The sequence below is a fragment of the Sceloporus occidentalis genome, unplaced genomic scaffold, assembly GCF_023333645.1.
Source record: "Sceloporus occidentalis isolate IW3139 unplaced genomic scaffold, rSceOcc1.0.p SCAF_3, whole genome shotgun sequence".
Lineage (NCBI taxonomy): Eukaryota > Metazoa > Chordata > Lepidosauria > Squamata > Phrynosomatidae > Sceloporus > Sceloporus occidentalis.
In genome coordinates, this window is record NW_028316983.1 from 21188704 (window position 1) to 21260792 (window position 72089).

The following is a 72089-nucleotide window of genomic DNA, read 5'->3' on the forward strand; positions in this document are numbered from 1 at the left end:
CTAGCAGTCTTTCCTTGTTGCTTGTGATATGGATTAAAAGAGGAATAAATCCTTCCATGGAGAAAGGATGAAAGTTAGGAGCAAAACTGGAAAAATGATGAGAATACAGGCAAAAATGAGGAGTGCTCATGAATCATCCAGCAGAAACTCTAGGTGTTAGAGTGGACAATCAATATTAACAAATAATGAACCGAATGAAGCTCTGTTTATCACAGTGCTGAATACCAGGCTTGAATCCCAGAACTTGAAAAAAGTTACTTTTTTCGACTACAGTTTCCAGAAACCTTTTAACCAGCATAGCGTATTGTCTTTTCCAATATGCTCAGCAGTTCATGGGCTTCAACTCTTTCTAAACTCAATAACTATTTCAAATGGTTAGTAGCAGAAACTTAACAAAATTACTTTAGAAATCATTTCATTTTGAACTCAGTCACTTTATGTCATTCCATAGGTAGCTGCATTCTTCTCAGTTTTACTTAAACTGTTGCTTAACTTATTGTTTGTTAGTGTTTGAGGGTTAGAAAGCTCTTCTTTTTATATAGACTAAATACAGAGCTAAACAGATTGGTGTTTAATGCCAGCTTCAGGGCAGAGTGGGACTGTGGTGTCTGCATGCTGCACACCCCGACGACACCCCGATGCTGGTGTCATGACACTCCTTTGGTGCAGCATTTTGACATGCTGCACCAAAGGAGTGGGAAAAGCTGCTGCCTTATTGCTGGTGCTAAAAAGGAGTGGCATTTTGCTGTTTCTTTTAGCACCAGGAAAGCAAAGCTTGTAGTTGCTGTGGCCCCAATCCAGTGAGGAAAGGGGCAGCAGGACACCACTCTATCGGGGTGGTCTGTTGAACCTCTACATTTCCAAATAAAACGAAATAAAAATAAAATGTTAATCCTGCATTTTTGGGTAAGGTTCCTTCATAAACAGAAATGTGTGCATTGTGAAATTTATGAATGTGAACAATATGTTGGCTTTACAGCAAAACAAAACATGGTTAAGTTAACAGAATTCAATCCTTTCATTTGGTGTTTATATAGGTCACAAACCTGCTAATAACTACTTCCAGATTGTCAGCTCCACACTTCATGAATTTCCATTCTCCCTTATTGCTATTTTGAATACCTGGCAACACTATTTGTTAGTCACATGTTGGTGTGATTGCTACAACCCACCAGGAATAATATAGAAGCTGCTAATAAAGGATTGTCTTTAGCATCTGCCTTGAAATTACATTTGCACAATTAACTACACACACACACACACACACACACACATACACACAAATAAAAAGATACACATCAGTGAAAGTGAAGCACAGACAATTATCTTACATGAAGTCAGAATCGTGGCCTCTCTAACTCAGTACTGTCCTCAGTGGGTTAATCACTTGTTACCCTCCAGTCATTTTGGACTACACGTTCCATTGGCTCCCAGCATAGTTGAAGTTTTGAGAAGTGTTGTCCAAACATTTGCAAGATGCCAAATGTCCAATACCTGGGGTGTAGGAGCCCTGGTGGTGCAGTGGTTAAATACCTGTACAGCAGCCACTCACTCACAAACCACAAGGTTGTGAGTTCAATCCCAGCCAGGGGCTTCTGGGTCCACTCAGTATGGCATCTTCCGTGGTCACTAAAATGAGTACCCAGCTTCTTGGGGGCAATGAGCTTACACATTGTAAACTGCTTAGGGAGTGCCTAAGTGCACTGATAAGCAGTACAGAAATGTACTTGCTATTGTTATTGCTGTTGTATCTACAATGCAGAATAACACTTTAATACCACTTTCATGGCAAGATCCTATGGAGTCCTAGGATTTGAGATACTAAAATACTCTTCTAAGCAACTCTAACATTACACTTCGGGGGTCCTATGCATCTTACCAAACTACAAATCCCAAGATTCCTGAGAATTGAGCCACATCACTTAAAGTGGTATCAAACTGCTTTAATTATGTAGTGTGATACTCCCCTGATCCAAACTGAATGCCAGTGAATCTCTAAAGTTTTCTTTCCCAGACTATTTGAAAATGTGCAGAGTAAAACATGGAAGTTTCTTGCTGCACTCTTGCCCATGTATTCAGAGTGGCAGTATGTGGACCATTGCTAGTCCTTAGGCAATTGGCTGCTAAGTGTTGTTTGCACTAGCCAGGATACTTTGGAATTAACCTAGAGTATCCTGGCCATGTAGTTATCTTGGCCTGTCCCCATTACCTGGCTCTTGGTTTCCATACTGCCTTGGCATCTGCTGCTGCCACATGTTGCTCACTTCTGAGGTCAGAATGAGGCACCCATTGATGAGCAGAAAACTTGTTAGAAGTGACCCATGGTGGCATGGCTGCACCAGGTGGCCCAGTGGAATGCCTGTGCAGACAGCTTCTGTGGCATGAATAAAAGAGCTATGGATCTTCCTGGAAAATCTGGAGCAATAAGTAACTTTTAAAAATATGATTTAAGGCTGTTTTACCCTGGTCCTGGTGCAGAATCTGCCAGGCATTGTATGAACTGCTTGCACCAGAACTGTGGTTTGGAATATGTGTTGTTTGTATGGGACAACACCAGATGAGAGAAGGGGGAAGGAACAGGCCAGAGCCTCTGGTGATGCTACATCACCAACAATGCTACAACACTTTCACTGGTAGAATAAATTTTGTCTCCATTGAATTTACAGCTACGTATTTCCTATTCTAGGTGGTTTGGTTGGCTTATCCCTCCCCTTCTTGTATACATATCCTTGGTGTTTCCTGTTTAAATGGCTGTGTTGTCTTCAACCCACTAAATCTTATGCAGAATCACATATAATTGTGTTTGGCCTTTCTAGTTAACTATAGCTTTTGATCTATTATGATGGTCTTTGAAAGTGGTAGAATGAAAGCAAAAGCTTCCTGTAACTTCCAATGTGCAAACAGCAAGTCTGGGACATTTCTTAATAAGTTATATCCCATGAACTTTTGCAGTTATCTCTTAAAACATCTTGTAATCAAGCCTCCATAGCATTGTCATCCAAGGCAGTTTATTAACATGTTTCTGAGAGACTGTTTGCTATTGCTGTGTTTCAAAGCCTGATTGCATGGAGAGATTTGCATTATCTTTGGGACAACAACAAAGAAAACCAATGTTGTGGCTCTTTTGTTAGCCACTTGTAAGAAGACAACAGCGGGGTGCTTGTCATTTCACAGTTGATTGTAATGTTCAACACTTTTTAAAAAACGATAAAGGAAATGCTTAATGATTCACAGATTTCCTGCTTTTGTGTGATGACAGAGTTAGATACAAATTCCTTGAACTTTTGTAGTTCTCTTTTGAAATATATTGCAATCAGGCCTAAAAGGAATATCATTTCCAAATTGTAAACTGCTTGATTACAAGATAAGTTGAAAAGAGAACTGCTGAAGTTCAAGGAATAAACAACTGTGCCTTTCTGTTTTACTTTCAGTTTCAGTAGTTTACCACCAGAGTAACTTCAAAGATAAATTATTTTGCAGACAAGGCAACAAATTATGTCTTGAACTAAGGGCCACACTTATGAAATGTTAGGTTCTAGAAGATATGCACAGAGAAAAATATGGCAGGACTAAAGTGACTAAAAAAACTAGAATTGACTAAAAAAAAAAAAAAAATTAGAAGCCTAACAAGTTAGAGCAAGACCTTCTGGTCCAGGGCTTGCCCTCCCAATCCTGGGCAACACCCATCAAGAGGAAGCACATCCTCTCATTTCCACTTTCTGTTCCAAAACCATACCAGTCCAGTGTATGGTACTACTTGGTGCAGGAAATCCACTATATCTTGCCCATGGGCCTAAAAGCCCCAAGCTGAAGTCTTTGGTAGAGTTAGTTGTTGTAAAAGGTGCCTTTTCCAACCCAGACTTCCTGCCAATGTGACCAGACCTATTTACACACAGAGAAGCTGTGCTAAATGTTACAAAAGGCTGCTCAAGCAATATGTGTGACAATAGTCACCCACCAGTGGTAGTTTCTGGTAGAAGAAAAGATTCCTACTTGACCACCTGCAAAAGTAACTGGCTAATCCAAAGCATAGCGAAGGAGAAAAGGAATGGAGCTGCCCACAAGGAACAGGATGCCTGGGCTTTTATATGCTAAGCCACTACTCCCAAAGTGATGAACCATAGGTGCCAAAATTGCCTTCCTCTTCCTGATCTGGCTGTACATCAACCTCCAGCCAGGGCTTACCTAGTGGGGAACATTGTCTTTTTATCATCAGTTTTTGTGTATTTGAGTAAAATGACATTGTGAAAAGAAAATATAGCATGGGTGTCTCAGACTTTCTTCACTCTGTCACTGGAAGTAGAAAGTTTGTATTTCTTCTATCTGAGAAATTGTATGTTTCTTCTCGTGGACAAATGTCTTACTGGCTGAACAGGAAGTGAGAGGCACCTGTTCTCTTTCCAACCACCTTCAGTGGCTTTTCAGGCACAAACATAGAACATACAATGAATAAATAAAATAATATTTAATATACAAGACTGGATGGAGTTGTATATACCACATGATCATCTGTGTACCCACAGCTGCCTTGAGGTGAAATGGAGGACAGTGTTCCATCAACATACAGTACCTGAAGTAAGATATACTGGCCAATTTAGTCATTTTCATCCAGGGAACTGGGCCTAGGGGAGGAACCATCTCTCCTCCCCCACCCCCACCTTTGCAGGCAGCAAAATGTCTTATGTGAACCCAGATACGAATTTAAAACTGTGTTTTTCAGAAGGATGTAGTAAATTAAGAAGTAGGGATGAAAAGAAATGCAATAAGGAAAGTTGTATAAATCTGGTAAGTTTTACAAATAAAGACACATTAGGAAAAATGCATTTAAAATGTGCCTAAACTTGGAAGGAAGCACTCTCACAACACAATACAAAATAGGGAAAAGAAGAAAATGCAGATGTGGAGAAACTCAGTAACATCAAAAGAAAAAATTGTAATCTAATAAGTTAGTCCGGTGATATCAGAAGGAGTTTTCCTTCGTCTTACCTGCAAGTACAAGCGGCTGAATCTAGGAGTGTCTTTATGCAAAGGCAATACTGTAGCCTTGAGCATTGGCCCTTCACTTTTAATGAAAAGTTGGATTGACCTAAAACCCATTTTCCCCCTGATACCAAAAACTTGGATAAAAGATAACATATAACTTCACAAAGGGCAGTACAAAAAATCAAACTTAGGGAAATCCAGTGGAGTGTAATGCCAGACATCTGTATTATTTCTACTTTTGCTCGATGGTCTCCAAACAGCAAGTGATCAATATTTGCTGCAATACTCATTCCCAAATGGGTGAATTTAAAATGGAGTTTCATTAATTGAATCCCCACTGTGCACATGGCTGGTTATTTGTTCAGCTCAGACTCTTCACATTATCCAAGCTGAGTCAAAGGCTGTGCCTTTGCTGATATGATTAAAAAGGTATAGGCAGTTGGATCAAAGAAGGGCAGTCATTATTATTTCAGTAAGTGATATTGCAATACTAGGAAGACCTTTGCCACATCCTTAGACCTTGTCTATGACATCTCCGGGTAAATACTACCAGGGTTCAACTGGAAATGCCTTAAGGTTTTTGCAGGAGGAGGGGAAAAAGAAAGCCTTGGACAGTGTACTTGATCAATGTCAACAGCTGTGTCAAGAGATGGTCATTATTGCCTAGTAGATTTATTGCTTAGGTCCAAGTAAATTACTTTCCCCTTTCCTGAAAGTCTACCACTTCTGTTTTTCCTCTTCCCCAACACTTTGTTTATGCTGCTATCCTTCTGATCAGAACACTCTGACTGAGAGTTAGCATGCACTGATGGATTCCCCAGTTTGAGCTACCCATCATCAGATACCATATCATTGTGTTAAGAACCTCAGAACAGTAACAACTTCCTCTCCATCTTATTCATTATAGTTTGTATAAAATAATCAAGAGCCTTGTGGCACCCTGAAAACTGTAAGTACTCTGTTCATCTTTAAAAGATCATAGGATTTTCACACCCTTTAACATTTCACAGATGAAAACCAGGACATGTGTGGCCAAACAACATCAGAGTGTGATTAAGATGGCAAGAGTTGCTTATGAAGGAGAACATTAATGAAAACTATATCAGTGAAAAAGAACAAGCTAGAAGAAGCTGCAGACATTTGCTTTTGACTTCTTCAACCAGATTGAGGCCGCGGTGTGTGGTTGTCGCAGCGCCAATCTGGCCTTTCAAGGACACAAAAAGGTACAGCCCCTTAGAAGGGTATAAATTTGACACATCATAAAGTATGTTCCTATATGGAAAAATGTTTAGACTGAAAGAGATGACATTTTGAGTTTTCACATTAAAAATAGAGATTTTCCCACTTTTGGAAAAGGTTCTGATTTTGTAAGTATTTGGGAATGAACGATAATCTGAATGGTATTATTGAAACAAATAAGAAACAACAGCGTTGGACAACCCCTGAAATGAAATCAAAACTGGATAAAGTTTTACCCAATAAAAATATCCACCAAAGAGTGATACTTTTTTTAGCCAACCAAAATGCACACTATACATGTTGCAAGCTTCCGAGGCTTCTTCATTCGGCAAGTTGTTACAAACCAAGCAGGAAGAAAAGAATTGTAGACATTAGTCCTAGGCCTGCATTTTGCTGTTATTGTTTTCAGTTCAGATGGTATGGAGCAGTGTCTCTTGCAGGTTGGGACCTTCTCTTTCTGGACATATGATGACTGGGAAATTCTCATAGAACAAGGAATTTTGACATCCATTTGCAGTACAAAAAAGACACTTCTTTTGCAATCCAACATATCTCCATCCTTGTGAAGCCACAGCTTCTTTGTTAGATTGTGGGCACTGAATTTCTCAACATCACCTAAATTTTCCTTATGCAAAGACATGAAAGGTACTACTGTTTGGTGGATTTTTTAAAATTGGATTTGCTAGATGGCCAACACGGCTACTCCTGAAGATTTTTTGGATAACGTTTTGTAAGTCATCCTCTTCTTACTGTATTTTCTTCTCTGTGCAAACTTTTCAGGTCAACCAGGAGAATGCTCTTTAAAAAATAAAATAAAAATAAGTGTTTATACTGATAGGTATACTGCAGTCAACCACTATGTTTACTTGCATCTCAAAGCTGACCTGCACAGCATTTCTTTTGTTAGATGAATCATATGTCATTTTTCATGATGAAGGCTGTGAAAATATCAAAACAGAGAGAAGGAAAGCAATCTACTTGATAGAGACATCCAAATTCCACATTAAGTGCAGAGAGCAAAAGATGGTTCAAGTTGTACACATCTTCAATACATAGGTGAGATGCATGACAAAAAAGAAGAACTATGACTACATGTTTTAATCTGACACCTAGTTCCATCCATATCTTTGCCACCCCCTCATCCACCTGATATAATTATTTTAACTCTTCTAGAGTGATGGAAAACTTCAAGTAACTGTGTCAGTTAATTTAGAAAGAGTGGTAGTTTTGTGTTAACAATTTGAATGTTAAGAGGCATGAGTGTGAAGAGCTCCCCAGTCCCATAAGGTGAAGGGGAAGGGTGGGCTGTGGTGATCTGCTCCTGTTGCCCAGAAGAGAACCAGGTGGGTAATGGAAGCAATGTGGCAAGAAGGGTAGGGCTCTGTGCACCACAGCTGCTGCCACTGCTGGCACCTCCCTTTCCCAGCTGTCTGGCAGCCATGCCAGACCCAGAATGGGCTGCTGGATGGCAGCTGCACCACACACACCCTAGCAGCCACAGTGGGCAGAGAGGCACATTTAATGATCACTAGGAACTTATGATGTATACTGGATGCTTGTGATGAGAACTGGAGATTTCTGATGTATGTTGGATACTTCTTATGGAGATTCAACAGTTGTCATGCACACTGGGTACTTTTTCACATTAAGCACTTGGGATGTGCATTAGAAACTTCTGATGTACACATATGATGTGCGTTGGACACTTATGAAGTGCATTGTACACTTCTTGTGCTCATTGGGCACTTGTGATGAGCAATGGACATTTGTGATGTGCCTTGGGCACTTTTGATGTATTTCAGACACTTCTGATGTTCATTGGGCACTTCTAATTTTCATTCAGCACTTGTGATGCATACGAAGGCACTTGTAATAATAATAATAATAATAATAATAATAATAATAATAATAATAATAAATTTTATTTATATACCGCTTTTCCAAAAGATCAAAGCGGTTTACATAGAATTAAAACCAATTACAAACATATCATAAAATAGATAAAAACCAATAACACAATGTACAATATACAGATATAAAAACAATCATTGAATAGGGTGAGGCAGAGAGTCGATGGGATCAAGAGGAGGGAGCCATCAGGCAGACCAGCAACATCTTGGACTGCCTGAAGGAAGAGGCCCCTCCCTCCTCAACTGTCATCTCGGCCTCAGAGGGAGCCATCAGGCAGACCCAGCAACATCAGGGACTGCCTGAAGGAAGAGGCCCCTCCCTCCTCAACTGTCATCTCGGCCTCAGAGGGAGCCATCAGGCAGACCCAGCAACATCGGGGACTGCCTGAAGGAAGAGGCCCCTCCCTCCTCAACTGTCATCTCGGCCTCAGAGGGAGCCATCAGGCAGACCAGCAACATCTTGGACTGCCTGAAGGAAGAGGCCCCTCCCTCCTCAACTGTCATCTCGGCCTCAGAGGGAGCCATCAGGCAGACCCAGCAACATCTTGGACTGCCTGAAGGAAGAGGCCCCTCCCTCCTCAACTGTCATCTCGGCCTCAGAGGGAGCCATCAGGCAGACCAGCAACATCTTGGACTGCCTGAAGGAAGAGGCCCCTCCCTCCTCAACTGTCATCTCGGCCTCAGAGGGAGCCAGCAGGCAGACCAGCAACATCTTGGACTGCCTGAAGGAAGAGGCCCCTCCCTCCTCAACTGTCATCTCGGCCTCAGAGGGAGCCATCAGGCATACCCAGCAACATCTTGGACTGCCTGAAGGAAGAGGCTCCTCCCTCCTCAACTGTCACCTCGGCCTCAGAGGGAGCCATCAGGCAGACCAGCAACATCTTGGACTGCCTGAAGGAAGAGGCCCCTCCCTCCTCAACTGTCATCTCGGCCTCAGAGGGAGCCATCAGGCAGACCCAGCAACATCAGGGACTGCCTGAAGGAAGAGGCCCCTCCCTCCTCAACTGTCATCTCGGCCTCAGAGGGAGAGATCAGGCAGACCCAGCAACATCAGGGACTGCCTGAAGGAAGAGGCCCCTCCCTCCTCAACTGTCATCTCGGCCTCAGAGGGAGCCATCAGGCATACCCAGCAACATCTTGGACTGCCTGAAGGAAGAGGCCCCTCCCTCCTCAACTGTCATCTCGGCCTCAGAGGGAGCCATCAGGCAGACCCAGCAACATCTTGGACTGCCTGAAGGAAGAGGCTCCTCCCTCCTCAACTGTCATCTCGGCCTCAGAGGGAGCCATCAGGCATACCCAGCAACATCTTGGACTGCCTGAAGGAAGAGGCCCCTCCCTCCTCAACTGTCATCTCGGCCTCAGAGGGAGCCAGCAGGCAGACCAGCAACATCTTGGACTGCCTGAAGGATGAGACTTCTCCCTCCTTTAACTGTATTTTTATTGTATTAACGATTTTACTGTACACCGCTATGATCATTGCGGAATAGCGGTCTATAAATAAAACATATTATTATTATTATTAAGTACATAACTTCATTTTCCAGGGGGGAAGGCTTTACAGAAGAGGACGGTTTTAAGCCTCTTTTTAAATGTTTCCAGGGGGGTGATCAGACGGAGCTCCTCGGGGAGACTATTCCAGATTTGTGGGGCCACTACTGAGAAGGCCATCTGGGATGTAATAACATATTTAGAAGGTGGAATTTCCAGCAAGTTCTTCCCGGTTGTTCTGAGTGTGTGGGGCAGATTATATGGGGAGATGCGGCCCCTCAAGTAACTCGGGAGTATGAGATTTGCATACTTCTGATGCACATTTGGGCACTTCTGGTGCACTATTGCAGACCAACACTTCCTTGCCAGTACCTGGATGCTCACTAGGAGTGTCCCAATACATATTGGTACCCGTTGCACATCAGTCACTCCACTGGCTACCATTGTGCAATGGATAACTATAAGCTGTAACATTAAAACAGCCCCTCAGTAAATACAGATGTTGGAAAACTAAATAATATTTCCAGTACATGTAAGTCCACTTACAAAGACATAAGTCCCATGCTGGATTCCAATTTATATTTCATATATTTCCATGAACAATGCTGAATGTCCGTTACTGATGTATTTGCACCCAGAAAATTTTACATCTCTCATGAGACTATTGCATGTCATAGGCTCAGGATGCACAAGTAAAGGGTCACTGTTTCACATCTACAAAATGCTTCATAAGAAAAGATTGCATGAAACTGTTTTAGAGCCTATGTTTTGCAACACAGACTGAACTCTAAATACAAGCCTTGAGGCTATACTTCTGCCACTCCCAGTTCTATGGATCTAACCCATTAGAAGGTGACCTGGTAAATGAGCCTTTAGAAAAGATAAAAATGCCAGCAATGGCCCCAAATGGATAACAACACTCACAGCCAAATTACAAAGACATTTAGAATGTCATCCTTTCAATACATTCATTCTATGACTTTTAGAAAGATGTGACAAGAAGATGAAAGTCTATTGAGACTTTTTTCTTCAAGCTGCAAGATATATTTATGAGTGTTTAGGAAAGTGAAAAGGGAAGAGAAAAATATTTTTTCAGCAGAGATGCTGCAGGGTGTGGTAGAGAAATGGATTCGTTCATTTTAAGTGAAATAATAAATGTGTGCCTTTGACTATATAACCTGTGCACGAAGCCCTCAAAAAATTCAGTTATCTTGAACAAAAATGATTTACCAAGCAACAGGAAAATGGAGGAGGAAACAGCTGATGGGATGAAAACAAATCCTTTAGAGGGTGGGGATAGAGTTACTGCAGGAATAAGGCCTGGGGATGCCTGAAATGGAACGAGTCAGAAATGGAAGAGAAGAAAAAGTCCTGGAGGACTCAGTGCTGTTGGGAGATTTATTTTGGCAGTAGAACTCCTGTGTTCCACATTTAATAATAAGATGTATTGTTACTGTTCGGAGTTTAGAAATGAATTCCAAACTGATTCTGAAGGATTGCTGAAGGCACATCTATGCATTTAAAGAGGAAACTGGTATTATTTTTCATTAAGATTCTCTAAAGTTATAGTCTTGCTGGTGCTGAACTTCCTAACCTGAGAAGGTGATTAATGGGATATGAAGGCACAGAAACAAACTGTTGCAAAGGTAAAGTGTTTAGTGTTTCTCCCTGTGTGTATGTGCTTTGCCTTTATTTATTGCCTCTGGGTCTGAAAACCTATTGCCTGTCATTGTCTTAATCAGATCAGTAATTCAAGTGCTATACCACCTGAAGTGTTGGGTGGGGGTTCATTTTTCTCACATCTCATTTGCAGGGGTACTGGGGAGACCTTGATGCAACTATATTAGCCTGGCCATGTCAACCAAAGAGATGCAGGTGGCCATAAAAGGCAGATCCTGCTTCCTCCTCAGATGACATCTCCAAGCGCAAGTTTGCTGGTCCCATCCTGACTCCCTGAATGTATGGCATTTGATTAGTCATTCACTGACTAGAAGGAATTTAGGGAGTTTCTGGCAATTGGGAGCACCTCCACACCATTTCTGTGTGTATGGGCCTTCAACCCATCTGTTGATTTATGGTGACCTCATGGTTTTCATAGGGATTTCATAGGCAAGGAATAAAAGGCTACATCTGATATTCATTGATCCTCTCCCATCCAAGTACTAATGAAAGCTGACTCTGTTTAGTTTCCAAGATCAGACAGAATCTGGTGCCTTGAGGATGTTTAGGACTTTTTTCCTCCCAAATATTAATGCTTAATATTTACAGAGTAAAAGCTCCCCTAATCCCTCTACCAACATGGCCAGTGCTCAATTCAGTTCAGAGAGTCAAGGAGTTGCAATCAAAAAGTATTTTTTTCCTAGCTTAGATTATCTGGGGCAGCAGGGACATGAAGGTAATTTGAATTAGTTGCCCAATGAATTACTTTGGCACTGCTAGCAAAGGGAGAAAGGGGTTAATTTCCATCTATGAATTTGAAGAATAATGCCCCAATGGTAAACGTGTGTGTGTATAAAACATGCAGCGGTAGCTGTGTTGGCCATTTAACAAATACAAACAAAAATACATTAGTGAAACCTTTATTGCCCAACTGAAATGCACAGTAATGCTTGCAACAAGTATATTGTGCATTTCAGTTGGCCAATAAAGGTATCACTGATGGATTTTTGTTTTGTCTATATCTATCTATCTATCTATAGAGAGAGAGTGTGTGTGTTCTTATTTTTACTTAAGTTTACTGACTCCAATAGTACATTTGGGTCATTATATCTACAGTAGTTACCATCCAGTTTATTGTTCTTTACCTTTGGTGAAATTTCAATGTTATATATATAGAGAGAGGGGGGGAGGGGGGAGGCTGACTGGGAACTCCAGCTGTGTTTTTCTGTGATTTTGTGATTGCCAACATATAAATGCCTGAATATTAACTCTCTTTGTATTTAGCTGCTGAGGCCTCCCTTGCCCAGAGAACATGCATAATATTATTATCTACTTCATGATTATTTTCTGACTCCAGAGGGGCATTGTTAAAGTTGACAGGCCCATTTCATGGCAGTTTACCTTTCGCTCACAATGAGAAATGAATCTAATTTTTGTGCTTTCACCTGGAACTTGGCTAACTGGAGAAAAACTGGAATCTTAAGTAACTCTTCCTCCACACACTGCTGGAGGGTTTAAGCAGGAAATGTAAACCCCAGACTATAAGAAATCAGGCCAAGTTTTCTAGCAAAGAAGGAGCACCAGAAAAATTGCCTCCATCTGTGTGGTTGAAAGGATGGGGTAGAGTGAGAGGGGTGCCTTAAGTGTCAGATGTTGTAAGGTGAGAGGCAGCTTCAATATGGCCATCTCCATAAGGACCAGAGCATGCAGTGATATTTGACATATTTGATTCATCCCTATACATCTACAACCTGACCCCAGTCTGCATTTACATTGCAGAAATAATCCTGTTTGACACCACTTTAACTCCATGCTATGGAATTCTGAGAATTGTAGTTTGTTGGGGGGTGCCAGAGATCTCTGACAGAAAAGGCTAAACTGCAGTTCCCAGAATTCCAAAGAAATGGGCCATGGCACTTAAAGTGGTGTCAACCTGGATTATTTCTGAAGTGTAGATGCCTCCCCAGAAAGTTACTTTTTCAGAGCATACCTCTCAGAATCCCTCAGCCAAGATGTCTTGGGATAACAGAGAAATCACCAGTGGGGAAATCTTCCCTCCTTCCACATTGAGGTCCTGATCTGATATATTAATTTTCACTTAAAACAACAGAACTTCACACTATGCATGGAATCCTGTACCATTCTATAAGGAAGTAAGACCCACTGCAGTCATCATAACTTATTTTTGAATAGATTTGACATGCAGCCACTTTGGAGCCCATTTCTGGAAAAACATGGAGTGTAAATCAAATACATGCATACATACAAATCTCGCTTGCTGCCCCTCACTCCTGGAATCTCCTTCCCCCATGAGCAAGGATCATCACTTCCATAACCAGTTTCAAAATGGAGTTGAAGACTATATTATTCAGGGAAGTGTTCCCAGGCAATGTGTGATTGTTATCTGATTGTTATTTGATATTTGCTTTGATAGGTGATATTCAATGTTTTTAATTTGTTGCTTGCTTATTTATCTAATGCTATCTTGTATTATTATCTACTGTTTTATATGTATTTTGTTATTATCCTGTAGAATGTACGCCATTGGCAGGTTTTATTTTTATTGATTTTTTAATTGTATGTACAGTGCTGTAATAAATCTACAGCACTAGTTTTTAAAAAATATCTATCATAAGGTAAAACTTGATAGTCCCATTGCTTCATACACAGCTAGCTGAACACATTTTGCACTCTGTGCTGAAGGACACAATGGTGACTCTCCTCACTCCATGACTAAACGTTAACTGATGATTGTGGTAACTGCCCCCTCTAACAGCCCCCTCTAAGGCCCCTGAGGGACGCCGTTGTTGCTGCTGTTGCCGGGCTGCTCCTTGGGCAGTGAAGGACCTGTGCAGCTGCGCATTTGCCCAAGGAATCTGGAGCCAACGGACTCTCTTTGCAGCATCACGACCAGACTCAGAGGGACCAGGAACACCTGAGGGGAAGGCGGGGAGGGGCATGCTCGTGGCAGGGGCACGCCATAAAGCCAACCTGTTGGTGACCTCCTTGTCCAGCCCCCTCTAAGGCCCCTGAGGGAGGCCGCTGTTGCTGCTGTTGCCAGGCTGCTCCTTGGGCAGCGAAGGACCTGCACAGCTGCGCATTTGCCCAAGGAATCTGGAGCCAACGGACTCTCTTTACAGCTGCGCACCTGCGTACCTGCGCACCATTGCAGGAGGGTTGGGGCAGGTCCCGAGTGGTTGTGTGCGCAGCAGAGGAATTACGTGTCGGGTTGTCTTCCTCTGCCGTTGCCTTGTTACACTGCTGTGTGGGGATTTTGGGGCTATGGATGGTGTACAGCTGGGTGAGGGGATGGGGGTTTGTTCTACTGTGTACGGAGCTCCTATTAGAGTAGTGTGGGGCAGGGGGAGATATAGCGGTAGGAGAGTGGAATTGTATCGGAAGGGAAGGCGGGATCGATGCGTAATATCTATCCCCCCTTCCATCCACTCTCCTAACCAAAGAGATCTGTGGGTCAGTCCAACTGTACCACAAACCCTTTCTGTGCTCCTGTGCAATGCCAGGTCTGTAAAGAACAAGTCCCACATTATGTACGATCTGTTGGAGGAGAAATGTTGTGACCTGGCATGCATTACCGAGACCTGGCTTGGGCCTGAAAGTGAAGCAGTGTGGGCTCAGGCCCTCCCTGTCAGGTACTCAGTTAAGGACCAGTGCAGGTTAGGTGGGCGGGGGGGCGTGTTGCCTTGATCTATAAAAACACTCTCTCCTTGACCAGGAACCATTTGCATCGGACTGATTTCATTGAGTGTATCTACCTGACCCTGAAGGCCAGGGACAGTTTAGGGATTCTGTTGGTCTACCGGCCACCCCGTGCGCTAACAGACTCCCTGGCTGAGCTGACACAACTGGTCTCGGAGCTGGTGTTGGAGTCCCTTAGGCTTCTTGTCCTGGGGGACCTCAACATCCCCTTCGAGGCCAGTCATGGTCCAACAGGTGCAGCTCGGGAGTTCATGGCTACCATGACAGCCATGGGCCTGTCCCAATTAGTCTCAGGGCCCACACATTCGGCTGGTAATACACTCGATGTTATCTTCTGTACGGATCTGGAGATTCCATGGGAAGAGGTTACTAAGGTCTCTCCCGTGTCATGGACGGACCATTTCTTGGTTGAGGCTAGTATCAAGGCTTCTACCCGTATCCCCCCCAGGGGTGGCGGACCTATTCGAATGGTCCACCCTCGAAGGCTGATGGAACCCGAAAGGTTCCAAGAAGCCCTAGAGGGGTTTATGGTTGGTACTAACAGCGGTTCTGTTGATGCCCTGACTAACATCTGGGATACCGATCTCTCCAGGGCTATATACAGTATCGCTCCCAAGCGTCCTCTCAGACCTGCTTCCAAATGACGGCCATGGTATACGGAAGATCTTCGGGCCAGGAAGCGGGTTCTGCGACGGCTAGAGTGCAAATGGCGGAGACATCAGAACTTAGCCGACAAGACAAGACAATCACAGCGAAGAATTTGTTCTTTTCTGCGCGTATCGCGTCCGCGGAGTCGTGTCCAGCAGAGCTGTTCAGGGCAGTGAGGGAGCTTACTCAACTCCCTCCTTCCCTGAACTCTATTTTGGAACCATCTAAAGCCTGCTGCGACGAGTAGAGGTATCCAGAGCTTCCGTGGACCCTGTTGTTCTGGATCACTTTGAGTCTGTTAATATCAAGGATGTGGACAAGATCCTTCGAAGTGTTAGCAAGACGGCTTGCTCTCTCGATCCCTGTCCTTCATGGCTGACAGCTCAAGGGGGAACGGTTGTAACAAATTTGTTGCACCGCATTATTAATTCATCCTTCAGGGATGGGCAGTTTCCATCTACTTTGAAGACGGCCATTGTAAAACCTTTGTTAAAAAAGCCCTCCCTTGACCCCCTAATTCGGAACAATTATCGGCCTGTCTCGTTCTTGCCATTTTTAGAGAAGGTGATCGAGAGGGCAGTTGCCTTTCAGCGACAAGGGATCTTGGATGAGACGGATTATCTGGACCCATTTCAAACCGGCTTTCGGGCGGGCTATGGAGTTGAGACTGCCATGGTCGCCTTAGTTGATGATCTCCGTCTGGGCATGGACAGGGGAGCGTGTCCCTGTTAGTGCTCTTGGACAACTCAGCGGCCTTCAATACCATCGACCGTGGTATCCTTCTGGGACGCCTGAGGGAGTTAGGTATCGGGGGCTCTGCTTTGCAGTGGTTCCATTCCTACCTCTCGGGCAGATCCCAGATGGTGGAGCTGGGGGACTGTCGCTACGATAGGAGGGCCCTGACATCTGGGGTCCCTCAGGGAGCGATTTTGTCCCCTATGCTATTTATCATTTACATGAAGCCGCTGGGAGAGATCATCCGGAGACACGGGGCGCGGTGTTATCAGTACGCTGATGACACCCAAATAGTCTTCTCTGTGTTTCCGACTGATGCAGTAACTAAGGATGGCATCTCTCCTCTAAATGCCTGCTTGGAGTCGGTACTGGGCTGGATGAGGGAAAACAGACTCAGCCTGAATCCAGAGAAAACGGAAGTACTGGTGATTGGCTCTCCTGGCCCGGGTAAGGAAATTTTTCCACCTGTCCTAAATGGGGTCATGCTCCCTGTGAAGGACTCTGTTCGCAGTTTGGGGGTGCTTCTGGACTCGTCGCATCACCTTAATGCTCAGGTGGATGCGACGGTCAGGAGCACCTGCTATAAGCTTCGGCTGATACGCCAACTGCGACCCTTCCTTGGCCAGGGGGACCTTGAAACCGTTGTACATGCTATGGTAACCTCTCAACTAGATTTCTGTAATGCGCTCTACATGGGGCAACCCTTGTACCAAATCCGGAAGCTTCAATTAGTGCAGAATATGGCTGCTAGGCTGGTTACTGGATGCTCCAGGGCCAGCCATATAATGCCAGTCCTGAAAGATCTTCATTGGCTGCCTATTTGCTTCCGGGCCAAATACAAGGTGTTGGTTATTACCTATAAAGTCCTAAATGGCTTGGGCCCAGGGTACTTGGAGGACCGTCTCTCCCCATATAATCTGCCCCGCACACTCAGATTGGGTGAGAGACATCTATTAAGAGTTCCAGATGCTCATTATGCATCAACTCGGAGGGCTTTTTCTATCTCAGCCCCACAGCTCTGGAACTCCCTCCCCAGTGAGTTCCATACTTCTTCCTCCCTTGATACTTTTAAGAAGGATCTAAAGACTTTCTTATTCCGCCAGGCTTTTCCCCCGTGAGCCTTATCTGTCATTCTTTTCCCCTTGGCAGTGTTATGTTGTACACTGGTACCTCAGGATACGAAATACCCAGGTTACGAAATTTTCGGGATACGAAAAACGTGGATTGGAAAAAACTGTTTCGGGTTACGAATTATTTTTCGGGTTACGAAATTCGTTTTGGCGCGAAATTCAAATGATGCAAAGTGCAACGTACAGATTTTCCAGGGATTTCCAGGGCTAACGGAAACCTAAGGGGGCTGGGTTAGGGGTTAGCTTTGGCGCGAATTTTGAATTTCGTTAGCAGCAGTGATTGGCTTGAGAAATCAAGCTGATCAACTGTATTGGCTAACGAAATTGGGGGGGTGGCCTGGCTTGAGGTACAAAAGCCGGCTTCCATTGATCTGCTCCTTTGTCTGGCCCTGTGGACTGTGTGAGGAAGAGTTGATATTTTGAGCTCTGACTCTTGGGTTCACTTGCGGTTCGGACTTTGCCTGGCTTTGGACTTTTGCTGCCTTTGCCAGGTGTATCTTCGGATCAAGACCGGCCATCAGGAATTTCTCTACAGGTAGGTTGATGGATTTTTACCTTCTTCTTGTGGGGTGGGCTGGGGTGAGACAGTGTGACCATGCTTTTGCTGTGGGGTGCTGGTTTTTTTTTTTTTTTTTTTTTTTTTTTTTGTTTTCAAAGTGTGGATTGTGGGTTTTGCTACTGGCATGTTCAGATTTGTGGATTATGGGCTTGAGGTGCTGGGTTGCTTTTTTTGGGTTTTTTTTGCTGTTTGGGTGGCATGCTCTGATTTGTGGATTATGGGCTTCACATGCTGGCTTGCCTTTTTTTTGGCTTTTTTCCTTTTAGGGTGGCATGTTCAGATGTGTGGATTATGGGCTTCACATGCTGGCTTGCCTTTTTTTTGGCTTTTTTCCTTTTAGGGTGGCATGCTCTGATTTGTGGATTATGGGCTTCACATGCTGGCTTGCCTTTTTTTTGGCTTTTTTCCTTTTAGGGTGGCATGCTCTGATTTGTGGATTATGGGCTTCACATGCTGGCTTGCCTTTTTTTTGGCTTTTTTCCTTTTAGGGTGGCATGCTCTGATTTGTGGATTATGGGCTTCACATGCTGGCTTGCCTTTTTTTTGGCTTTTTTCCTTTTAGGGTGGCATGTTCAGATGTGTGGATTATGGGCTTCACATGCTGGCTTGCCTTTTTTTTGGCTTTTTTCCTTTTAGGGTGGCATGCTCTGATGTGTGGATTATGGGCTTCACATGCTGGCTTGCCTTTTTTTTGGCTTTTTTCCTTTTAGGGTGGCATGTTCAGATGTGTGGATTATGGGCTTCACATGCTGGCTTGCCTTTTTTTTGGCTTTTTTCCTTTTAGGGTGGCATGTTCAGATGTGTGGATTATGGGCTTCACATGCTGGCTTGCCTTTTTTTTGGCTTTTTTCCTTTTAGGGTGGCATGTTCAGATGTGTGGATTATGGGCTTCACATGCTGGCTTGCCTTTTTTTTGGCTTTTTTCCTTTTAGGGTGGCATGCTCTGATTTGTGGATTATGGGCTTCACATGCTGGCTTGCCTTTTTTTTTGGCTTTTTTCCTTTTAGGGTGGCATGTTCAGATGTGTGGATTATGGGCTTCACATGCTGGCTTGCCTTTTTTTTGGCTTTTTTCCTTTTAGGGTGGCATGTTCAGATGTGTGGATTATGGGCTTCACATGCTGGCTTGCCTTTTTTTTGGCTTTTTTCCTTTTAGGGTGGCATGCTCTGATTTGTGGATTATGGGCTTCACATGCTGGCTTGCCTTTTTTTTGGCTTTTTTCCTTTTAGGGTGGCATGCTCTGATTTGTGGATTATGGGCTTCACATGCTGGCTTGCCTTTTTTTTGGCTTTTTTCCTTTTAGGGTGGCATGCTCTGATTTGTGGATTATGGGCTTCACATGCTGGCTTGCCTTTTTTTTGGCTTTTTTCCTTTTAGGGTGGCATGTTCAGATGTGTGGATTATGGGCTTCACATGCTGGCTTGCCTTTTTTTTGGCTTTTTTCCTTTTAGGGTGGCATGCTCTGATTTGTGGATTATGGGCTTCACATGCTGGCTTGCCTTTTTTTTGGCTTTTTTCCTTTTAGGGTGGCATGCTCTGATTTGTGGATTATGGGCTTCACATGCTGGCTTGCCTTTTTTTTGGCTTTTTTCCTTTTAGGGTGGCATGTTCAGATGTGTGGATTATGGGCTTCACATGCTGGCTTGCCTTTTTTTTGGCTTTTTTCCTTTTAGGGTGGCATGCTCTGATTTGTGGATTATGGGCTTCACATGCTGGCTTGCCTTTTTTTTGGCTTTTTTCCTTTTAGGGTGGCATGTTCAGATGTGTGGATTATGGGCTTCACATGCTGGCTTGCCTTTTTTTGGCTTTTTTCCTTTTAGGGTGGCATGTTCAGATGTGTGGATTATGGGCTTCACATGCTGGCTTGCCTTTTTTTTGGCTTTTTTCCTTTTAGGGTGGCATGTTCAGATGTGTGGATTATGGGCTTCACATGCTGGCTTGCCTTTTTTTTGGCTTTTTTCCTTTTAGGGTGGCATGTTCAGATGTGTGGATTATGGGCTTCACATGCTGGCTTGCCTTTTTTTTGGCTTTTTTCCTTTTAGGGTGGCATGTTCAGATGTGTGGATTATGGGCTTCACATGCTGGCTTGCCTTTTTTTGGCTTTTTTCCTTTTAGGGTGGCATGCTCTGATTTGTGGATTATGGGCTTCACATGCTGGCTTGCCTTTTTTTTGGCTTTTTTCCTTTTAGGGTGGCATGTTCAGATGTGTGGATTATGGGCTTCACATGCTGGCTTGCCTTTTTTTTGGCTTTTTTCCTTTTAGGGTGGCATGTTCAGATGTGTGGATTATGGGCTTCACATGCTGGCTTGCCTTTTTTTTGGCTTTTTTCCTTTTAGGGTGGCATGCTCTGATTTGTGGATTATGGGCTTCACATGCTGGCTTGCCTTTTTTTTGGCTTTTTTCCTTTTAGGGTGGCATGCTCTGATTTGTGGATTATGGGCTTCACATGCTGGGTTTTTTTTTTCTGTTTTCAAAGTGTGGAGTGTGGGTTTTGAAACTTTGGCCATGGTCCCATGTGGGCCAGAGAGTCCCACCATAGGGTGGCATTTTCAGATTTTGGGTTTCTGGCCTATGGGCTTGTGTTCTTGTGTGCTTTGGCCATGGCTGTGATGATTTGAGAGTGTGGGGTGGGACTTTTGCAAGTTTGGGCCAGAGAGTGTGACCATGGGGGTGGGGGTGGTTTCCAATTGTGGCTTTTGCTCAGTGCCTGTGCCTTTTGTCCTTTTTAGGCTTGAGCTATGGCTCCCAAGCCAAGCGGTGAGAAAAAGAAGAGGGCTCCCTTGTCCTTGGAGGACAAGAAGGACATCATCGCCAAGCACGAGAGGGGCGTGCGCTTGGTGGACATTGCCAAGGAGTATGGACGAAACCCTTCGACAATTGGCACTGTCCTCAAGCAGAAGGAGGCCATCAGAGCTGTTGTGGCTCCAGCGAAAGGCGTGACGACGATCGCCAAGCAGAGGACACCGAAGCACGAGGAGATGGAGCGCCTGCTTCTCCTCTGGATCAAGGAAAAGGAGCGAGTCGGGGACACTGTGACCACCTCGGTCATCTGCGAGAAGGCCATCACCATTTTCGAAGACCTGGCCAGCAGGGAGGCAGGCGAAGGAACTTCTTCGCAGGAGGAGCCAGCCACCCCGGACTTCAAAGCATCACGTGGCTGGTTCGAGAAGTTCAAGAAGAGGACCGGGATCCACTCTGTCGTCCGTCACGGCGAGGCGTCCAGCGCAGACCACCAGGCCGCCGAAGCATTCGTCGTCGCGTTCAAGGCCATGGTGGAGGAGGAAGGCTACGTCCCACAGCAAGTCTTCAACTGCGACGAGACGGGCCTCTTCTGGAAGAAGATGCCTCGCCGCACCTACATCACCCAGGAGGAGAGGAGACAGCCAGGCCACAAGCCTATGAAGGACCGCTTCACACTTGCGTTGTGTGCCAATGCCAGCGGGGACTGTAAGGTCAAGCCCCTGTTGGTGTACCACTCCGAAAATCCAAGGGCTTTCAAGGCACACAACATCCAGAAGGACAGGTTGCCAGTGATGTGGCGCTCCAATGGCCGCGCATGGGTCACACGCCTCCTTTTCGTCGAGTGGATCAACAGTGTCTTCGCCCCGACAGTGAAGCGGTACCTGGAGGAAGAAGATTTGCCCTTGAAGTGCCTCCTCCTCTTGGACAATGCTCCTGCGCACCCGCATGGCCTGGAGAAGGACATCCTCGCGGAGTTCTCCTTCATCAAGGTCCAGTTTCTGCCACCCAACACGACCTCCCTCTTGCAACCCATGGACCAGCAGGTGATCGCCAACTTCAAGAAGATCTACACCAAGCACATGTTCAAGCGTTGCTTCGATGTGACAGAGAGCACACAGCTGACCCTTCGAGAGTTCTGGAAGCAGCATTTTGATATCGTGGTGTGCTTGAAGATGGTGGACTTGGCCTGGCAGGAGATCACCAGGCGCAACCTGATTGCTGCGTGGAGGAAGCTGTGGCCTGATGCTTCTTCCTTGGAAGGGTCACAGTCCGAGGGTGCTGAGCCAGGTGAAGAGGAAGAGGTGCACGAGATCGTCTCCATCGCAAGGTCCCTGGGACTCGACGTGGACAACGAGGACGTGGAGGAACTCATCGAGGAGCACAACGAGGACCTGACAACAGAGGACCTGAAGGCCTTGGCGGCGATGCAACACTCGGCCGTGGATGAAGACGTGCTCCATTTCGACAGGGGCCAGGAGGAGGAGGCTGCGGGGGCATCTTTGCCAACGGCAGAAATTAAAGACATTTTGCGGCAATTCCACAATGTGTCTTCATATGTGGAGAAGCACCACCCTGAGAAGGTGCTCACCAGCCATGCCATTGCCCATTTTGATAATGTCTGCCTTAGCCATTTTAAGAACCTGCTTAAGGGCCGGCAAAAGCAGACATCCTTGGACCAGTTCTTCACTAGAGAGGGAGAACCGTCATCCAAGAAGGCAAAAGGTGACCCTTAAAAAAAAGGTGACCCTTAAAAAAAACACCAAATTCTTTTTAAAAAAATGGTTAACTTTGTTAAATTGGTGGCATTGGCTAAATTGGCTGAATTGGTTAAATTGCTTGAATTGGCTAAATTGGCTGAATTGGTTAAATTGCTTGAATTGGCTAAATTGGCTGAATTGGTTAAATTGCTTGAATTGGCTGAAGTGGTTAAATTGCTTGAATTGGTTTAAATTTGGCTTTTTGGGCTGCCCCTCTCCTCCTCCTCCTCCTCCTGCCTCACTCCGAGATGCCAGGACCAGATGCCAAGACCAGCAAAGATAAGAAAAACACTTTTGTACTGTATGGTCATGGGTGTGATGATTTGAGAGTGTGGGATGTGAGGTTTGCATGTTTGGCCTTGATTTGATGTGGGCCAGAGAGTGTGACTTTGGGGTGGCATGTTCAGATTTGGGGTTTCTGGCCTTTGGGTTTGGGTTCTGGGGTGGTATGGTCATGGGTGTGATGATTTGAGAGTGTGGGATGTGAGGTTTGCATGTTTGGCCTTGATTTGATGTGGGCCAGAGAGTGTGACTTTGGGGTGGCATGTTCAGATTTGGGGTTTCTGGCCTTTGGGTTTGGGTTCTGGGGTGGTTTGGTCATGGCTGTGATGTTTTCAAAGTGTGGGCATCGATTTTTGCAAGTTTGGCCTTGATTTGATGTGGGCCAGAGAGTGTGACCTTGGGGTGGCATGTTCAGATTTGGGGTTTCTGGCCTTTGGGTTTGGGTTCTGGGGTGGTATGGTCATGGGTGTGATGATTTGAGAGTGTGAGATGTGAGGTTTGCATGTTTGGCCTTGATTTGATGTGGGCCAGAGAGTGTGACCATGGGGTGGCATTTTTAGATTTGGGGTTGCTTTGGTCATGGCTATGATGATTTGAGAGCTCCTCCTTCTCCTGCCTCACTCTGATGCCAAGACCAGCAAAGATAAGAAAAACACTTTTTTTCTTTATCCTTTAGAATGGGCCTGACCATGGGGTGGCATGTTCAGATTTGGGGTTTCTGGCCTTTGAGTTTGGGTTCTGGGGTGGTTTGGTCATGGCTGTGATGTTTTCAAAGTGTGGGCATCGATTTTTGCAAGTTTGGCCTTGATTTGATGTGGGCCAGAGAGTGTGACCTTGGGGTGGCATGTTCAGATTTGGGGTTTCTGGCCTTTGGGTTTGGGTTCTGGGGTGGTTTGGTCATGGCTGTGATGTTTTCAAAGTGTGGGCATCGATTTTTGCAAGTTTGGCCTTGATTTGATGTGGGCCAGAGAGTGTGACCTTGGGGTGGCATGTTCAGATTTGGGGTTTCTGGCCTTTGGGTTTGGGTTCTGGGGTGGTTTGGTCATGGCTGTGATGTTTTCAAAGTGTGGGCATCGATTTTTGCAAGTTTGGCCTTGATTTGATGTGGGCCAGAGAGTGTGACCTTGGGGTGGCATGTTCAGATTTGGGGTTTCTGGCCTTTGGGTTTGGGTTCTGGGGTGGTTTGGTCATGGCTGTGATGTTTTCAAAGTGTGGGCATCGATTTTTGCAAGTTTGGCCTTGATTTGATGTGGGCCAGAGAGTGTGACCTTGGGGTGGCATGTTCAGATTTGGGGTTTCTGGCCTTTGGGTTTGGGTTCTGGGGTGGTATGGTCATGGGTGTGATGATTTGAGAGTGTGGGATGTGAGGTTTGCATGTTTGGCCTTGATTTGATGTGGGCCAGAGAGTGTGACTTTGGGGTGGCATTTTCAGATTTGGGGTTTCTGGCCTTTGGGTTTGGGTTCTGGGGTGGTTTGGTCATGGCTGTGATGTTTTCAAAGTGTGGGCATCGATTTTTGCAAGTTTGGCCTTGATTTGATGTGGGCCAGAGAGTGTGACCTTGGGGTGGCATGTTCAGATTTGGGGTTTCTGGCCTTTGGGTTTGGGTTCTGGGGTGGTATGGTCATGGGTGTGATGATTTGAGAGTGTGGGATGTGAGGTTTGCATGTTTGGCCTTGATTTGATGTGGGCCAGAGAGTGTGACCATGGGGTTGCTTTTTTAGATTTGGGGTTTCTGGCCTTTGAGTTTGGGTTCTGGGGTGGTTTGGTCATGGGTGTGATGATTTGAGAGTGTGGGATGTGAGGTTTGCATGTTTGGCCTTGATTTGATGTGGGCCATAGAGTGTGACCATGGGGTTGCTTTTTTAGATTTGGGGTTTCTGGCCTTTGAGTTTGGGTTCTGGGGTGGTTTGGTCATGGGTGTGATGATTTGAGAGTGTGGGATGTGAGGTTTGCATGTTTGGCCTTGATTTGATGTGGGCCAGAGAGTGTGACTTTGGGGTTGCATGTTCAGATTTGGGGTTTCTGGCCTTTGAGTTTGGGTTCTGGGGTGGTATGGTCATGGGTGTGATGATTTGAGAGTGTGGGATGTGAGGTTTGCATGTTTGGCCTTGATTTGATGTGGGCCAGAGAGTGTGACTTTGGGGTTGCATGTTCAGATTTGGGGTTTCTGGCCTTTGGGTTTGGGTTCTGGGGTGGTATGGTCATGGGTGTGATGATTTGAGAGTGTGGGATGTGAGGTTTGCATGTTTGGCCTTGATTTGATGTGGGCCAGAGAGTGTGACTTTGGGGTTGCATGTTCAGATTTGGGGTTTCTGGCCTTTGGGTTTGGGTTCTGGGGTGGTATGGTCATGGGTGTGATGATTTGAGAGTGTGGGATGTGAGGTTTGCATGTTTGGCCTTGATTTGATGTGGGCCAGAGAGTGTGACTTTGGGGTTGCATGTTCAGATTTGGGGTTTCTGGCCTTTGAGTTTGGGTTCTGGGGTGGTATGGTCATGGGTGTGATGATTTGAGAGTGTGGGATGTGAGGTTTGCATGTTTGGCCTTGATTTGATGTGGGCCAGAGAGTGTGACTTTGGGGTTGCATGTTCAGATTTGGGGTTTCTGGCCTTTGGGTTTGGGTTCTGGGGTGGTATGGTCATGGGTGTGATGATTTGAGAGTGTGGGATGTGAGGTTTGCATGTTTGGCCTTGATTTGATGTGGGCCAGAGAGTGTGACCATGGGGTTGCTTTTTTAGATTTGGGGTTGCTTTGGTCATGGCTATGATGATTTGAGAGCTCCTCCTCCTCCTTCTCCTGCCTCACTCTGATGCCAAGACCAGCAAAGATAAGAAAAACACTTTTTTTCTTTATCCTTTAGAATGGGCCTGACCATGGGGTGGCATGTTCAGATTTGGGGTTTCTGGCCTTTGGATTTGGGTTCTGGGGTGGTATGGTCATGGGTGTGATGATTTGAGAGTGTGGGATGTGAGGTTTGCATGTTTGGCCTTGATTTGATGTGGGCCAGAGAGTGTGACCATGGGGTTGCTTTTTTAGATTTGGGGTTTCTGGCCTTTGAGTTTGGGTTCTGGGGTGGTTTGGTCATGGGTGTGATGATTTGAGAGTGTGAGATGTGAGGTTTGCATGTTTGGCCTTGATTTGATGTGGGCCATAGAGTGTGACCATGGGGTTGCTTTTTTAGATTTGGGGTTTCTGGCCTTTGAGTTTGGGTTCTGGGGTGGTTTGGTCATGGGTGTGATGATTTGAGAGTGTGGGATGTGAGGTTTGCATGTTTGGCCTTGATTTGATGTGGGCCAGAGAGTGTGACCATGGGGTTGCTTTTTTAGATTTGGGGTTTCTGGCCTTTGAGTTTGGGTTCTGGGGTGGTTTGGTCATGGGTGTGATGATTTGAGAGTGTGGGATGTGAGGTTTGCATGTTTGGCCTTGATTTGATGTGGGCCAGAGAGTGTGACCATGGGGTTGCTTTTTTAGATTTGGGGTTTCTGGCCTTTGAGTTTGGGTTCTGGGGTGGTTTGGTCATGGGTGTGATGATTTGAGAGTGTGGGATGTGAGGTTTGCATGTTTGGCCTTGATTTGATGTGGGCCAGAGAGTGTGACCATGGGGTTGCTTTTTTAGATTTGGGGTTTCTGGCCTTTGAGTTTGGGTTCTGGGGTGGTTTGGTCATGGGTGTGATGATTTGAGAGTGTGGGATGTGAGGTTTGCATGTTTGGCCTTGATTTGATGTGGGCCAGAGAGTGTGACCATGGGGTTGCTTTGGTCATGGGTGTGATGATTTGAGAGCTCCTCCTCCTCCTCCTGCCTCACTCTGAGATGCCAGAACCATCAAAGATAAGAAAAAAACTTTTTTTCTTTATCCTTTAGAAAGTTTAGAATGGACCTGCCAGTCATTGTTAAGATCCTTAGAAAGTTTAGAATGGACCTGCCAGTCATTGTTAAGATCATTAGAAAGTTTAGAATGGACCTGCCAGTCATTGTTAAGCTCTTTAGTGCCTCAGGCAACTTGTATTGTAGGGTACTTAGCTGAATAGGCCTCTATTGTGCGTTTGTTTTGACTTGCAGGTTCAGCCTGAGGTCATAGAACGCATTAGTTATTTTCAATGGAAAATGTGTTTCGGGTTACGAAATTTTCGGCTTACGAAAGGAATAGCGGAACGAATTAATTTCGTAACCCGAGGTAGCAGTGTATTCCATTCTACACAGCCATTTGTATGGGGAGCTGTTTGGTTGTCTATTGCTGTTATTGTTAATTGTTGTTATTTGCTGGGGGTACTGGGGTTTGTGATGTTTTTAACTGTTTTTTATCTCTTGCTGTGCACTGCTGTGATCCTTGGAATAGCGGTATATAAATAAAAATAATAATAATAATTATTATTATTATTATTATTATTATTATTATTATTACATGACCATCACACTGATTTCCCATGCAAGCAAGCAAAGTCATAATCAAAATTCTGCAGCAAGGAATGCTACCAAATATGTAGCAAGAAATCCCAGTGGTGCAAGGTGGATACAGGAAAGGATCAGGAACTAGGGATCACATTGCAAACATATGATAGATGATGGAGCAAACTAGAGAATACTAAAAGAAAATCTACATGTGTTTTATTGACTACAGCAAAGCCTTTGACTGCATAGATCATGAAAAGCTATGGAATACTCTCACAGAAATGGGAGTGCCACCACATTTGATGGTTCTGATGTGTAACCTGTACTCAGACAAGAGGCTACTGTGAGAACTTAATGCAAAGAAACAGAATGGTTCCAAATTGGAAAAAGAGTCAGGCAAGGCTGCATACCATCACCATATTTATTCAAACTGTATGCAGAAAACATCAGTTGCAGAGCAAGTCTGAGAGGCATGTGGCATGAAGATTGGAGGAAAGAACATTAACAACCTAAGATACACAGATAACACAGTACTACTAGCAGAAACAAAGAAAGACCTGGAGCAATGGTTAAATAAGGTCAAGGAGAAAAGTACCAAGGATGGATTAATGCTGAACATTAATAAAACAAAAATAATGTCCCTGGAGGATATAGAAGAATTCACCCTAAGATAACAAGAACATTGAAATAGTCAGAATTCCCATACTTTGGATCAAATATTGATCAGAATTGAGACTGCAGTCAAAAAATAGAAGGAGACTAGGAATGCGGAGAGCTGCTGTGAAAGAACTGGACAACTTCATAAAGTATAAAGACATAGCTCTGAACAATAAAGTGAGGATTGTCCAAATCATTGTATTCTCCATCACCATGTACAGATGTGAGAGATGGACAGTGAATAAAGCAGACAAGAAGCAGATATGATATTGGAGAAAAGTACTGAGAATACTATGGATGGCCAAAAGGACAAACAAACGGGTCCTAGAACAGATTGAGCCTGAACTCTCTCTGGAAGCCAAAATGACTAATTTGAGGTTGTCATACATTCACCACATTATGTGAAGAAATGAATTGTCAAAAAAGACAATGATGCTAGGAGAGGTAGAGGAGAATAGAAAGAGAGGAAGACCATATGTCAGAGGGTGGAATTCAAAGATAAAACCACATTAGTTGGTAGAATCAATATGTAGAAAGATCTTGTAGCACCTTTGAGACTAATTGAAAAAAAGAAGTTGGCAGCATGAGCTTCCATAGACTTAAGGCCCTGTGCAGACTAGCCTTAAAGGCCAGCTTGAGGGTGGAGTCAGGGCATGATGTCTACATGATTCATGCCCCAACTCTGCCCCCAGGGTGACATGATGCTGCATGCTGCTCCAAATGGCATGCAGCGTCATGGCATTCCTCTGGTGCTGCATCCACATGATGCAGCGCCGAAGGAATGCTGTAAAGTTGTGGTGCTGTGGCTGTTGCAGCCTTTGCAGGGTACAAAAAGGAGCCGCTTTTTGCGGCTCCTTTTTGTGCCCTGCAAAGGCCAGATTGGGGCCACGGCGAGCGGTTACCACAGCCCTGATCTGCGCAGCCCCTTAAGTCTACTTCCTCAGATGCATTTGATGGAGACTGAGTCTGTAGGATCTCAGCAAAGCATTTGAGCACAGTGGGTCTTGGAGAGGTCTCATTCACAAAGTCACCATGAGTGAGTTAACTTGAGAGTAGTTAGCAAAAACAATTAGCCCTTATGTCTTGCTTCAGTACTGGTGATGGGACAGCAACCTCCATTGTCCCCAATGACACTGCCTAATAGTAGTTGGTCTGGTCCTGTTCTTAGATGCTTACCAGCTTTCTCTGTTTCCTGATGCATCTATGCAATTATATTGGAAGACAAAATACATACCTGCAGTAATTTGATGGAATGTCCCTGTGCATGGCCTCTGAATCATTCCGTAGGATAAATAGTTATAAGTGGAATTTTCCTCTGCTTCTCCTGTAGTCCTCTGTGGCACAACTACCTCCCAAGTTGTGGAGCATTTTTTAAAGCTTATGTGAGAAGTGGATGCAGGAAGAAGAGGATGCCAATCCTCTTCTGATGGCATTTGCTCATGGCCCATGTTTAGAAGCATATGTGTCCTCCTTCATATATTATGTCATGAGTCATAACCCATCCTGAGCAATCCAACTCAGAATCTTCAGGTCCAGAGGGGCCTCTGATGCCAGATGATGTTTCCTCTCCCCACTGAACCTGGGCGGATATTGGCAGCTGCAGTTGATAAAGACCTCTGGCAAGATGGCCCCCACCTAAGCCAGAACTAAAGGCTGATGAGATGGCCATGTCATTTGCAGCATGGCAGGAAGAAACACAGGAACGCAAAAGAGCCAATGACTCTTCCAGCACCTTAAATAAGAAAAGATGGGCAATTAGCCATCGTGATGTCACTGATAAGTAGCTAAGGTTCTCCCACAGGTTGAGCAGAGTTCTTGATGCAGGCAACCATTCAGCAAAGTGATGTATGTTTCTATGTGCTCTCCATTATGTGGCATTCCTGACCCCCAGACCAGCTTTGGGTGATAATCTTCTCTCTTCCCTTTTTAGCTTTGTTCATCATCATAATAAATAATAAATAATAAATTATTTATTTATAGCCCGCCTTTCCTCAGATCAAGGCGGGTTACAAGAAATGCCATTACAAGATAAAAGCACAATAAAGACACAGTAAATATACATTAAAATAGCAATCACCAATACAATCAATGCAATCAACAATATAACAATATCCAGCTAGCTTAGGATGTACAACAACAGTAACAGTGAGGGGAGAAGAGGGAGACTAACAGGGAACAGTTAGGGGAAGGCTTGTTGGAACAGGAAGGTTTTTAACTCTTTCCTGAACTGATCAAGGGAGGTGGCCGAGCGGAGCTCACTGGGAAGCGAGTTCCAGATCATGATCATTCACTTTCAGCACTTGATTTTAGAATGTTGCTACCTTGCTATTACACCCCCCACACAGTTTTTGGACAATCTTCTCAATCACATGTGTATGATCTGGACAAACTTGACTCCCTTGTGACTCCCACACCCTAATTAAGTTTGCACTTGCTTCTAGACACAGGGCAGATCATGGGTTTCAAAATGAAACATGTATTTATGGAGAAGACATATTTACTTTTGCAAAGAATAATTTTCCAGGGTTATAATCTGCTTGAAGAGCTCTGCACAATTATATTTTTAGAAGCCTCCCACTCGCCATTGCAGAATTTTCCCCTCAATATATAGGGAATGAAGAAGAGGTGAACAGATTGTTCAGAATTAATGCAAGTATGTCTGCAGGATTTTTCCTCTTAATAGGGGAGCAAACCTGATAGTGTAAACTGTGCATGTAGCCCATGCTGCTACAACAAACCCATGCATTTTCTTCATGTATGTGCACATGCTTAGTTCCTTAATATCACATTCAGTGACATTTAGAAGCATACAAACTGTGGGAGGAAAATGCTCAAAACATGGTGATTTGTCAGTACTAATGCAGATTACATAAAACATAACTTCTTTCATTTTTCTTCTGCCCCTGACATGTGTATTTTCCTATTTTACTGTTTTCCTGTTCCTGTTTTTTGTAGTAATGTTTTTAACTGCTATATTGAATTTTAACTTTGTATTGAAATGTTTTTATAAATTTTGTAAGCCGCCCTGATCATATCCATGGAAGGGCAGGGTAGAAATAAAATTTATTATTATTATTATTATTATTATTATTATTATTATGAACTCCCAACAAAACTTTTATGTTGAATGATGTCCATTTTTATATATATATATATATATATATATATATATATATATATGAGAGAGAGAGAGAGAGAAAAAATGAGAAAGATGAATCAGGCTAAAGGCATAAGTACAGAATTTGTTCAGAGTGTCTAAGTCATTGCCTACATGAAGCCCACCAGTCTATGTCTAGCATATGAATACACCCATTATTCAGCTTGAGCACTTGATACACAGAAGCATACTGGCACTGATACTGGAAGTAATATCTGTATTTGGTTATTTGAAGGACTGTTGTACTCTTCCTCATGAACCTGGGGAGAGGGACTTCTCCATGGCTGCTCCCAAGTTCTGGAACTCCCTTCCTAAAGAGGACGACTGGCATCCTCCTTGTTATCTTTCCACAAGCAAGTATTCCACAAACACCTTTGGGTTTTGGCAGGGCTCAAGGAATGATTACTTAGAGGGAATGGGCCTCACATAAGGCAGTGGATTTTCTATTTGCTGCTTTCTTTTTAAAGAGTTATGAATTTTAACAGGTTTTAGTTCTTTGATATTTTGTTTTTAGATGTTTTCATGTTATGTTTTTGTATATTGGTCTGAATCTTGTATCAGATATTTGTTAAGGGCAGTGGACCCTTCCCATCCTCCTCTCCCCCCATGGATGGCAAACAATGCTGCCAGTCATGCCTCATATTATTCAATGGTGATGACGTGTACAGACACACCACAGCTTCCTTACTGAATAATATGGGGCTTGGGAATCTGAAGGCAGACAAATCCACATATCATCAACATACTGATATGAAGGGCCCTCTGTATACCTAGTTAGGTACACATAACCAAGTATCCTCTCTTGGCCCAGGCCTCAGACCTGACAGGATTTCATTCAACCATGCTCTTGTCACTCCTGGCAGAGTGGATCTGCTTCTCTTCATGCAGCTGATAGCCAGTGAAGTAGGTTATAGAGGGAGTTAAGATCATAGCAATAGTGTCAAAATAAAGACTAAACAGTGATCGAAAATATGACAGTTACAGATGAGAAAATCTATGTGACTTTTTCATATTCACAACTGCTGCTTAGTCACAATTGTGGCACTATTGCTATGATCATACGCCCTCCCCTCAAAACTAACTTTACTGGGCTTCAGCTAAATGAGGAGAAGGAGATCAATTCTTTCAATAATTGCAGCATGGGTGAATGATGTTTCTCTCAGTTTTGGGTAGGCGGTCTGGCCAGGAGAGGTTTCTTAGTTAAGTTTACTTAAGATAATAGCTGACACGGGATTTTGGCTGTTTGTTTTAAATGTTGTAAGCCATTTTGAGTCCTGAACTGGGGAAAAGGCAGGATGCAAATATGATAATAATTGTACTGTGACATGAGTTGGAGGATTCTGGGAGTTGTAATCCAAACCAACTAATTTGTCCAAATTCTGTTATGTTATGTTATGTATGTATATCCTTCCTTCCTTCCTTCCTTCCTTCCTTCCTTCCTTTATTAATTCATTTGTTCTTTCTCAATTTTGTCTTTGTACATAGAGTCATAATGTGTAAAGATTGGCCTGAAGATACTGAAAAGGGAAGGGTTTTTTATTTTGTTTTTTTTACAGTGAACACCAACTGACAAACACAAAATGAATTTCCTCTTCTGCTTCTAAGCTATGTGAGAGAATATGAATCATTTTTATCAGAAATAGAAGACTATAGAGGGCAGAATAACTTTTGTAGTATACCAGCTGAGATGTAGAATTGTCCTGAAGCATGAGAAAGGAGAAATTACAGATAGTATTCTCATTTTACACAAAAATTAATATTGAAACCAAAATTCTGTTGTGTTCTCTTTTCCAATTTAGCATCCCAATTAACTCTTCTATCTTTAGATGGAGTTCCTATAGTAAATCCCATTATCTTTGTTTCACCTAAACTGATCTATTCTCTGAAATCAAATCCTCAATCCAACATCCCCCCAACATAGCATAAATATCCATCTGTAGACCTACACTAAACTGAGTCACAGACACTTCTCCTCACTTATTTATAAGCCCATAATAGCAACAACAAACCTGGGTAGAGATCTGGTAATAGGCCTTAAGTTGAAGCCTCCCTCCCCCACCCCACCACTGCAAATAATATTCCCAAAAAACTTTAATTCAGTAACATGACCACATGAAATGATAACCTCATGTAATATGGCAATAGCAAGTACAATAGCAAGTCCATTTTTATACTGCTTTTCAGTATACTTAAGCACTCCGTAAGCGGTTTACAATGTACAGTATAAGCTAATTGGCCCCAACAAGCTGGGTACTCATTTTAGCTACCTCAGAAGGATGATAGGCTGAGTTAACCCTGAGCCCCTGATGGTATTGAACTCACAACCTTGTGGTTTGTGAGTGAGTGGCTGCAGTACCGGCATTTAACCACTGCACCATCAGTGGATAATATAAGATCTCCACAGCTTGAAACTAGTAATATAAAGAATATTTGAAAATATTATCATCCATGATCAGAAAAGGTTTTATTGCTGCTGTGTGCCTTCATGTCATTTCTGACATATGGCAACCCTAAGGTTTTCTTAGCAAGATTTGTTAAGAGGGGGGTTACCTTTGCCTTCCTCTTAGACCAAGAGGGTTTCCATGGCTTAGCAAGAATTTTCACCTTGACATCCCATAGTCCTAATCCAACACTCAAACCACTACACCAGAACAACCTATCATATTAAGTCATCTGTACAAGTTTGGCAAGTGTCGTGCGGTTGTGCTTGGTTTTCTTTTCTCTCCCTCCTTCCTTTCAACTTCTACATTTAAAAAAGTGATGAGCATGCCTTTTTCCTTCAAGGTTTCTGCCATTTTCTTCAAGCATCCTCTACACAAAAAAAATTGGTTATTTCCCCCTTTATTAAGCACACACATAGTTAAATATAGCAAGCACAGAAGGATGGGATTACAGATCAAAAAGATACTAGGGAGAGGGAGGTATCCAATGCTTCTCATTTTTTGAAAGGCCACACACTAAGGCACCAGCTATGGTAGTTTTACAGTAAAATCATTAGAGTAATGTATGCAAAAACAGTCTCATGTAAATCTAATGCTTTCTTTGAAAATGCACTTTGCCACCTCACTCAATGAAACAAAACATTTTGATTTTTTTCCCCATTTTCATGCCCAAAACAAGGCAAATGAGAATTTATATCTCTAATTGTAGGGAAGCAAATTTAAATAAATAAATAGACAAGAAAGGAAACCACATACACAAATATGCTCATTATCTCATGTATAAACATCCACCCAATCACAGCCTGATTAGACTCTGGCCTCTACACTCTTTTAAACTCTCTTTGTGTAAATGCACACACATACAAAAAAATTAATGGTAGTTCAGGTTTACTGTAAATATTTCCACACAAAAAAAGAAACATGGGATGGCATCCTTTTGGAAATTTATATCATAAAGCAATGTACAGTTGTTCAGTTTAGAACTGTGGCATTGTGCAACGGTCCTATTCCTAGGAGGGGAGCATTCTTGTAGCTGAATCACTAAGGATATAACAGAAGTCAAACAATCATCTTGGCCATTGAGGAATAGTTGTGATGCACAACAATATGGAATTTTCTGGGAAGGATGCCCATGTGCAATAACAGCACAAGAAGTGGGGGGGAGAGCTCCATCAGAGTCATGGGACACCCACAATCTAGTATGGATTATACTGGCCTACACATGATCAGTAAAATGTCTCCAATTTTCATAGTGACCCATTGTGTGGTGGGATCCCCCATTACCCAATAGATATTTGCATGGTGTACCATTGCAGATTGTTACAAGTCTCTAATGTGGCCATGTATTGTGTCTGCAATGTAGTTCCATTGTCAAAGAATTAAAGATCACATCACAGCCCATGATGTTGAATTTCAACCATGGTGTTCCAAATTAAGTAGTATGATGAATGAAACAGAAGTGTGAGGAAGAGATGGCAGAAAATTGTATTTATTTACTTATAATGAGAAAATCTGGTAAGACTCCATATTTATGCCTCCATCTTTTTATAATTAACAGATAAGCCAGATTCTTTAAACATTTTAATTGCTTTATCAAATGAATCCGGAGACTAAACCTAAAGAAAGGTCACTTATTAATGAACTGTGATGATTGCAAATAAATTTTCTACTCAGGAAAAAGGGCCAGTTAAGCAAACTCTCCTTTGAAGTAAAATTCATATTAGAATAGTTAATTCTGAGGGAAGAATGATAAGAAATAAAACTCTTTAAATCCATCCAAAATATCTAAGCTTGGGAAGTGATTTTATGACAACTCCCAGCATCTCCAAGCCAGTATATACCCACAAGGAGGGGGATTAAACTGTCCAGTCCCTTTCTCCCCTGGTTCTGTTGTTTTCTACACATGAGGAAGGAAAGTGCATTAATTCCCCAAATGCCCACTTACTACTTCCATGCACTGTATATTTCATGGCCATTGATCTGAAGGAGACAGCTTCCTATATCTGTCCAGGCTCTCCAAGCATGTAAAGTCTTCATGAATACAGGTGGTTTTCCTTTTAAGACTGTGGCCCTCTATTCACAGAGGGTGATGGAACTGGCAACAGGACCACCATTCAAGAAGGATGTCACCAAGCTGGAGCATATCCTGAGGAGGGCAACCAAAATAGTAAAAAGTCTGAAAACCAAGTCCTATAAGGAGCAGTTTAGGAAACTGGGTATGTTTATGCTGGAGAGGAGAAGATTAAGGGGTGATATGATAACCATGTTTAAGAATTTGGTGATGTCATATTGAGGATGGAGCAAGCTTGTTTTCTGCTGTTCCAGAGACAAGGACACAGAGCAAACTATTCAAATAGATATGTCTGCCATGTAGCAAAGTACAATAAGTTCCAAAATCCAGAAGAAAAGAGATTCAGATTTGATCTGAACATTAGGAAAAAGTTCCTGACAGTAAGAGTTGTGGAACACACTGCCTCAGAGTGTGGTGGAGTTTCTTCCTTTGGAGGTTTTTCAACAGAGGCTGGATGGCCCTCTGTTGGGAGTCCTTTGAATGTGTTTTCCTGCATGGCAGGGGGTTGGACTGGATATGGTCTCTTCCAACTCTATAATTTTATAAAGGAAAAGAGGTGGTAGCACACTCCTCCACCCACATATTAATTGAACACACATAGAGACCATCTGAAAATATTCTGAGATGGGCATGTCACTAGTGAATAAGTATGATGCCCACATAGCGAATAGTCTGACTCAAAGGGACTAGAGTAAAATCTGATTTACTTACTCACTGGCTTTCACACACTGGATGTATATTTCAATTCATAAAAAGCCAATTTTGTATAGCAAGATGTGATGGCTCAGCAGTTAAGATGCTAACTGTGATGATTGCAAGGTCAGCAGATCAGTAGTTCAAGGCACAAGTGCCTGTGACAGAGTGAGGTCCCATCACTAGTCTCAGCTTCTGCCAGCCTAGCAGTTCAAAAGTATGTAAAAGTGCAAGTAGATAAATAGGTATCACTTTGGTGGGAAGATAACAGTGTTCTGTGCAGTCATGTTGGCCAAATGACCACAGAGCCACCTTTGACAATGCTGGCTCTTCAACTTAGTTACAGAAATGAGCACCACCCCATACAATTGAACATCATTTGACAACCTTGTCAAAAGGGAATACCTTTACTTTTTCACTTCATTACTTCACCATTTACACCAGTTTCTGCATCACTCCTGATCTTAAATGAGAACATTGATTACTACCTTTCTAGTGCAATTATATGAATGTTTACACATAAAAAGTAATTTAGTGGGATTTAATCTTTGGAAAATTGGAAAGGGAGTGTACGTTTCAAATTGTGAATAGCTTGGGGTCAGGTTACATAGGTATCCTCGAAAAAGTACAGCTGTGGGACAAAGGTAACAGAGTTACTATGGGTCATAGGAAGCCATGATGACCAAGCATTTAGATTCAGATGAAGCAATGGGGTATGATGCAATCATGACAGGACATAAAATTAGTAAGTGGCAGAAAGTGCAAAGTCATGACACATGCGGGGCTTGTATAGATGTAACACATTGGGAAGAGGCTGGACTAAATGCATGGTAATGGCAAATGTATATAAGGGAGGAGCTCCAGTGCCCAGTGTGGGTGTCATATGGTGTATTGTATAGGCATGAGATTCTATATATGTGAGTACTGATTTGTAAACAGTAGAATGAAGATTAAAGTGCCTCTGACCAAGAGCTCAGCGTGTCATTTCATTCGCTGTTTTCCTGTGCCTCTGGGGTTTGATCCAGGCATATTGCTTTGAAGGTGTGGACTGCTGGTTGCACAAATGCTCCAACAATAGGTCCAACACACTGCACCCTGGTGGTGCAGTGGTTAAATGCCTGTACTGCAGCCACTCACTCATAAACCACAGTGTTGTGAGTTCAATACCAGCCAGGAGCTCAGGATTGACTCATCCTGGCATCCTTTTGAGCTTGCTAAAATGAGTACCCAGCTTGTTGTGAGCAATCAGCTTGCACATTGTAAACCACTTAGGGAGTGCTTACATGCACTGATAAGTGGTATAGAAATGTAATTTCTATTGCTATTGCAGTAATAATCCAGTGTGGGACAGCTTAACTGCCCTGGCTCAGTGCTAGGGAAGTCTGGGAATTGTAGTTTTGTGAGGTATTTAGCCTTCTCTTTCAGAAAGCTTTGTAGCCACAATAAACTATAATTCCCAGGATTCCATAGCACTGAGCCAGGGCAGTTAAAGCAGTCTTAAACTGGATTGTTTCTGCAGTGTGTTTTAGAGCTTAAAGGACTATCCTCTTATTGAACCAATGGGAACTTAATCAATAGATCTAAAAATAGATATTATTGGTGGGCATGCATGGAGCCAAGTTTCTCTATCATCACCTCTAGGCTGTGGAACTGTCTTCCCTAAGACATCAGATATGCCCCATGTTTCATGTTCCTAAAATACCAACCCAAAATGATTTATTCCACCAAGCTTTGTGCTTTGGCTGACTAAATCTGACAACTGATTATCTACCGTATTTTTATTGTCTTCAACTGCTTCTATGAGTGTTCTTCAATTATGCTTGTCTTAGCCATTATGTGAATCTTATTGTGAGTCAGGAAGACAGGATATAAATATCTTTGTAAAGAAATAAAAACTATTAGGGAAAAACCTCATACAGATCCTTCCCTCGTCCTCATGACATGCTTGCATTTAGTATGTGTGTGAATTACTGATTCTTTATTGCACATTTCTCCTTGTGTTACTGTGGGGGGCATACCTGATTCAGCAGAACTGCCAATGCTGATATCATTCCTCAACAAATATGGTATGCCTTGCACTGCAGCTTTAAGAAGCAACTTTTGTTCCACCAGTGCTTAATTTTTATGACAAGCTGTCCCTAGTGGTGAATTCTTATCTAGAAATAGCTACTTGGCTACTTGAAATCAAGCACAGTAGGAATTCATTATTCACCATACAATAAAAAGGTAGGTACTTCAGTTCTGCCCTCCCTCTCTCACACACACACAAATAGAAATGCATACGCAAAACATGTAGATTGAAAAAATGCTCTTTATGTTCATGCCAGGGAATACATGATGTTTTTATTGCATTCAGCAGTACCTTTTGGTTAGGCAGGGCAACAAAGGTTTGTGGATACCATCCAAGGACACAAGATATTTAGTTATATTAATGTTTTACTGTCAGGAAGAGGGATGTTACTTTATCTTGGCACCAAAGTCTCTTGGCTCATTTCTGGAGTTGATTCAGAGGTTTGCCTTACCAGTATCTCTGCCACTTCCAGTCATAATGCTTCCTCCTTCTAGATAACTTGAAAATAATATTCAGTTTGATACTTTTATCACTTTTATGAGATCCACTTTTTGGACATCCCTGTTAGAAAAGAAGGAACAAAATTATGCACCTCTTTGTTTTGTTTTTAAACTATTAATCAAAATACTTAGCTAAGATTTGATATTTTACACCCTAAATTTTTGAAAAATAATCTACTAGATAATCAGTTCTAGAGAACTTTTCTTTTTTAGAAAATTGAACAAGTGAGGAAGACATTTTAGTTAATCAAGATCACTCCACTGCCAGCTAAAGGACAAAGGCTATCCAGAATCTGTCATTAACAACAGTTTCAAAGGGGCTGCACAGACAACATGTATTAAAAAAATCAGAGAGGAAAAACTAATTCCAGAATAAAACCCAGCTTGACTTCTAGTAGCATAACCCAAAAATTGTGGAGTAGTAATAGAAAATATTGGCACATCTTACAGCATATACATGGGTGTCATGAAAAGCCTCACATTTCTTTTAAGAGAACTCACAGCATTTGTGACATATTGATAAGAAGTGATTTCAGAATACAGTAACATGTCCCTCCCAGCAATTTTCCATCAGCAACAGCCCCAAGAGGTCATCGTCCATGTGGACAGTGTACTTATTGTAAGTACATATTCAAGACAACAGAGTCTGTCAATTGTAATGGAGAAAAAAACATACACCCTAAAACAATTTGTAGCTTATAGCACTCCATATGTAATTTATACCATCAAGTGTCCCTTCACGAATTATACATAGGAAATACATCTAGAGACTTATGCAGTGCAGATGCAGCCTGTATAATGTTAGCTTTTGTTCTTCCTTTCCTTTTCCTTTTTCTTTTTCTAAATAAACTTTACTGGGAAAAACCAACCACAAGCAATCTGAAGGTTGTAATATGATAACTATGCGTGCACATATATATCAATAACTTTTCTTTTTTACAAAAGTAGGTTTTTGGCAATTGACTGACTGCTAAGAAAGAGCCTTTTAAACAGGTGAAAGACCAAAAATGGAAATTGAATGGTAGCTTCAACCATTTGGTGCGATGAAGATGGGAACAGGTGGGATAAGTCTCAAAGAATCAATCCTCTAATGCTATATTTATTAACTCAATGACAACTAATCCTGAGAAAATTGTTTATTTCCCTTTGATGACCACTCCCTCCTGCTGAGACTTGGTGCTGCAGATGGTATATTGAACTTTTGAGAGTAATGAGAAGGGCTAGATGGAATCAATGGACAGTCACTAGAAACCATCCGGTGCAGTTTGCAGCAGTGAGTGACAGCAATATACATTGATGCCCATAAAAACACACTTCTGAACATAGTGCTCTCACTCTGAGATTCCTCTCTTTCATCCTGAGAACTGGAGAAGAGCATTCATGACCTGAGCCCTGAAAACTCTAAATTAACTACCATTTCAGGTTTTGTAACTATATATTTAGCTAGTCAGGAGCAGCTTATGATGTAATAAAGTTGTGTATGAAATGGGAATGATTCCCTATCCCTATTTCCTTAGAATGAGTTTTTGAGGGTCCTTGTGAACTAATCTGAATGCTTTCTGGGATTCTGCCTGTTATCTTCTGGGCACCTTGGCATTGATAGTGGTAAAAAAAAAAAATGACAGGCAAAGGTAACAGTACACTCCACATAAGCATTCTTAAGAAATGGGATCTCAGGATATGGTATCTGTATGGGATTATGAGCAGGCTCTTTGGTAATCTTTTAGACTATATATTATATGCAATCAAATATACAAATATATGAAGTCCCTTTAGAAAGAAATACAGAGATGTCAACGTCTGGGCATCTTGCTTTCATCCCATTACCTTACATCACATGTAAGGCATCATCATCATCATCATCTTTATTCTTATTCATCTATCCCCATAGATTGAAGTGGGGAACAACAAAGAGCAACAAGTATGTGACACTTAAAGAACAACTTCAGTTTAAACTGTAGCCTGCCCCTGCCATACACGAGGGATCTGTTCTGAACCTCCTCCTCCCCCCCCCCCCCGGGTAAGGCAAATTTTGTGTATGCTGGAGTCCTACTTAATGGAATGGTGGCACGTTCTATTTTGTTCTTCACCTCTTGCTGCCTGTGTAAGCTGGAAACCATATACGGTGAGGGCGTGTATGCGGAGGGCAGACTATACATCAGTTTAAATGACCAAACAAGACACATGTGTATTAAAACAGTCCATGTTTAAAATTCATCATTTAACATTTACAGTTTTAAAAATCATAGAATTGGAAGAGACCACAAGGGCCATCCAGTCCAATGCCCTGCCATGCAGGAACTCATAATCAAAGCATCCCCAACAGATGGCCATCCAGCCTCCAAAGAAGAAGACTCCGCCTCTCTCTGGGGGAGTGTGTTCCACTGTTGAACAGCTCATAATGTCAGGAAGTTCCTCCTAATGTTTAGGTGGAATCTCTTTTCCTGTAGTTTGAATCTGTTACTCTGGGTCCTGTTCTCTGGAGCAGTGGAAAATAAATTTGCTCCATCCTCAATATAAGACCCCTCCTAATATTTTAACAGGGCTATGATATTACCTCTTAGCTGTTGCTTCTCCAGGCTAAACATACCTAGCACCCTAGGTCTCCCTTCATAAGGCATGGTTTCCAGACCCTTCACCATTTTGGTCATCCCAATAGCTCTGCTGGAAGAGATTAATCTTCAATGCTATTGTAAATTAAGACAGCCTATTCAATTGTCAAATCTGTCTTCTGGCAGGTAATCCCACAGTCTAGGGGTAGCTGCATAAAAAGTCATCTGTCTGACAGTTATCAAACTAGTCTTGGCTGACTGGAGTAAATGTCTGCCACAGGACCTGAGTGTATGGGCCAGATTTTATAGGAAGAAGGAATCCTGTTGGTAACCTGAATCCAAACCATGTATGTATTTAAAGGTAACAACCAACACTTTGTACCTTACCCAGAAATTAATTTGCAGCATACATTAATTACCTTACAGGATATGGCAAAAATGTATGTATTCATTACCATACCAGATATGGCAAGTCTGATGTTACACTTTCACAAGGACTGAATCACCAGCTCTCTGACTCTTTAGAGGTTTCTTAAAAGTTAACACATAGAGGAGCATTACCAATGTAAGAAATACTGTATAGCTTAGCCATTTATCTATCATTTATTTGTTATGAATTACCTCCTTTTCTGTTGAAGAACCATACATCTCTGAATAAGCATCCAACGGGTTGATAGCCTTGGACACTGATAAATCTAACAGCATCTGTTACCTATCTATAAGTAACATCTAGAATAGCATAAGATGTTACTGATATCAACAGTATCAGCATGTCTGGGCAGTTTATCAGTTCTCAAGAACAGCATGGCTTGGAGGCTAGATTGCAGTCTTCTCTCTATATGCTGCAGACTGCTAATGTAGTCCAATTGCTATCTCCTCTTGGCTTCTTTTATTGTCTCTCCCTTACTTCCATGCAACCTACCAGTTATCCCATCTGATCCAATCAAAACAAAAGTGCTGATGGTACCCTGTTTGTGTCATCCAGTCAAAATGAAGATCTTAGCTATGATGTCACTCTAGGTACAGCTGGAGTCTTTGGCTGCCTGCCATCCTTATTGCACCGGCTAGTGCACCTGTTAGGAGGTTTGCTAGAGGTCAAAGCTGCTCATATCTCAATGTTCACAGAAATGTAGGTGTTCTCCTCTCTGTTCACATTTAAATAGACATTCCACCAGGCATTAACCTGTCTCTTAGATTTCAGTAACACACCTACACATTCTAATACATATAGCTTTCTGTGTTATATCATATACGCTATAGGTTATACTTTGAAATCTACATGTATATTTCTAGGGAGTTTATTGCACTCACTTTTGCCCCCAGTCCAGGCATGGGCAGGGGCTGCACCTGACTAAATGGAAACACATTTTATTGCATGCTATATTGTCCTCAAGACATCCCCATGGCATCGCCCGACCCTAACCTGTCCCCAAGACAGGCCCAGGCATGTGATTTTGCTTACCTGGAAAGTTGCCATTCTTCAAATTCCCATGCCTAAGCCCGGCTTGGGGACAGGTTAGGGTCAGGCGATGGCATGGGGACACCATGAGGACAGTATAGCGTGTGATAAAATGTGTTTTCACTTGGTCATGCACATCCCCTGCCTGTGCCCAGATTGGGGGCAAACGTGAGTGCAATAAACTCCTAGGTCTCAGAATTGGCAGCTAAATCAGATTGGCCTCTAACAGGCTCTGCTAAAAGGTATGCATGCATGCATATACATATGTGTTGGTGTATCAATAAGACACATTTTACAAAAAATGTATAATGTGAAGCAACAAGGAAGTTCAATATTAATTTATAAAGTGTCTTCTAATTCTAATACATATAGCTTTCTGTATTATATCTTATATTCATAGGTTATACTCTGAACTCTATATGTATATTTCTGGGTCTCAAAATTGGCAGCTAAATCAGACTGATCTGTAACAGTTTAGATAGATAATTTTAACAAGTAATTTTCCAGGCTCTGCATGCATGCATATATATGTCTGTCAGTATATCAATAAGACACGTTTTACAAAAGATATATATTGTGAACCAAGCAAGGAAGATCAATGTTAATTTGTAAAGTGGCTTTGCATGTTCATAGGAAGGATATTGTATATTTTATTTTTCCTTTAACTTTCTTTTTATTCCTTATTTTTTTAATGCTTAAAGAGGGAACAAAGTCAGTTTATTAAGCAAGATTTGCTTTGATTTTTGTAAGTCTGTGGCAAAGATCTAGTGTTAAGTAAATATATGAGCTCATATGGTCAATTAATCATCCCAGCAGAAGCAGGAACACTATCTAATTTGGTCTGAGAAGATTCCATGTTGACAGCAGCTTTTCTGAGATTAATTGCACTTACTTGGAATAGCTTTGTTCTCCGCATTTTTGGCAGAAGCATGTCTAGGAATTTTTCTTTGTACATAATTCTATGAGATTACTATCCTACCTGTCGGTGTAGTATATCTACTTGATACAGCATGTAAAAGTAACTTTTTGAAATACATTCCAGTTCCTAACCTCCTGGAGCACAAACAGTCATTTTTTCAGGCTCTGGTATATGGAGCACGAATGCCATAATCTTCAAAAACAAGGACATTTTCAAAAAATATTTGTCCACAACATTTGTCCAAATTCTTGTGTCTCTTGGATGGGACTGAAAGGAAAAGTTTCCCATATTTATCTGATTTTACATTGTGGTGTTTTAAATCCATTGTGGATAGGGTTCAATATTTGCAAACAATTGCAAGATAATTATTTGGCTGGAGGGGAGTTAAATTGAATATTGGACCCTTGATGGTGCAGTAGTTAAATGCTGTCACTGCAGCCACAACATTGTAAGTTTGATCCTAGAATAGGGCTTCAAGGTCCACTCACCCTTCCATCCTCTCGTAGGTTGGTAAAATGAATATCCAGCTTGTTGGGGGCAATTGCCTTACACATTGTAAAGTGCCTAGGGAGTGCTAGTTCACTGATAAGCAGTATAGAAATGTACTTGCTATTGCTATATGTACTGCCAAACCAGAGTTACATATTCCCCTGTCCTCCTTTTTATCTGGCATAGTTGTGAGGAGGCATCCTCACAACTTCTATTTGTGAGTGGCTTACCAAGACATCCAAAAAAGGCCAGGCTGTAGTAGTCCTTAACTATGGCTTTTTGAACGAAACCACTTCAGACCAAGGTTTTTGCAGTTGGCATATTTCAACAAACCACAGTTAAGCCTCATCACAGTTTTCTATCCACATGTAATGCTAAACTAAGAACTTTATTGCACCCGTTTTTGTCTCTGTTATGGGTGCGAAAAAAGGACGCTCATGTGTGCGCACAACCGGCCAAAAATGGATTTTATTGCACACCAAAGCGTTCTCCAAAAGGCCCCGTTCTGTCCCCTGGTGACAAGCCGTCCCTATTCAGTGCTGAGGCATGTGAAATGTTATGGTCGGAAGTCTTCCAACCAAGGAAAATGGTGCCCATCAGCTCTGCATGGGGACGGCTTGGTGCTGGGGGACGGAACAGGGCCCTTTGGAGGACGCTTTGGCATGTGATAAAATCCATTTTTGGCTGGTCGCGCGTGCACACGAGCGTTCTCTTTCCGTACCCGTAATGGAGACAAAAACAGGTGCAATAAAGTTCTTTGACTAATCTAAAACAGTGACAGAGAGAGGGGGGCTTATTAAATACTAAATTATATCGAAATAGAAGTAAAGAGAATTTTGGTGGAACTCCAAGGAAAAACAGAAATTAAGGAAAACATGTCCCAGAAAAGGAACATACAAAAAAAGGTGAAACAGACCATCCTGAAAGTGCATGTGATGCAATGTTTGCAATAGATTCATTCCTTGATTCAGACTAGGTTTGTTATACAGAGCATAGATATTCCACCTTATTTTAGCAAAGTCAGGGGAAAGAAGTGAGGAGAGAGGAGAGAAAGATAAAGCTCCAAATGTACTTACTATTCTTGAAGTGTAGGTTTGCTTCCATATGCTTGAGAGTATAGGATGACCAGTTCATTAGCCAACTGAGACATGAACATCATGTCTGGATCTGTTGTTTTCACGGCAAACATTTCATATTGAGGAACATAGAGTTGCTACACTTATCTAGGATTCCTGTCTCCTAGTCCTAATTTCTGTTTATTGGAACTTCTTGCTGTGTTCCTTCAAGTCATTTCTGACGTCTGGTGTCCCTATGGTCAACCTATCATGGATTTTTCCTTGTAAGATTTGTTCAGAGAGGATTTGCCATTGCCTTCCTCAAAGGCTGAAAGAACATGACTCATGCAAGATGAAGATTTTCATGGTTAGGCAGGGATTTGGTACCATGGAGTTCTAGTCCATCACTCAAACCACTGCACACAATGGCACTCTGCACTTGTCACATCTATTGTGTAACCTATCTAGTGAAGGAAGCCTGCCTATCTTAGTATCATTAGCAGAATGCTAATTCCCTCCAAAGGCATTTCCCATCAGTGTATGTCAGTGCCTTGACTTCTTGGCTGACATTCTGTTTCCATCTCATACTTATGGCTTCTTCTCTCTCCTCCTCAGTTGTGGGATCATACAGTGGACCCTTGGCATTCACTGGGGTTTGGTTCGAGGACTCCTCATTGACACCAAAATCCATGGATGCTCAAGTCCCATTAAAAACAATGGCATAGTTAAATGGTTTCCCTTATATAAAATCAAGTGTTGCTTTTTGAATTTATATATTTCTTGAATATTTTCAAGCTATGGATTGTTGGATCCATGGATAAAGAATCCATCAATATAGAGGGCCAAAGGTATGTATATAATAGGCTGACTTCCTATGGTTTCCCCCAATGGCATGTTACTACTGTTAGGAGATCATGGGAATAACAACACTACTGAGCCTGTTATTTATACAATTAAAAGTTGGCTACCTTATATGGAGCCCTTTCTTACACTTCCTTTGCAGAAGTGCTTCTACTGTAGCCAAGGCAAATTAGGGTTGTTTTCCAAATGGAACAATACCTTTTCCTTTTCATGAGTGTTCAAAAAAAGAAAAAAGAAAAAAGTCTAAATTATGTCAGATATAGAAAATAAAAGAATGCTAACTATAGGCCGGTCTCACTATTGCTATTTTTAGGTAAGGTGATCGAGAGAGCAGTTGCCTTCCAACTCCAAGCTGTCTTGGATGAAACCGATTATCTGGACCCATTTCAAACTGGCTTCAGAGCGGGTTATGGAGTTGAGACTGCCATGGTTGCCTTAGTCGATGATCTCCGTCTGGGCATCGACAGGGGAAGTGTGACCTTGTTGGTGCTATTGGACATCTCAGCGGCTTTTGATACCATTGACCACAGTATCCTTCTGGAACGCCTGAGGGAGTTGGGCATCGGGGGCACTGCGCTCCAGTGGTTCCGTTCCTACCTCTCGGGCAGGTTCCAGATGGTGCAGTTGGGGGACACTTGCTCCTCTAAGAGGGAACTGACATCTGGTGTCCCTCAGGGAGCTATTTTGTCCCCCACTTTGTTTAACATTTACATGAAACCGCTGGGAGAGATCATCCGGAGACACGGGGCACAGTGTTACCAGTATGCTGATGACACCCAAATATATTTCTCTGTGTCCTCGACTGATGCAGTGACTAAGGATGGCATCTCTCCTCTGAATGCCTGCCTGGAGTCGGTAATGGGCTGGATGAGGGAAAACAGACTCAGTTTGAATCCAGAGAAAACGGAAGTACTGGTGATAGGTTCCCCAGGCTCGGGGAAGAAAATTTGTCCACCGGTCCTGAATGGGGTTACACTTCCCCTGAAGGACAAAGTTCACAGTTTAGGAGTCCTTCTGGACTCGTCTCTGCAGTTGACATCTCAAGTAGATGCGACGGTCAGAAGTGCTTGCTATCAACTTTGGTTGATACTCCAACTGCGCCCTTACCTGGGCCAAAGGGACCTTGAAACGGTGGTACATGCTCTGATAACCTCTCGCTTGGATTTCTGTAATGCGCTCTACATGGGGCAACCCTTGTACCAAGCCCAGAAGCTTCAATTAGTGCAGAATATGGCAGCCAGATTGGTCACTGGTGCGTTCTGGTTTGACCATATAACACCTATTCTGAAAGATCTGCACTGGCTGCCTATTCGCTTCCGAGCACAATACAAGGTGTTGGTTATTACCTATAAAGCCCTACATGGCTTGGGCCCGAGTTACCTGAGGGACCACATCTTCCCATATAAACTGCCCCACACACTCAGAACAACCGGGAAGAACTTGTTGGAAATTCCACCTTCTAAATATGTTATTACTTCCCAGATGGCCTTCTCAGTAGTGGCCCCACAAATCTGGAATAGTCTTCCCAACGAGCTCCGTCTTATCATCCCCCTGGAAACATTTAAAAAGAGGCTTAAAACCTTCCTCTTCTGTCAAGCCTTCCCCCCTGGAAAATGAAGTCGTGTACTCTGATCCCATTGACTCTCTACCTCACCCTATTGATTGACTGAATGATTGTTTTTAGATTGTATATTGTATTTAGTGCTCTTGGTTTTATCTATTTTATGATGTGTTTTGTAATTGGTTTTAAACTCTATGTAAACCGCTTTGATCTTTTTGGAAAAGCAGTATATAAATAAAATTTCTTCTTCTTCTTCTTCTTCTTCTTATTATTATTATTATTATTATTATTATTGCAGCTCCACTTCCAAGATGTTTACCTTAGCAGAATGAAAATAATGGAATCATAGAATTCAAACCTTCATGCTATGTGTATAAGATGTATACCAAACATAAATGAATTTCATGTTTAGACTTTGGCCCCATCTCCAAAATAACTTATTATGTATATGTAAATATTCCAAAATCCAAATAAATAAATAATCCCAAACACTTGTGGTCCCAAACATTTTGGATAAGGAAGACTCAACCTGTATTGTTTTTATTATGTAGCACAATACCTTGTGTCTTCTTTGCCAAGCACATAACAGCAATTACACTTGGTACTGAATTGCTTTAGTTTTAAATGCATCAGCATGAGCCTGGCAGGAGCCTGGCATCCTGGCTTGAGGATGTGATAATCAATATATGTATTGTGGTTGTTTTAAATGAGTAACAAGGAATGACAAATAACTATCCATAATCATGAGCCAATGTTCTTGATTAAAATAGAATGGAGTACTATTACAGTACCATTACAGGAAACTCAACCATGTGTATGAGTGTTTTCCAGGATTATATTAACTTGGGAGAAAAAAGATGTACATAATTTGAATAATGTGCTCTTGCCACCAGGGCAGTAAGATGGAGTTAATGGAAACCTTTTCACTTTGCTTATTTTGCTAGTCAAAACAAATAATGTAGTAAAATATTTCTGGCATTATCCTGTGTTTGAATGACTAGTTTAGTAATATGTTCTTTCTAAAAAATCTTAAATCAGTTTTTCTCAGGGGAGGGCTTCCAGTGTGAGATTATAAGGAATTATAATGAAACATAAGTGCTTCCATGGTGAGATCCATCTAGGACATCTAGTGAGAAAGACAGTTTCAGCAGATCCTTCTCCATCTCTTTGCTTTGTGTTGAACTGAAGGAGCAGGGTTGCCATGTTCTAGTGTGGCAAAGTGGATAGCCTAATCCACATATTGTGAAGATTTCCATGATAACATTAGTTGAATTGCATTAAATGATATGAATTAATTAATGTGTTTCAATTAATTAAGCACATTTCTGAACTTTTTTCCCATACCACTACATTTTATTGTTAACACTATTTACATAGTGAACATTGATCTGAGAGAGATCAGGGACGTAGCCAGGATTTTGGGAAGGGGGGGGGGGTTCCAGACTAAGTGCCACCATTATAATGGGGCTTGGGCGCAGCGGCACACACCATTCATTGTATCTAACAGAAGGGGGGGGGTCCGGACCCCAAGGACCTCCCCTTTGGCTACGTCCTTAGAGAGATGGTATATATACTACAATAGTTAGAGTGATAGGAAGATCTCATTTAATTATTTGCTTGGTCACAAAATTTTCAGGGCTATCTTGGGCCATTGTGGGTGTAATAAAGATATTTCTGTTGTGGTTGTTGCTATTTGTCACACACAGGAGTTTCCAGTGGAATCACTTCCATTGTTTTTTTTAAACTAACAATAAAACCTATTAGAAAGAGACAGCATGGTGTAGTAGTTTGAGCATTGGACTAAACCATGGTTCAAATCCTGGTTTAGCCATGCAAACCCACTGGGTGAATTTAGGCAGGACACACTCTCAACCTCAGAAGATGGCAGTGGCAAACCCCTTTTGAAGAAACCTGCCAAGAAAATGCTGTGATAGGTTCACCTTAGGTCACCATAAATTGGAAATGATTTTAAGGCACACAACAACAAGAACAACACCACAACGCCTTCACACTCTGTGGAAATACCAGGGAAGATAAGTGACTATGATCTGATTCATAGGAAAAACTGCAGTGTACATTGATGGCAAACTACAGGAACCACAGATGGAAAAGAAGATATGTTTTTCCTTGCAGGTACAGATAAAATATTCCAGTTTATAGTTTTTTGATGGTTTTTGGGGCTATGTGGCTGTGTTCTGGAAGAGTTTATTCCTGACATTTCACCTGCATCTATGGCTGGTGTCTTCAGATGCAGGCAAAACATTATAGGAATAAACTCTTCCAGAACACGCCACATAGCCCGAAAAACCCACAAAAAACTATGGATGCCAGCCATGAAAGCCTTCAACTTCACATTCCAGTTTATGTTTGTATGTCTGTTTGATTTTTTATTTCAACAAGTTTGCTCATCTGTGCTATGATAGAGCCAGAATGAAGTGATTGCCTCAGGCAGCAAAGTGTGAGGTCTGGTGAAATGCATTGCTCCCCCCAATGAGATGGTCATTCCCCTATTTCCTCCATTTACTATTTAGTGTTGCATCTGCATTGCAGAAATAATGCAGTTTAACACACTTTAGCCTTTTCTGTCAGAGAATATTTTTGCCACAACAAACCACAAAACTCGGGGTTCCCTAACATTGAGCCATAGCGGTTAAAGTGGTTTCAAACTGGATTATTTCTGCAGTGTGGATTCAGCCTTTGAATTTTTTTTAAAAGAGATCCTTTCACACTAGACAGTTCTAGCATTTTAATTGCCATTGTGTAAGGATATCTGCTCAAATTTTGGGGAATATTAATTAGCTCAACACACCAATATGGGGCTCCTTACAAATACCCTTTTCGGATTGAATCCCAGGCTGTTTACCAATGGACCAGAACTTCCAGGAACTGGCGCAAAGGCAAAGTCTTTGAATTTTAATCTAGTTTATTGATGCACAGGGAGACACACACTCACACACATACATTCACTCATGCAGTCACTCAAGGCTAATAGAAGAAAGGGAGGAAACGTAGAAAGAGAACACAAGGCCTTCTAATGGAAATACTTGCCTGAGATGGTTTCCTCAGAATCAAGGTAGATGCAGCAACACTATGAAGGGAAATGGGGAAAGGGGTGCGTGGAACCACACCAGGAGAAGCAGACTGACAGAGTGCCTGCCTGCCACCAACATGGAACTCCGAACAAAGGAAAAACTGAACCTTAAATAGGTTCCTAGTCACGTACTCAGTGGAGGCTGTTGTCCTACATCAAAGCAAAACCAAATTTACGCATCACTTGATCCACAGGCATCTTCTGCCATGGGAAAACGATTGATACCGGAATGGCTTGTGTCTGTGAAACATCTCCCAGTCATAAATCTGTCTCCTAGGTGTGAAGGAATCTTCCTGTTTGCAACTCCTAACTAAGGCTGGCTGCCTACGTGGTCTCTCCACTTTCAGATCATGGCAGCCAAGGGGCAGCTCCCATAATGCCTTTCCCTTAGGGTCATAAGGAGACATACTTCACCCTATAGATGCAGGATTTGCTTGGAGGCCTCTATGATCAAGTGATGCAAGGAAGAGGGGCCACCTGATTACCTCCACAGATGCATTTTGGGATAGGGATTTTGTGGGTATTTTTATAAAATTCCAGACTTGATAACAATTGTTCCATTCTGTAGAATCCTGAGCTTTGCAATTTAGGGTGGAGTACTTTGAATTCCCTGCCAGAGAGTTCTAACACCTCACCAAACTACAAGCCCCAAGATTCCATAGGATGCAGCCACAAAAGTTAAGGTGGAGCCCTAGTGTGGCAGAAAAGGGCACCAAATTAAAAAATTACTGTATTTTCTGGCGTATAAGACTACTTTTTAACCCAGGAAAATCTTCTCAAAAGTCGGGGGTCGTCTTATATGCCAGGTGTCATCTTATACGGCAGGTGCTGAAACTTCCAAGCTGGACTGGACAATCTGCTGTCACCACATATGTAACTGAAGGGTGGAGTAAGCTGCAGACGTCTGGGACGCCCAGGGTATGGAAAAAAGAGCCGTGTTTGCAATACCGCTCTGACAGTCTTGGAGACAGGGAGGGCTGGGCAGGCAGGGAGAGCTGACCAATCCCAGCAGGTTTTGTATACAACAAGTTTTCCTGCTAAGTACCTGCATGTCATAAGCATTTGAATTAAAATTACCATATTGAAATCAAATCTGATGTTTTTTAAATTTTTATTTGGTTTGCATTGGAAGAGGGGTAGTCTTATACAGTGAGTATATCCCAAACTCTGTATTTTAACTGGAAAAGTTGGGGGTCGTTTTATACGCCCAGTCGTCTTATACACCGGAAAATACGGTATATTGGAAAGTTTCCTAGTAGAGACATACATCGTCTAACACATGAAGGGCAGCAGGCCCAGGTATTAAGAATGTGATGGAAATGGCAGAGCTAGCTACTTAGCTAGTATGTGTTGAGTCCAGACTATGGCGCATTACAGACCGCCCTTTTGGGGCAGCCTGTAGGCGCACCTTTCCCCGCCGGATCGGGGCCTCAGCGTCCAGAGCGGCAGCCGCTGAAGCCCCGATCCGCTGCTTTCTGGGCTGCGGGGAAGCGGCAAAAGGCCCCTTCCCCGCAGCCTGGAAAGGGGTGTCCTTGTGGCTTCAAGCCCCAAGGACACCCCGCGGCAGCGGGGAGAAGGAGAAAGGGGCCGTTTGGCCCCTTTCTCCTTTGGTCCGCTGGGCGCAGCCGGGCGCAGCGGACCAAACCAGGAAGGAGCTCCAAAACGGAGCTCCTTCCAGGGTCGCGGAAAGGGCACCCTAGGCGCCCTGCCGCGACCCCAATACGTCACAACCGCGCCGCCTCGTTTGGAGGTGGCACGGTCGTCACGTATCGATGGCGGCGGCTGTGTGGAACGGCCACCACCATTTTGTGCGCGCAGAGCGCGCACTAGGGTTAGGGCGGTGCAGAAGCACCGCCCCGTCTTAACCCTAGTACGTGCTCTGCGTGTACTTTTTAGCCCGTCTGTAACTGGCCTAAGTGAAAGGCTATATTTTCCAGCATGAACCTGCCCAGGTTTTAAGAACCTTGGGGGAGAAGTGTCTCTTGATTCTATCACTATCACTGACTCATTTGGCAAAGACATGTGAGGGGGCCTTCTTGGTGGCTGCTCCCAGGCTGTGGAATTCCTACTCACTGCAGGGTATGGTGCCCCCTTTCTGCTCTCTTTCCACTTATAGAGAAAGAGATCTGCACTGCAGAAATAATGCAGTTTGACACCACTTTAACTGCCATGGTTCAATGCTATGAAATCCTGGGAAATCCTGGGATTGGTAATTTTGGTTTTACCTTCTCTGTCAGAGAGCTCTCATGCCACCACACACTGTAAGTCCCAGAATTCCATAGCATTGAGCCGTGGCAGTTAAAGCAGTGTCAAACTGCATTATTTCTGCAATGCAGATTAAATCTTAAAACAGATTAACTCGTCATGGTGGGAGGATTTTTTTAATGGCATGTACTGTACACGTTATCATATTTAGTATGTTTGAAATGTTTTTAGTTACATTAGTGGGTTTATATGATTATCTACTTCTATCTAAACATTTGTATTATTCATTGTGTCACAGGGATGTAGCCAAGGGGGGGGGGTTCTTGGGGTCCGGACCCCCCCTTCCGTTAGATAAAATTAATGGTGTGTGCTGCTGCGCTGCCGCACCCAAGCCTCATTATAATGGTGGCACTTAGTCTGGACCCCCCCCCTTCCCCAAATCCTGGCTACGTCCCTGTGTATCAGCTATATTTTCTTTTAATCTGTGTTGTAAACTTCCTTGGGGACTATACCATACCCTCCAACTGACCCAGTTTGGCATGGAGAATCCCAATTAATCCTCTGCCTTCCCACCTTTTCAGCTGCTTTTAAAATCCTAGTTTCTGTTTCCATTACTACAGATTGAGTTTAAAGTGCAAATGTAGTTTGCACTCAATTAATGTAAGAAGGAGAAGAGAAAAGGAGAGGAGAGTGTGGAATCTTGCTCTTCCTTGTAGACTCAGGCAAAAGCAAACTATTGCAGCCATTCCTGGTTTATCTATTCTTCCACATTCTTAACTTTTGCCATTTTGACCACACTTTGATGTTGCTTGGCCACAAGTGTCCCAATCATCATCTTTGAAATGTTGATGGAAATGCTGTACTGGGAGAAAGATGGGAAATTAATACATTAATACACACTCTCCTAATTCAGTTTGAATTGCATGAGGAGAAGAATGTCTGCATAGGGCATGCATCGCACAGAGCAGATTAGTTATAGAAGAGCCATTTTGAAGCCTGTCTAAAGGGAAAACTCCTAGCTTTGTGGACAATCCCACAATGTTTCATCCAACATTGTGTTTTATTGGTTTAATCTGGCTAACAATCATAAGCAACCATTAATAGCATCTTAACATTTAATGAGAAAAGAAGATAACAATCATGGCATAGTGACATTTCTCCTTTTTACTAGCTAATAGGAATTCCAAAGGAATGCTATGTTTTGACTCTTTGGTCCACTTCAGAACTAAAAAAACAAAACAAAGGGTAATATCTGAAGTACAAAGAGTGGAAGCTGCTGTATGCAAGATAAACACTTCAAAATGTCACCCAAGATTTCAGCACACCATAAAATGTAAGACTAATGGCAAAATCCACAGGCACAAGAAGTATGACATTTGGTCCTGTATAAGAACATTAAAAAAACAAACCAGAGCTTCTCCTTTAGTAGCATATATTTACATTACCGAGCAACTGTATAAAGACAAACACACACAGCAATTGAAATCTATTCTTTAAATTTTGAAACTTTACTGTTCCTTTTGTGTCAATGGTGCCAAGAGAGTTTGTGGGAACTGGAGGTTTGACTCACAGTAAATTATTGTATTTTCTTTTTTAGAAAAATAAAATAAAATATTGAGAACTTTCAATCAGTTTAGTCAGTTCAGACCACTAAACTTTGGGTCAAAATTCCTCCTCACCCAAGCAAAGTTGTCCATTGCATCCTATGGAATACTGAATATTTTAGAGGAGAGTCTTTCAGGTTTATTGAACAAGTGATAACCTTTCCAATGTAGCTAATATTTTGAATATATAATCTTTATATACAGTGCTTAATTTTCATGTCATATGCATGTCCATTTGATGAAAGATTTCCTGTCACACAAGGCTGGATTAAGACTTTTTGATGCCCTAAGCACTTAAAAGATTTTGGTGTCCACAAAATCTATGTGGTTAATATTTTGGTCCCCAAAAAACCAATGAAAAGTAATCTCCAAAATTCTTGCTAAGGCCTTTAAAAATCTTTAAATTAGGAGAAAACCCCACATCTAGTAACACTACTGAGTGCCTCTGCACTCACTTTAAGTGGATGAATGAACAGGACAGCTGACATGACCAAGACAAGTACAATCCCATGAGCCTCACTGGATCATGTGTCAATTTACCAGTTATGAAATTCTAAATCTGTTGTATTATCATGATTAATGCATCTCATCCGGCCTCCCTAAAGGAACTGAACCCTTCCCACAAGGCATCTGACTCCATCCTGGCCTCTGAGGGGGAGAGAGGGTGGGCCAATGCCATCAGGCCTATCCTTAAGATAGAGAGCCCTCCATCTGTCCATCTGCCTTGGTCCAGGCCTCAGAGGGAGAGAAGAATGCTGGACCTGATCCTCTCCCCCCACCCCACCATTCCATTCTTCTTTTGTGTCATGTCTTCTTAGAGTGTAAGCCTGAAGGCAGGGAACCGTCTAATTAAATGATTTTATGTACAGTGCTGTGTAAATTTACAGCGCTATATAAATAAAGCTTAATAATAATCATCATTAACCTCTGTTATTACTATATCATCATCTACTATATATTTATTATTGTATATTGTATTATGTATTGTATATTTTTTCATTTATTGTTGGAGCCTTATGTGGGGGGAGGGGGGGGCTCAGTTCAACTGCACCATTTGCAGTTTTGCACCATATGGTCCATACCATAGTAAATCTAGGAATGGAAAATTTCTGTGGTGCCCCCCCTTCATTCCCTGAGCACATGTATATTTTTCTTAATGGTTAATGCAAGTCTGCCCACAAATAAAGAATTTGAAATAAAGCCTCAAGCTTGCAAACATCTATTTTGGCTCTACAGTAGCAGAGTATATTTGTGGTCCAGCTCTAGTTGCTGATTTCCTCCAGTGTTTCTGGCAAGTGAAGATGAGTGGTAGTTGCCTAGCAACTCACAGCAGGAGATATATATATATATATATATATATATATATATATATATCCATCCATCCCCCTGATACCAGTCTAGCTTTGGGGAAGCTGAAGCTTTGCCTGGAGGTACTGTTTGCAAGAACAATGGAGTGCAGCTTCTTTTTGTGAAACAGCTGTCTCCAACAAGACATCTGAGGTAACCTTCTATCCAAAAGTAACACTGAAAAGATAACTCCTGGTGCAAAATGAATACTGTAGGCTTCGGTGCTGCTCTTCTGATGTCTGGAGGAAGGTTGAAAGTTTCCCAGCCTTCATTCTGCTATTTTTACCTTTTGTTATAGGACTTTTGGATAACTTAATGAATGGGAAGGAAGGAGATTTTTTTTCTTTCTTTCTTGGATTGACTGAGATATAATGCAGCAGGCAGGACTGAGCTACTATGAAAAATAATTTTTCACTGTGTAGGGATCAGTCCAACATTGATAAATGAGTGTTATGCTTATAGATGGTATTTAAAAAAAAAATCACTGAAGCTCATGTACATTTTCAAAAGGTCAGATGTTGGTGACTTTATTATAAAGAATGTTTAGTGTAGGAACCTCCACTGGAGATTTTATATGCCTCCCTCTGTACTTTCTTTCAGCCAACACACAAAGACTCTTTTACTTAGGTGGGCCTTTGGTGCTTAAATTATGTAAAAATATGTATTTTGAATGTAGTGTGCCAAACTTTTAACTTTTTTTAACTTTTAAACTGTTTTAATTATTTTGTTTTAAAAATATTGTTTGTTTAATTTTAAACTAATTCCCACTAAAATCCTATTTTACAAAAGTTTTTTTAAAAAAAATTAAACAAACAATATTTTTAAAACAAATAATTTTTGGAAGCTGCTCTGAGTCCCTTGTTGGCTATTAATTGTTGGGGGAAAGGTGAGCACCACAATTCAAGACAAGCTGGAACATGTCCAGAGGAGAGTGATCAAAATGATTAAAGGTCTGGAAACCATGCCCTATGAGGAGTGTCTTAGGGAGCTAAGTATGTTTAGCCTGGAAAAGAAAAGGTTAAGAGGTGACATGATAACCATGTGTAAATATCTGGAGGAACATCAGGTTAAGGATGGAGAAAGCTTGTTTACTGCTGCTTCAGAGACTAGGGCTCAAAACACACGGGCCAAAAGAAGCGGCTTTCAGCTGTATTGAAGGCATACCGATTATATGCCACATGTCTCCAATGTGGCTGGAAGCAGCACTGAGGCAACACACTAGTCCTTTAGACCAGAGCAAAAAGGAGCTGGGATAATCTGGCTCCTTGCGGTGCGGCTTGGGTCCAGCACAAGAGGTACAAGACAAGAGGTTTCACCTAAACATTAGGAAGAACTTTCAGACAGTAAAACCTGTTTAACAGTGTCCTATGATGCCTTGAAGTATGGTGGAGTCCCCTTCTTTAGGTTTATTTATGAAACCGCTGGGAGAGATCATCCGGAGACATGGGGCGCGGGGTTATCAGTACGCTGATGACACCCAAATTATTTTCTCTATGTCTCCGACTGATGCAGTGACTGGGGATGGCGTCTCTCCTCTCGTGGCCTGTCTGGAGTCAGTAATGGGCTGGATGAGGGAAAACCGACTCAAGCTGAATCCAGAGAAAACGGAGGTACTAGTGATAGGTTCTCCTGGTCCAGGAATGGCGGTGGTTCCACCTGTCCTGAACGGGGTCACGCTCCCTGTGAAGGACTCCGTGCGCAGTCTGGGGGTGCTTCTTGACTCGTCGCTTCACCTGACAGCTCAGGTGAATGCGACGGTCAAGAGCACCTGTTATCAGCTTCGGCTGATCCGCCAGCTGCGCCCATACCTGGCACAGAGGGACCTAGAAACTGTTGTACATGCTCTGGTAACTTCGAGACTGGATTTCTGCAACGCACTCTACATGGGGCAACCCTTATACCAAACTCGGAAACTGCAAATGGTACAGAACATGGCAGCCCGGCTGGTCACTGGTGCTCCCAGGACCAGCCATATAACACCAGTTTTAAGAGATCTTCATTGGTTGCCCATTCGTTTCCGAGCTCAATATAAGGTGTTGGTAATTACCTATAAAGCCCTAAATGGCTTGGGCCCAGGTTACCTAAAGGACCGCCTCTCCCCGTACATTCCGCCTCGCACCCTCAGAACGTCTGGGCAGCAGCTACTGAAGGTGCCTGGGGCTAGATTAGCCTCCACCTCTCGGAGGACGTTTTCCACAGCTGCCCCAGCCCTTTGGAACGCGCTGCCCACAGAGCTCCGCTCGTCTACCACCCTGGCCCAATTTAGGAAGGATCTTAAAACCTTCCTATTCCAACAGGCATTCCCCGAATAGTTATCCTGTGGGCCTCCCTCCTCTTTCGTGGCCAAGAGGTTGGGCTATGGGGCTTTTATTGTTGGTTTTCCTTGTAATTTGTATTTTATTTTTGTATGGATTTTAATATGTTGTATTTTATGTTGTAAGCCGCCCTGATCGAAGGAAGGGCGGCATATAAATAAAAATTTTATTTTATTTATTATTATTTAAACAGAGTCTGGATGGCCATCTGTCAGGGGTGCCTTGATTGTGAGTTCCTGCATGGCAGGGGGGGTTGGACTGGATGAACTTCGTGGTCTCTTCCAGCTCTGTGATTCTATGACTCATTAATAAAGACACTATGATCCATTACAGGGGATTGTGCCATCTTCTGTTTGTCAACTTTTTTATTTGTGATCTTTGGCAAATCAGTGAGCAGTTCTCTTTTGAGACAAGGCTATTCATATCAGAATGTCCAATATCAGTCATGTAAATTAGAGCTACACACTGTGGGTCAGTATTTGGGTCCAGGATTCAAGTCCATAAAAGACAACAGGTTGAGTCTCCCTTATTTGGAATTTGCATGTGTTTGCAAATTGGGCGGCTGACCATGGCTGGGAGCTGGGATGCAACCGGGATGTCAGGCCTGATTATGCTGGCCGGCCTTTCTCTGACTCTGAGGCTGGATGATGTCAGATAGCAAGGAGGGAGGGTTTGTCTTGTTACTTTAGGTCAGGCCTGATGAAGCTGTCACCGAAGGCTCTGAGGCTGGATGATATCATATCTATAGTGCAGATGAGGCCTATATGAGACACAGGCCAAAGCCCCAGGGCCAGGATAAGCCCAATCCTGCCAAACCAGACACAGATCCAGTGGATCTGGCCAACCCCAGGGTGAGCAGCTTTCACCCCATGTCAATTTGACCCCTGGTTTGCCATGGGGTTTCCTGGAAACTTATGTGCAACCCCCATGTTCCTTACCTTGCTGCACTATCACTGGTACCAAAAAGAGCCCTATCAGTGTATCTGACATGGAAACAGGGCACCTGGCCACATGGGTGCAGATAGGCACCCTGTTTCCACATCAGATGCAGTGACACAGGGTCTTCTCAGTACCAGTAGTGGTGCAGCAAGAAAGGAATATGTGTCAGTACGGGTCCTGGGTTGGTGTGGGCAAACACACCTGTCCATCCACGCACTGACCTGGGGATCAAGCCAAGTGAGCAATGGAGCCAGAATAGTTCAGGCTCAGTCTGTGCTATCCTGGCCTGTCTGTTCAGCCCCAGTTACCATAGCTCCATCCCTTGGAATACTGGGGTATATAGTTTGGTGAAAAGTTTACAGTTCTCTGCAAGAGCTCTCCACTGCTATAGAGGAGTGTAGCAGAGCGCTCTAGCAGAAAATTCTACCTAATGAAATAATTCCAATTAACTCATTCACTCTAGATCATATCTAGTAGATGTGGATGAGGAATTCCAACTATTGCTCTATCTGGGAAAAATGGTATTTCATAGGATAAACCACACTATACAGATCTGTTCATTGAGATATAAAAAACCACAACAGCAATGTGACTCCATCCTTAAACATTAAAATTGTGCATATTTATTTGTTTATTTGAAATAGCACGGCTAGAGGATTTAAACAGAGCTTAGAATAAAGAGCAAATATGGTACATAAAACAACACTAATAAAACAGCTTTTCTGAATTCTATGCAGAAGCCTATGATTGATACATATGATATTCTGAGGTGATTTTATTGAGCTAACTTATTCATTCTTGCCCTTAGTGCATTTGTCTGATCTAGCCCTGAAAGCAATCAAGAGACCTCCTGTGGATGACTGTGTTGGATTAAACATAACAATGAGTATTGCAGTGAGGGAAGGAGAGACGAATAATGAAATAGAAATGGTTCCATTGCAAAATACCTGTGATTGCAGATCAGCTAATCAAATTCAGATGTAAATTCCAGCTAGAATTATAGTGAACCTTCCACATTCACTGGGGTTATGGGCACAGGACTCCTGTGGAAAGGGGGGGGGGGGGGATGGCAGTTTTTTTAAAAAATGAGTTAACAAAATGAAATTCAACATGGAGAAATGTAAGGTACTGCACATAGGGCAGAAAAATAAAATGCACAAATATAGGATGGGGGATACCTGGCTGAATGAGACTACATGTGAAAGGTATCTGGGAGTCCAAGTAGACCACAAGTTGAATATGAGTCAACAGTGCGGTGTGGCAGCTAAAAAGCCCAATGCACTTTAGGCTGCATCAATAAAAGTATAGTGTCTAGATCAAGAGAAGTAATAGTGCCACTGTATTCTGCTTTGGTCAGGCCCCACCTGGAATATTGTGTCCAGTTCTGGGCACCACAATTTAAAAAGGATGTTGAGAAACTGGAGCGTGTCCAAAGGAGGGCGACTAAAATGGTGAAGGGTCTGGAAACCATGTCCTATCAGGAACGACTTAGGGAACTGGGGATGTTTAGCCTGGAGAAAAGAAGATCAAGAGGTGATATGATAGCCCTGTTTAAATATTTGAAGGGAGGTCATATTGAGGAGGGAGCAAACTTGTTTTCTGCTGCTCCAGAGAACAGGACCCGCAACAATGGATGCAAGCTACAGGAAAAGATATTCCACCTGAACATTAGGAGGAGCTTCCTGACAGTAAGGGCTGTTCGACAGTGGAACAAACTCCCTCGGAGTGTAATGGAGTCTTCTTCCTTGGAGGTCTTTAAGCAGAGGCTGGATGGCCATCTGTCGGGATGCTTTGATTGAGAGTTCCTGCATGGCAGAGGGTTGGACTGGATGGCCCTTGTGGTCTCTTCCAACTCTATGACTCTATGAGTTTAAAAAAACCCTGAAAGAGCATATCTCTAGGAATCTTTAGGTCCTCCAGCATCAGGCAGAAATTAACCACAGAATTGCACTGGAGCACCTACAAACAGTGTTGCCAATTACCCTTGAAGGAAATTCCCTGATTGGCTTCCCAAAATGCCCCCAAATTTCCTGGAATGGGAATGGGACTTCTGGGTCAGGAGCAGGACCTCCAGGTCAGGGGGTGGGACTTCTGAGTTGGGGTATGCAAGGCACTGTCGGAAGGAGATTTTGGGGGAGCAGGAAAGTATTTTTGGCTGGGTTTTTTGGGTGGGAAGGTTGAATTTCCCTGAAGGCTGAATTTTCCAGAATCTTCCCGGAAATTTAGCAATCCCAGAAATGACATGGAAAAACTTTATGGAAAAATCCCAGAAACTGGCAACACTGCCTACAAATGTCTAGAGTGTTTTCTTTAGAAATCTCTAGGTTCTCCAGTGTCCCTCAATGGTCAACTGATGGCAGAGTCATGCTGGAGGTTCTAGAAATTCCTAGAGAGGATATATTAATCAAAGCTGCAAATAAACAAATCTGCAAAAGCCAAAGCTGCAAATGTGGAGGGCCAAGTGTAGAAGTTATGGCCTTGCATACAATTGCACATCTCTTGTACATTCCCCAAACTGGTTCTGTGTTAGACTGTGCTGATATTATTCTGTGTTATCATTTTAAGTAATTGTTATAAGCTGCCTTCAAAATTTAAATGCTTAATTAATTGATTTATTTCATTTATATCCCACTTTCCTCCCAAATCAGACTCAAAGTGGCTTATAGTACAAATTAGAAAATCTAAAACAATATGGATTACAAAACCTTTAAAAAGCAATTAAACCAGACGTTTAATTAAAACACTCCTTTTAAAACATTAAAAGTTCAAACAATTCAAACAATTAAAATATATCCTTTTTTTACTTTTATTTTATTTCATTTTCAACCTGTTTTTCTTCCAGCCTGTGTGGTTTGCCTGCTTACCAAAGCTACCCATCCAAACCTCACAGCTTGAGTCTTTCTATTGTCCATCTTTCCATGGATTCTTCCTTCAGGATTAGTAATTGCACCCCTCTTCTAAGCCTCTAATTCTACTGACCCATTTCACTTTTCTATTTAGTTAGCTCTCTGTGTAGGCTCTTTGGATGAACTACCTCTGTGTGTGTGTGCATGTGTTTTTTATCTTTATTTAACAGAAGTTGATATAGTTTCACATGCCTGGTGTCTCTATCAGTTTAGCTGGTGCTGGCTCCTGCAAATCCTGTGGCCCCCTCTCACATAGCCAAGGTGAGTGTTCCCCAAACTAATTGAAGATCAATTGCTGCTGATAGTGATGGCTCTACTAGACCCATACATTCAGATAACACTCACCATAAGGTGCTTTCCATAGTGATAGAATTCAAAGATACAGTTGTGTTACTCAGTAGACTCAGTATGTAGAGAGATCTTGTAGCACCTTTGAGACTAACCGAATAAAGAAGTTGGCAGTATGAGCTTTCATAGACTTCTGTCTAGTAGACTGTTACTACCACCTATGAAAGCTCGTGCTACCAATTTCTTTATTTCAGTAAGTCTCAAAAGTGCTACAAGATCTCTCTACACACTCACCATGAGTTTTTTTCCCCTCATTGTGGGGCTTGTTTGTTTGCCAGCCAAAATACTCTTGTTTTGTGTATTATGTTTTGTGCAAAATATTTTCAAAAATAATTTCAAAAGTGGACAAAACCTCTCATAATTTCACCCAGAAGAAAAATGCCCATTCTTGAATTCAAGAATAAAATTAAAATGGTTTGAATCTCTGTATTTGACTCTACTCAAAAGAATTACATTTGATAACGTTTCTGTTTCTGTCTGTGTTATTTGACCTGCAATGATGTCTTCATATTTGTCACTTATCACTAGGATTATCAAGTGATGGACATGTATGTGTCAAGTAGCCCCAAGATTCCATGATGCCTAGAACCAAGGGTGCACCTCCACTGTGGATATAATGTAGTTTGGCTGTCATGACTCCATCCTAAAGAATCCTGGGATTTGTCATTTTGTGAGGTATCAGCACTCTTTGGCAGGGAAGGCTAAAGACCATGTAAAACTGCAAATAGATGCACCCTAAGAGTTAGAGTTCATGGCTGATTGTGTATGTCGTAGTGTTATGTCTTTCTAAGGGAGACGTTCTCAAGCATTCTTTCAAACGGTTCTCCTAAGGATAAATGATAGGACAATATTTTGAACCTAGACTATTTTGTGGAGTCATTGGTGGCTGAATGTATAGTTATTTCACAGTTCAAGAGAGTTACCTTTTGTGATTACCCCCTGCTGCTCAAATCTCTCTGCCAGCATGGATACAGTCCCAAAAACCATAGTCCCAAAAAGTAACTTTCTAAGCTCTGGTGATTTCTCAAAAGGGTGTATGAGATAAGTTTGGATTGAATTTTTAAACTTTGCAGGGTTTGGCTGTAATGTATAAGGAAATCAACTGCAAAAGAAGGCATAAGCTTTACACACACACACACACACACACACACACACACACACCCTTTTTCCCAGAAGATATGGACATAATTTTTGAAAGTGTGAATTCCCAAAGTCACGAGAACTGCACTAACTAGTTGCTGCTGTTGGCTGCCATCACTAATTCTCTATTATTCTCTCCTGGCTACTACTTCATTGCAAGTGAATAGTGGCCTATTATCCAAGGACAAGTGTGTTTTACACTTGTCTTGGTGAAACCTTTTGAGTACTTTGGGAAATCATTGCATAAATACCAAAAACAACATTAGGGAAGGGATATAAGTATTGAGTTAAAAGACTGGCACTGCTTCAATGTCAAAGGAAAATATAGACAAGAAGATGTAATACAAATTGCCATTTCGATAGTCAAAGTAGCTGCATAGTGGTAAACACCATCCTCAGTTATGTAAACCACGCAGTGAGATTTCAGGACAAGCATGCTATTGTTTATCCAGCCGGGGTTGCAATAATTACAACCTGTTTTATAACAGTGTTCGTCACACAGCATGTAAGGTACAGATAGCAATAAAGACTACTTTATCTTTAAGAGCAAGTTCGGTATATGATGCATTTTAATTACTTTTTAGTGGAGTTGTGTATGTCCTTGACAAGGCCTCTTGTAATAACTTCTTTGGAGCCATTAATACGGTAATATGGAAGATGCTATTAAAAGTGCCAATGTATACACAGTTACTGATTCTTCAATCCCTGTTCTAATTAAATAAGAGACAAATGCACAAATAAAATAACACTCCAAAGCTTTATGCAGAGCATCCAAAGATATAATATAGTTACCATTAACCTAGAGCGAATAAGAGTGAGGCCTACTCTAAACTTAAAGCAGAAAGAAGTGCAATTGAAGCATTCTTCAGTATGGAATAATATATCACCCCATGGTCTTCTGTGTTCCCTTACCAAGGAGATGAAAAAATTTATCCTCTTGTCTTTTACTGCTGTTTCCACTGCCACCAATGACATATAAAGAAATGAAATGAGAATGTGTTTTGGGCTTCAGTCTGGTGAGTCTGACGTTTGGGGACAGAAAGGGTAGTGCAAAACATCCAGGTGGGAGAAAGGATTTCTTTTCAAGCTTGGAGAAGAACATGGAGACTTATAAAAGTCTGCATGCTAACTGAGGTAAGCTTTTAGCTTGCTTCCAAGCCTTTCTTGGCAAAAACTATTGCTTTCATGTCTTGTTTGTGGGTTTCTAATGGCATCTGGTTATGTGGTTACTGAGTGAAACAAGATCCTAGATGAGAACGGTCTGATCCAGGGGGGTTATTCTGGGCTTCGTTAAATTGTTCTGCCTTCAGAGCCTTTGATGATAAATATTGTGTTCTCTGTCTCTTTTTTTGTGCTCTTCTTCAGCTTTATTCTAAGGACACCAAAATATTTTTTATATACATGCAGAGAAAGAGAGAGAGAGAGAACAATATTTACCATCAAAGGCTCTGAAGGCAAAGCAATTTTAGTGAAGCTCAGAATAGCCCCACTGGATCAGATCTATCTCATCCAAGATCATATTTCACCCAGCATAACCAGATGCCATTAAGAAGCCCACAAACACAGAAGAAATTTTATAAGAGATGAAAGGATGAATGGCATATGGGAAGAAGAACTATATGAAGATGAACCTCAGAGCAATTGGGAAGAAAAAATCACCAGATACAGATGATGTTGCAGTAGAACTGCTACAGTATGCATAGACAGAATAAACTCTAGTGCTAACTAAAATCTGCCAACAAATATGGAAAACAAAACAGTGACCCACATATTGGAAATGATCAATATACATTTCCATTGACAAAAAAGGAAACACAAAAGATTGAAATAATGATAGGATCATTGCATTAATTTACCATGCAAGCAAAGTTATGCTCAAAATCCTTCAGCAGAGACTCCTGTCATATATAGAGGGAGAAATCCCAAAGTGCAAATGAGGTTCAGGAAAGGAAGAGGCAGTAGTAAACACATTGCAAACATATGATAGATAATGGAGAAAACTAGAGAATTCTAAAAGAAAATCTACATGTGTTTTATTGACTACAGCAAAGCCTTTGATTGCATAGATCATGAAAAGCTATGGAATACTCTCACAGAAATGGAGCACTCCAGGAAATTCCAGAAGAAAAATAGCAGGTGCTTTATAGATTATAGCCAGTCCTTTGACTGCATAGATCATGAAAACCTATGAAATACTGTTAAAGAAATAGGAGTGCTAATACATTTGATTATCCTGATTAGAAACCTATACTCAAGATGAGAGGCTACTGTCAGAACAGAATATGGAGAAACAGAATGGTTCTCAGTTGGGAAAGAGCTCAAGCAAGACTGCCTTCTATCACCCCGCTTGTTCAACCTGTATGCAGAAAACATTACATGCAGAAGCTGGTTTAGACACAGAAGGAGGAGGAGTGAAGGAACCAACATCAAGTTTTACATCTGAGAGACATGCAAATGTGCAGTCAAATGACCAAGCAAATGAACACACACATGCATTCGCAAACACATCTACATGCACAATGACAGTGTACATGCAACTCCCCTTCTCCAGCTTTGAACTCAATGCAGGCATTCCAAATTCGTCTAAATTCTAAACACTTTGTTACTAGGTATGCTCTCAGAGCACATGAATTAATTAATATTTTCTCTGAGTATACACACCTAAAAGTGATTTTGTGGCCTTGGCACTGATATCATAGGTAAATTGGAGACAATAACCCAGGCTGCTGCCACATTGCAGAAATAAAGCAGTTGGACACTACTTCCATGATTCAATGCTGTGGAAATCTGGGATTCATAGTTTTGTGACATATTTAGCCTTTCCCTTCAGAGAGCTTTGGAGCACCACTAAACTACAAATTCCAGAATCCCATAGCATTGAGCCATATCATTTAAAGTGGTATCAAACTGCTTTATTTCTGCAATATGGCAGCAGCCCCAGATCCACACAAAACTATCTAAAATGGTAATTTAACTGGACAAACAAGTGTCAAAATATACACAGTAATTGCACTGAGAAAAGGGTGGGAAGCATATGGTTTGGGGCTACAACCCTCACAATCACTGGCTGTCCTGGCTGGGAGAATCTGACAGTTGTAGTTTATTTTCCATGCTTTGAAACTAATGGTCCAATAGTGAACTGAAACTAGGTATAGAATACAACATATTAGATAGTGACCTAGGCTGAGTGATTATAACTTTAGGGTTTGGTTCAGCTCTATTCGCTAGTAGTACACTCAAATAAATTGACAGAAAATTAGTCAACTCAACAGTGAAAAGGACATTGGAAAGTTTTGTGCTGCATGAATTACACCTTGAAATTCATAAGGGATCATAGTTTAATATCCCCCTAATACCTTCATTTAATTTATCACTCTGGTATAAGTAGGAAGATTTAAAAGTATTGTTGTCATTTGCTTTAAATCCTTTCCAACATGAATTGGAGATGTGAATAATTGGTATTGACAATGAGTGCAGATGAAATGTCACAGCCACACCGGTTTCATTCTTCCATATGCAAAAATCCCCTAATCATATTGCCTTGTCATAATGGCCATAATGATTTTGAATAGCCCTCAACTGAATGCTTGTCATGGTTTAAGTCTCTAAGATTTTTTTTTTTTTACTTTTTAAAAAAATACATCTATCAGAAATCAGATTCCCAGCTCTATTTTTTTTAATTCATTGTGAACACACAATTGAATAGACAGATGAATAAACTGCACTCCTATATAAGTGGAGCAGAAAGGAGACCTTCAACAGGAGAACTTCCTGACTATGGCCAGAATCTTGTTAGGGAGTTATGAATCCATTAAGAAGTTACATATTTGAAATGGTTTGGTATTCACAATCCATACAGTTAAGGGAACACATAGGGATCATGAAAGTCCCCAGTCCCCACTTACTGGGCAGCAGCCACAAGAATCAATAAAAGCAGTCACTCTTCCCTTGTATGAGAGCTATCTGGTGTAAGAGGAAATTGTGACAGGGATCCCACTTTTGCCTGTCACAATGGAGATCACTCATGGAGGGGATGGAAATTCCACTTCCTGAGTTACATGAGTACATACCCATGTTGATCATACTATTTGCTTCCTAGACTGGGGAGAAGGGTCAGACTACGATTCACTATGTAGCTGCGTTGCTACAGTAGTTATGCATTCAGAAGTACCCAAGAGAATTTTGGCATGCATATCATTTAGATAACATATAGAAACCTTTCTTAACAGAGCCAAAACTGCCAGTTTGGTTCTTCTGAATTTAAGGTGCTGCTGCTGCTATTTAAAGTTTAAAATGGACTTCAGTGCCTGAAAAAAGACATCTCCCCAAATACATCTGTCCAAAAACTGAGGTCTGCAGGAGGGGCCATATGAAATAGTACAACCCAATCAATGGGAGAGGACCCCTTGGAGGTCTGACAGGGACCAAAATTGCTTTCATTCTGTCACCAAGCCAAAATATGGACTTTTCATTTTTTTTAAAGCCTTCAGAGTCTTTTTCCAAAGAATATCTGCAAATGATTTTAAACTGTTGCAGTTTTTTTAGAGTGTTTTTAACTACTGCCTCTAAGCAGTTAAATGTAATAGTTCTTATGTTTAATTCTGCTACATTCCCCATACAGGAAGAAATCACGGTGAAATGATGAAAATTGTGCATTAACCACAGACTGTATTTTTGGCCATGAAAATTTGGAAGCTCCTCACTCTCACTCAGGCACACATCCCAACATTGAGTCAAAAAGCCAACTTGTCATGTCTCTGCTTGCCTTATCTCTGGGAATGAAGGGTTATAATTCCCCTCTCCCCTGTCAGAATTGGACAGATGTGAAGGAATTCTTGCTGATTATGATGGAATTCTGTTGTTACATGCTTTTAAACTGACTCCAATTTATATTAACACTATCACCAGGTTTATTCATTCATAATTATTCAGAAATAGTTTGCCATAGCCTTCATCTTTGCTTGAGAGTAAGGCCTGGTAGGGTTATTTAGGACTGGGTGTCCACATGCTCCCAGCCCTGCTATCGCCACGCAGGCACCATCATTCCATGCACCCATCCATATGGACTGCACAACAATGACGTCCTCATGGTGCAATGCCCAAATAGCGCCGTGCCACACAAACGTCATCATTGCCCATGAGCATGCCAATGGCAACCCACACACTATAAAAAGAAGACGGGAATGGCGTTTGTCTGCTGCGGCCTCCATCTGGGAGAGAAAGGGGCAGCATCTCAATGCCCCTTTCTCCCAATCTGTACAGCCCCTATGTTATTTCTAAAAGATCACCCCAAGGTTTTCTTTTACTAAATTCAAACCCTGGTCTCACAGTGTTCTAGTCCAGCACTGAGACCATTATGCCATATTGGCTTTCATTAATAATGTGATAACGTGTGCCAGATTTCAAAAAATAGATGTAGGTGGTTTCACTCCATGCAGTTTTCATATTCTTATTCTTTTCCAAATGTCTGTCTGTTGTTATATCTTTATTTTCTATTTCATCATCAACAAATAAATTCTAGTTTGCTCAGTATGAAACTCTCTAAATTGCTTTGGACTACTTATTATCATTTAGCCTAACCTAATTCATATGTTAATCCCATGTAAGAGATCCTGACTTCTCAGGAAGAAGGACTGAATACAAATATGATGAATAAAAGTTGGCTTTAAATTTCCAGTAAACAAAATAACTAAGGCCCGATACAGACAGGCGAAAAGTGCCGGTCTGTGGGTGGGGTGAGGGCTAAGCATCCTCACACTCCTCCCCGTGCTGCTTAGTCGCCATTTTTGAATGCTCCCGTTCAGACTGGGCACATGTTGATGATGTCCTTTTGACGCAGCGCCCAAACAGCGCCATGCCAAAGGGGCATGATCAAGCCCCCTGGTAGACTCTGCCCCTTTCTGCCCCAGATCGGTGCCATGGCAAATTCACACCCCGGCACCGATCCAGCTTCCGCAGAACACAAAAAGGAGCCACTTTTTGCAACTCCTTTTTGTGCTTGTGAAAAGGTGCCATAGCCACTACCTGCCCATTTGTACCAGGCCCAAGTATCTGATTCTGTAACACAAGGTTTTCACAAGGTTTTCTAATTTAATGACAGTCTAAAAAGTACAAAGACTGTAGGAATGCCACTATCTTCACCAGCAACCAAACAACTGAAATTAAAATAATTGTCCGGCAAAAGCAGAGGGCAGATTTGTTTCTTTACCAGTAGCTTCAATTTGCAGCCAAATGCTTTTGACGTTGCTGCTTCATTTTTTCTTAGTTATGCTGATCTCAGGGGTCCAATAAAAATAGTGGTAGAGATTGAATTCAACCCTGCTGCCCAACTGGGTTCAGACCTATTGCTATGTTTTGGAAGTAGTATATTTGATGTCTTTTTCAAGAGAAGGAAAAAAAACAAAACCAATTGCATTTGTTGCAAGAGAAGGTTTTAATTATTTACTGTGTCATGGACATGGTAATGAGGATAAACTGCTATGGTAATTAACTATGCAGTTACTTGGCTTCTGCCCAATTGGTGAAGACTGCAGGTGTCAGCAGGCATTCAGTAATTACCACCGATGGCAGATTGTAAAAATTTGCTTCTGTTGAGACAAACTTGAATTGTGGGTTTGGATTCCAGAAGAAAAAAAGCTAATAAAATTGAAACTTTGGCATGCATTCCTTGGGAATTATGTCCCTCTATGGGATAGTTCCTTATATACAACTTAAAAAAAAAATCTGAAGTTGAAGTTCTCTTAGTTTATGTTTCCCCAACGTTTGGTAACATGGCAACATTTTTTTCTTCCTCTAGCTTAAAACAGAAGGCACACTCCACACACACAGAGTTCAAAAGATGCCTCTTGCTCTTGTGTATGCATGCTCCCTGATATCTTTTCAATGTTATCTATCTCACATCCACACAACATCCTTGTATCTGTCTGAAACCAAGGTACTGGACCTTCTTCTACACCAGTGCTTCCCAAACTCTGGTCCTCCAGGTATTTTGGACTTCAGCTCTCAGAAGCCTCAGCCATCTTGGCCAAAAACCTGGAAGGCCAGAGTTGTACACTGTTGTACACCAATCCACCAAATCACTAAGATTATCATCTCCTCCCGGTGTACAATTCCAAAGTGAAAATTCCATGGGAGATCACCATCCAACTTCTGTTTAAAAACTTCAAATGAAGAAGAGTTTGCCAACCTCTGAGGTATCCATGCCACTATTGAACACACATCACCAGAAAGGAGGAGGCAGCCCCCACCTGGAAACCCACGAGAAAGGGTCTAACGACCCCCAGATTAGAAACCCCCACACTAGAACAAGCTTCTTCTTAACTTGAAGCTTTCTAAGTGCTTCCCTCTATGATCTCCCTCTGTGATCTCCAGTCATCTAAGGCCCTATACAGACCGGCAGAAAGTGCCAGTCTGTGGGCAGTGTCAGGGTGCAGCGTCCTGACTATGCTTGCCCTAACTCTCTTCCCATGGCACCATTTTGGCATGCAGCAGTCCAGACACTGCATGCCATCATGACGTATCTCCACAGCTGTGTCCAAATGATGCTGTGCTGCTGCAGCTATGGCACCCTTTAAAGGCACCCTTTGGAGGCTTTTTGTGGCTCTTTCTTGTGCTTTCCAGAGGCTGGAAAGGGGCAGCTGCATGCCACCCCTTAGGGGCAATCTGCATAGCCCCTAACTTCAGCATCCTGTGCCTTTTGCTCCTTTGTGGAATCATTTCACCCATCTCCCAATCAACCCCCTTATGTCTGCAACTCCTTCTCAGGGAGTGTCTACACTGGTCAAATGAACCAGTTTCCACCCACCCTTGTCTTGCCCTGTCTTCAGATGCGGGGCCAAAGCTCCAATTTGATTGTGGACTGTCTCCACATGAGAAGGGCAGTTTTGTGTTGAATCCAGACCATCCCCTTCTTTACAGCAATTAAAAAAACAAACTCAGAGCTTGCACTGCATCTTTCCAGAAAATCCAGAACACTAAAGCAAAGCTGAATGGCTGTTTAAATGGTATCCTACTGTCCCACCCACTGCTGCCCCTGCTGGTGTGTCACTCCTGCTGAGGTCACATCCAGAGTTGCTAACAAGCCTTGAAGATATTCCCCAGAATGTTTTACCAAAACCCCAAATCCCCAGTATTCCCCAATACAGTGTGCCCGCATCATACGTCATAAGAAGAGCCCTCCCTCCAATCCATCTGCCTTGGTCCAGACCTCAGAGGGAGAGAAGAATGCTGGACCTGATCCCCTCCCCCCCTCACCATTTCCTTCTCCTTTTGTGTCGTGTCTTTTTAGATTGTAAGCCTGAGGGCAGGGAACCGTCTATTATCCCCTCTGTTGTAAGCCGCCCGGATTCCCAGTGATTGGGCGGCATATAAATAAATCCTATTATTATTATTATTATTATTATTATTATACGGGGGCGCACTATACGCTGCTTTCACCATACGCTGAAAGCCGCGAGGGAGCCTGCAGGA